This window comes from Rosa rugosa, chromosome 6, assembly GCF_958449725.1.
Source record: "Rosa rugosa chromosome 6, drRosRugo1.1, whole genome shotgun sequence".
Classification (NCBI taxonomy): domain Eukaryota; kingdom Viridiplantae; phylum Streptophyta; class Magnoliopsida; order Rosales; family Rosaceae; genus Rosa; species Rosa rugosa.
In genome coordinates this window covers 28,702,848-28,773,376 of record NC_084825.1, presented here as the reverse complement: position 1 = coordinate 28,773,376, position 70,529 = coordinate 28,702,848, and the positions used below count along the sequence as shown (strand labels likewise).

The 70,529-nt window shown below is 38.9% G+C and overlaps 7 protein-coding genes and 2 long non-coding RNA genes across 17 annotated transcripts; 2 read left to right on the top strand and 7 right to left on the bottom strand.

Moving 5' to 3' along the window:
* Window positions 1-2,071: 2,071 nt before the first annotated feature.
* LOC133713647 (uncharacterized) lies at window positions 2,072-3,265 on the bottom strand. Of its 2 annotated transcripts, XR_009848172.1 has the most exons (5): window positions 3,090-3,265; window positions 2,942-2,999; window positions 2,593-2,711; window positions 2,432-2,492; window positions 2,072-2,282 (listed from the first exon to the last, which is right to left on the bottom strand). It is a non-coding gene; the product is annotated as an uncharacterized LOC133713647 (long non-coding RNA). The 2 variants fall into 2 exon arrangements; XR_009848171.1 differs by having other exon boundaries at window positions 2,432-2,711.
* A 746-nt stretch (window positions 3,266-4,011) lies between these two features.
* LOC133713486 (serine/threonine-protein kinase PBS1-like) lies at window positions 4,012-10,765 on the bottom strand. 2 transcript variants are annotated; one of them, XM_062139525.1, is made up of 7 exons: window positions 10,291-10,765; window positions 10,154-10,178; window positions 9,933-10,043; window positions 9,601-9,739; window positions 5,300-5,558; window positions 4,781-4,913; window positions 4,012-4,556 (listed from the first exon to the last, which is right to left on the bottom strand). In XM_062139525.1, the coding sequence occupies exons 4-7, from the start codon at window positions 9,644-9,646 to the stop codon at window positions 4,389-4,391; spliced, it is 606 nt and encodes a 201-aa protein (XP_061995509.1). In that variant the 5' UTR covers window positions 9,647-9,739; window positions 9,933-10,043; window positions 10,154-10,178; window positions 10,291-10,765; the 3' UTR covers window positions 4,012-4,388. The 2 variants fall into 2 exon arrangements, with proteins under 2 accessions (XP_061995509.1, XP_061995508.1); XM_062139524.1 differs by lacking the exons at window positions 9,933-10,043; window positions 10,154-10,178; window positions 10,291-10,765 and having other exon boundaries at window positions 9,601-9,745.
* LOC133718836 (uncharacterized) lies at window positions 6,525-9,495 on the bottom strand. Its single transcript, XR_009850618.1, has 3 exons — window positions 8,660-9,495; window positions 7,908-7,983; window positions 6,525-6,734 (listed from the first exon to the last, which is right to left on the bottom strand). It is a non-coding gene; the product is annotated as an uncharacterized LOC133718836 (long non-coding RNA).
* A 7,158-nt stretch (window positions 10,766-17,923) lies between the features above and the next one.
* On the top strand, window positions 17,924-18,427 carry LOC133716531 (uncharacterized). Its single transcript, XM_062143233.1, has one exon. It carries the CDS (start codon window positions 17,924-17,926, stop codon window positions 18,425-18,427), a length of 504 nt encoding a protein of 167 aa, XP_061999217.1.
* A 2,585-nt stretch (window positions 18,428-21,012) lies between these two features.
* LOC133715171 (chaperone protein dnaJ A6-like) lies at window positions 21,013-25,761 on the top strand. 2 transcript variants are annotated; one of them, XM_062141560.1, is made up of 8 exons: window positions 21,013-21,173; window positions 22,315-22,514; window positions 23,424-23,577; window positions 23,689-23,827; window positions 24,304-24,437; window positions 24,519-24,661; window positions 24,855-25,053; window positions 25,143-25,761. In XM_062141560.1, exons 2-8 carry the CDS (start codon window positions 22,365-22,367, stop codon window positions 25,493-25,495), a joined length of 1,272 nt encoding a protein of 423 aa, XP_061997544.1. In that variant the 5' UTR covers window positions 21,013-21,173; window positions 22,315-22,364; the 3' UTR covers window positions 25,496-25,761. The 2 variants fall into 2 exon arrangements, with proteins under 2 accessions (XP_061997544.1, XP_061997545.1); XM_062141561.1 differs by having other exon boundaries at window positions 21,015-21,173; window positions 22,344-22,514.
* A 3,886-nt stretch (window positions 25,762-29,647) lies between these two features.
* LOC133713672 (putative disease resistance RPP13-like protein 1) lies at window positions 29,648-33,222 on the bottom strand. Of its 2 annotated transcripts, none has more exons than XM_062139704.1 (3): window positions 30,679-33,222; window positions 30,464-30,554; window positions 29,648-30,380 (listed from the first exon to the last, which is right to left on the bottom strand). In XM_062139704.1, exon 1 carries the CDS (start codon window positions 32,936-32,938, stop codon window positions 31,352-31,354), a length of 1,587 nt encoding a protein of 528 aa, XP_061995688.1. In that variant the 5' UTR covers window positions 32,939-33,222; the 3' UTR covers window positions 29,648-30,380; window positions 30,464-30,554; window positions 30,679-31,351. The 2 variants fall into 2 exon arrangements, with proteins under 2 accessions (XP_061995688.1, XP_061995690.1); XM_062139706.1 differs by having other exon boundaries at window positions 30,464-30,551.
* A 5,913-nt stretch (window positions 33,223-39,135) lies between these two features.
* On the bottom strand, window positions 39,136-40,248 carry LOC133713674 (putative disease resistance protein RGA3). Its single transcript, XM_062139708.1, has one exon. It carries the CDS (start codon window positions 40,045-40,047, stop codon window positions 39,580-39,582), a length of 468 nt encoding a protein of 155 aa, XP_061995692.1. The 5' UTR covers window positions 40,048-40,248; the 3' UTR covers window positions 39,136-39,579.
* Window positions 40,152-41,415, bottom strand: LOC133713673 (disease resistance protein RPV1-like). Its single transcript, XM_062139707.1, has 2 exons — window positions 40,804-41,415; window positions 40,152-40,614 (listed from the first exon to the last, which is right to left on the bottom strand). The coding sequence occupies exons 1-2, from the start codon at window positions 41,310-41,312 to the stop codon at window positions 40,152-40,154; spliced, it is 972 nt and encodes a 323-aa protein (XP_061995691.1). The 5' UTR covers window positions 41,313-41,415.
* A 16,014-nt stretch (window positions 41,416-57,429) lies between these two features.
* Window positions 57,430-63,739, bottom strand: LOC133714722 (putative disease resistance RPP13-like protein 1). 5 transcript variants are annotated; one of them, XM_062140946.1, is made up of 7 exons: window positions 63,026-63,739; window positions 59,612-62,862; window positions 59,385-59,469; window positions 59,166-59,286; window positions 58,547-58,646; window positions 58,210-58,416; window positions 57,430-58,101 (listed from the first exon to the last, which is right to left on the bottom strand). In XM_062140946.1, exons 1-2 carry the CDS (start codon window positions 63,568-63,570, stop codon window positions 59,778-59,780), a joined length of 3,630 nt encoding a protein of 1,209 aa, XP_061996930.1. In that variant the 5' UTR covers window positions 63,571-63,739; the 3' UTR covers window positions 57,430-58,101; window positions 58,210-58,416; window positions 58,547-58,646; window positions 59,166-59,286; window positions 59,385-59,469; window positions 59,612-59,777. The 5 variants fall into 5 exon arrangements, with proteins under 5 accessions (XP_061996930.1, XP_061996932.1, XP_061996928.1 ...); XM_062140948.1 differs by having other exon boundaries at window positions 58,210-58,320; XM_062140944.1 differs by having other exon boundaries at window positions 58,547-58,606.
* Window positions 63,740-70,529: the final 6,790 nt, after the last annotated feature.

The following is a 70,529-nucleotide window of genomic DNA, read 5'->3' as shown; positions in this document are numbered from 1 at the left end:
TTTTCGAGCCAGCGATGCCAACACCTCCTAACATAAAACCTATTGACTAATGGGTCTTTGTTAGAAAGCGTGATGAGAAAAAGATATGGTAATCTCACCTTCTGGCGCACGGCTTCTCACAAAACGCCCTGGAATCGACTACGATGAGGCATATTCTCTCCTAATGGGTGTCATTGCACTCCACTACCCTATCAATTTGGTAGTTTCCGAATAACTGAACATGCAGCTTTCAAATGTGGTCACTACGTATCTCTATGGGGATCTAGATACAAAATGTACATGAAGATTCATGGTGAACTTCATTTACCCAAGTCAAGTGGCTCTAGACCACGGAGCGCGTTTACAATAAGGTTGAAACGCTCACTAAAGTGACTACTTGATTGGGAAGGCATATGTCCGCGCGTTTCCATAATAAGTTTCGGATTCTATCGCGATTCATGTTGGACATGATCTTCATTGGAAGCCCTTAAAGAGTTAAAGAAAACCGCTGAACACTTGAAATCCGATTTTGAGATGAAGGATTTTGGGAGAACACGATTATGTCTCGGTTTGGAACTTGAGCATCGTGTTGATAGATGTTTAGGCATTTTGACAAGGTCAAGCCTTCAAGCACCCCCATGATCGTCCGTAGTCTTGATCCTAAAAAAGGATCCTCTTCGTCCGAAGGATGATGACGATAAGATGTGCCAGAGGCAAAAGTGCCCTACTTAAGTTCAATAGGCGCATTATTGTACTTTGCTCAATGCACAAGACCGGACATCTTATATGTTGTGAACTTGTTAGCTAGTTATAGCTCTGCGCCAACGCGACGCCATTGGGTTGGTGTAAAAGATATCTTTCGGTACTTGGGATGTACGATTGATATGGGCTTGTTCTATCCCTACAAAGAGATGATGGATTCGAACCATCACACACCCGGAACACCTCCAACACTGGCCTGCGTCCACTTTCTTCATCCCAAAACAACATGCATTTTGGAAGGTTTTGCTGATATTGGATATCTCTCTGACCCACATAAAGGTCATTCCCAAACTGGTTAAGTGTTCACCATGCCATGGGTAAAGACTGTGATATCTTGGAGGTCTACAGAACAGGCCCTAGTCGCTATATTTTCGAACAATGCGGAGATTATTGCTCTTCACGAAGCGGTTCGTGAATGTATATGGATTGGATCCATAATTACACATGTTCGAACAATTGTGATTTGAAGTCTACCACATATGAGCCTACAAGCATTTAGGATAATGCTGCTTGTTTTGAACAAATGAAGCAAGGCTACATCAAAAGCGACAACACCAAGCATAATCAGCAACAACAGATTCTCCTCAAGATCAAAGTGAACTAGGTTCAATCTGAGGACAATGTGGCAGGCTTGCTCACTAAGTCATTGCCTAAATTCCACTTTCGAGAAACATGTTGGTAGCATCGTTTGCGGAAGTTATCCGAACTCTCATGACCGTTGTCATCAGGGGGAGATGCAGACATCAGGGGGAGATGTCTACATGTATGGTCTCGAAGCGTGAAGGGTGTGTTGTGCTCTTTTTTCCCTTCGACCGAGGTTATTTTTGTCCCACTGGGTTTTTGTTACTCGGCAAGGTTTTTAATGAGGCAACGAGAGGAGCACTACGTTTGGGCGACACAAGGGGGAGTGTTCAAGCACTACAAAAAAGAATTCAAATGGCCACGGCGCAACGCCGTCGCGGAAAGTCAAATTGCCGTCGCAAAAGACCAATGGCGACGGCTAGGCGACGGCAATTTTGCCGTTGTCGTTGAGGGCGTCGCCATTGCTATTTGCGACGGCAATTACGCCGTAGCTTCAAGTTTGACGACGACAACTACGCCATCGCAAAGGTCAATAGCGACGCCACCTACCGCAACAGAATTTTTACGACGGAAACAATGCAGTCGCAAAATATGAATTATTAATAAATAAAAAAACTTTTCTTTTTTAACAAAACGCATACAATTGACATTTTGTTCAATTACTTAATTATGCAAACAAGATAATCTATAAGTACAGAGCCAACAAAGTCTCAAACGATAATTAAATTTGAAATACAAAGTTTGGATAGATAATATTTGAGGTATAATTATACAGATACAAAAATGCACTAATATTTAAACCTAAGCTAAAACTAGGTAGCTTGCCCATGCGATGCTGCCAGTTTCTGTTTGATTTTCCTAAATTTTATACAGAATCTAAATTTACTAAAATTTCATATCACTCTGGTCTTTATGCCGAAAGAACTTTCGGGATGGTTGATTTCCAGGATATCTTTTCCCTGAGAAAGTTGAAAAATGTAAATCAGATAACGAATTCAACCATATTAATTGTAAATTAGAACTCAGCTGAGCTACAATAACAACTTTCCAGATAAAGCAAGATCACACATTCACTCACAAACAGAAAGAAAAAGTAGAGAGTTCATACCAGAAGTGAAGCAAATGATCACAGCACCATCATCTGCCCAACAGTAATCAAATGATGTTTCCTAATCAAAAGCAAATATTCTGTAGTTTATTGAAATACCACAACAATTGACTTTGTCCCCAAACATTGTATACTTCTCAAATTAAATAAATGTTCCCAACCTGCTTCTCTGAGCTTTTTAACCTCTGTAAGCATCCAGCAATTCAACTATATCAGAGATTCCTGGCTGAATTTTTTTGCTTTTGTGCTCCTTCTTGGATACATGGATATTATTATTCAGCTGTCAAAGAAGCCAAGGAAAGTAGAATAAGATGAAGTGGAGATCAACAATAAGGCAATATATCAAAGCTGAGAAGCGATGGTTTCAGGTGCTATATGAAAAAAAGACACAAATATGAGCTCTGCACAGTCAACTCAAAAAAGACTCAAACATATGAAAAAATACTGTGAATGAGAAATTGAAAACGAAATATACTTGTTGCTGTTGCAAATAATTTTTCCATTGTGTACCTTCCAATCACTCTGAGGTCCAATTGGTTTCCTTCTGGCGGTGCAATAAGATATCCGACTTCAAGACATGGCAAAGGAAATTGTGCAAGAGGTTACCATCATAAATAAAATAAAATAAATTAAAAAAACCATTAGTATCCACAATTACCTGGAGTCACTTCATGCAGCACAAGAATAGATAGAAACGTAGGAGGACTAAACTGAGGTTGACCAATATGAGTATCCAAGTGTCGAACTTTTTCATATCTGTAAAGAAAAAGTTGGAAAATTGAGAGATAATGGAGATGTTGTAAGATTACTGCTTACAAATTATGTATTTATAGCAGATGCTATAAGTATATTCTTAGGGCAACTCCAACCATTGGCTCTATTTGGGGGTGTTATTCTCATTTTAGCACCCCCTTGTTGCACTATTCATATAGGACTCAATTCGCATCTCCAACCATGAGGTGCTATATGGGGGTGCTATTTTCACTATTCTTGACTAAAATATAATATGAGTATAAGTTTGATGAATATTATATTAAAAATATGTTAATTTAATTAAATAAAATAAAATTTACATTTATATTTTTATCATAATATTTAAAAATTATTCTTGAATGAAAAATTGTGAAAAATTAAGAACAAGAAGATGGGGTAATGAATGAAAAATTGTGAAGGAGATAGAGGATATTTGGTGTGAGGAAATAGAAAAGAATGGGTTGGTATTTATAGAATTTCCTACAATTTACTGTTCCAACGGGTATATTATTTTCCCTCATTTTTTTGGTTATTTTTATATTTTTTTTAAAACAAAATGGAATTAATAACCCATGATTTAATAAGAGCCATTGATTGGTTGGTTCTGGATGTCACCTTGTATTTAGTTTTGGTTCCTTTAGTTTCTTTGTTTACTTTTGTACTTCTGTTTTTGTTGACCCTACTATTTTGTTCTTTTCTTTTGGCAAGGTTTTGGTATAGCCCCCCATGCTTTGTACTTCTTTTTTCTTACATCAATAAATTCGGGTAAGAGCAAGGAGCTCGCTCTTATTCCGCTTCTCTAAAAAAAAAAAAAAAAGAGCCATTGATTGGTTTTTTACCTCAAATCTCAGCCCTTAGATTTAATATACATCAGTTTCAGTTAAAAAAAAAGAAAAGAAACCCCACATCAAAGCCGTCCATATTCAAACAAGAGAACCCCCAACGGTCGGCAAGGGAAAGATTTTCGCGCGGGCCCCGCTTTGGCAGAGTAACCAAAGGCCGAATTTTTCTCTCTCCAACGCCTCAGCGCGCGTCAGCTTCCTTCTTCCACTTGTAGCGCGCATCTTCTTCACTTCACTTGGAGCGCGCGTTGCATCTTCAGTTGGGCTGATGCAGCCACATGGATAGAGCTCATGAATAGTCTCCGGATCTGGTCCTGGAAAAGTCTCAAATATGAGACTACAAATGAGTCCAAGTCCTATATTTATAGGACCAGACCCCCCAAAAACACATGGTTGGAGATCCAAAGTCTCAAAATGGCCCAAAATCTGGTTTGGCACCCCAAGGTTGGAGTTGCCCTTAGTGAAACAACATATAAGTAAGGATCCATGATCTGTACAACCTGCTCCCTATCTGTCAGATGCGGCAAAGCCTACAGTAACAGTACAAATTAATTAAGAGAAATGGAGAAGTCTAAATAAGTAAAATGGAAATAGGATTTGCTAAAAAAAAAAAAAACGTTCATAAAATAGAAAAAGTTAAAGTAAGTAATGTGAAGAAAGAGGTTGCTGATAGTCCAAAAATGAAGAGGCTAAAATGTACTCATTATTCTGCGAAAGGAGCATTATATTGCAGCAACAGAACTAGAACACCCACCCAAGAAACGAGAACACCTTCTCCAGGGGGTCTCTTCATATCAACTGGAACTCTGCCTGTTAGCAATTCCAACAGCACAACCCCATAACTGTACACATCTGATTTAGTTGTCAGATGCCCTGTTAATGCATACCTGGATAACAAATCACATGTTAGCAACAGAAGTGTTGAATATGATTTTCCTTAACATTCTCATTACAAGTATACAATTATATAGCAGTCTAATTGCTGCTGTTACACAGAGAATAAATAGCAATTATAGCAAATCAGAAACTGATATGCATTTACAACAAATATACAACTAATCAAAACTGATGCTAGATTGTAGCCACTGCAGAAACTGATGCTAGATTGTAGTGACTGCATTATTCTCTCTAATTATTCTCTCTAACAAGAAGTAACAACACTTCTATTTAATAGTTACTATTTAAAATGAGAAAGTGAACTAGAAACTATCCTCAACGGGATAAAATATAACTATATGCATATAATTGAAGCTAAAAGTTTAGAAGTTCTTACTCAGGGGCAACATATCCCTGTGTGCCCAACACTCTGGTGGAAACATAACCTCCAGCTTTGTCAGATCCAAGTTTGGCCAATCCGAAATCAGAAACTTTGGCATGGAATGTTTTGTCCAAGAGAATGTTGCTGCTCTTAAAATCTCTGTGTATCACTGGAGGACTAACTTGTTCATGGAGATACTCCAAACCTTTCGCAGCTTCAAGAGCTATTCTCAACCGGGTTTCCCAGTCTAAGTTTGTGGAGAGGGCATTAGGACCTGCAGAAGTTAAATGCAAGTGGTTACCCCAACAGCAAATGTAGTAAAGAATTTGATCAAAGTAGATTCAATCCTTTTATGCTTATTACTATTCATGTTTTTCATATAAAGTATTTTATAAGGCTATTTAGGGATATGGTGAGTTAGTATTTTATGAAGTATTTTTCATATAAAGTATTTTATTACCAGTGAAGCTATAATTAACTTACGTTATTAGGAACTATCTAGACCTAGTTTTAGGATATGTCTAGAACTTAGTAGTGGTCTCTGTTAGATAAACAATTGTAGCTTGTTATTGGCAGACAAAGCCTCAGTGTAATTATATCTATCTCTTCCAAACCCTGATTCTTCTTTCTTCTGTTACTTCTTGCTGACTCCCTCTTTTCTACCTGTAATCCTCTTCTCATGTACCTCTTATTTTGTCTGCCTGTCTGATATCCCTGTTCTATATATCAATTTCTTCTTTCTCTTTCGATTTATATCTCTTAGTTCTTTCCATATTTTCTTCTAAATTTTTTTCTGAATCTTTGAAAATTTCAGGTGGTGCTAAATCAGAAATACAGAGACCAAGAAAAGAACAATTAAATACAGGATTGACGCTAGCTGTAATAGATTAACAAAAACAGTAAGGTCTTCAAGTTTTCATTATTACAGGAAAGAAGATGGGGATGAGGGTTAGAGAAGGTAAAACATGCAAGCAGAAAGATCAAAGACGGGCTTTAACTCACATATACAGATATAAGGGTACCATATGACATCAATTGCAAAGTAAAAGGGTTTTCATAACATTCTCTTTATGCATGATCCCTAGTAATCATGAAAAGAAAACTGTCCAATCAGCACATCATATAAGATAACAATCTATTAGAAAAATGTTAAACTTACCACCTGTCACGCCCCGAATTTTGAATAACAAATTCAAATCCGAAACATGAATTAATACCACTCACAAAAATACAACCTGAATTTTTTTCTCAAAACAACCACACCTCACATCGCTCGATATTACATAAACCAAATCTCAAATTTGTTTATTACAGCACACTCTCACCAAATTATATTGTAAGGCTCAAATGAGCATAACTCACCTCACAATTACAATTGCTGTAAAACTAAAACAAATTCTCTAACCCGCACGATCACCGTCCTGATTCTCCTGACCTGTAGGATTACCCGCTACACAATTTGAATAGTGTACCGGGATTGCAACAACACAAACCCGGTAAGCTTTTGACAGCCCGTATGAGTAAACAAGGAATTGCACGATTTTAAAGTAACAATTCAATTTCAGTATCTCTTAGCATAATAATTGAAGTGCACAACGTCACTTCAAGCATCAATCAACACACGTCTCATCATGACTACACAAAAACAAACAACTGTTTACTCAATATATACTCACAGGCTTATGATTTATTTATATAAATCATCCCATGCAGTATATTATACTTACAGGCTTATGATTAATTATATTAATCACCCCATTCAGTATATCATACTTACAGGCTTATGATTAAATATATTAATCACCCCATTCAGTACGTATATCATACTTACAGGCTTATGATTAAATATATTAATCATCTCATACCGTATATTATACTCACGTCTCAACATGACTACGCAAAAACAAACAACTATTTACTCAATATATACTCACAGGCTTATGATTTATTTATATAAATCATCCCATGCAGTATATTATACTTACAGGCTTATGATTAATTATATTAATCACCCCATTCAGTATATCATACTTACAGGCTTATGATTAAATATATTAATCACCCCATTCAGTACGTATATCATACTTACAGGCTTATGATTAAATATATTAATCACCCCATTCAGTATGATGGCAGACAGACTAGAGCTCTAACTGTATCGTAAAGTGTCACCTGGGCCAAGGTTCACCTTACGAATGACTGCTTTTCTCAATTCACTCGACTCCTCATTTAATTCATCTCAACGACTCAACTATCGCACTTTACTCAATTACCCATTATCATAGACAACACAACATCTAAGATAATTCACATATTCCAAAGGGTAATGCTCAAAATATAACTCAGTAAATTACACCATCCAATATATATTCCACGTAAATATATATATACGTAGTCACCCACACAAGAGTGACCACTAATACCAACTATAGTTCACATGCAATAAAATCTAGAAATTCATTTTTATAGTTTAAATACATTTTACTTACCTATGGACCGTAGTCGATCAAGTCCATATAATTTAAAACAAATATTTATTTTCATAAAACAATTTCCACAATTTCTCAATTAAATAAAATCACCGAATTTCGGTTCGTGAATGAACCATGTGCGATTTACTCACCTCGATATTCCCGCTGCGTCTTCAATTCAACACAATACACACCGAAATCGCTCACCCAAGGGAGACCGTCAATCACCTAATCACACATGACCTTAACTTAGCCAATAACTCAAAAACATATTCAAACAACAATCCAACGGTCGGATCGAAATTAAATGATGATCCAACGGTCGGATCCTCACGGATCGCCCTTAGGATCACCCTCCAAAAATCATCACGAAGATCCAACGGTCGGATCTTTCTGAATCGTCCTTACTAACATCTTCACAAATTTATACGAAAATCCGACGGACGGATTCTCACGAATCGCCTCCCTAATCACTGTTTTGCATTTATACGAAGATCCAACGGTCGGATCTTCGCCCATGACCACACAAAGCCACTGGGACAGTCATAAGATCATCATATCAAAACTACAAGTCCATCTGACGGTCCTAACTTCACAGATCACAAATCTAACGATCGAAATCGATCGAAACTTAAAAATTCATAACTTAATCATACGATCTCCAAAAATTATGAATTATATATGCACACGATCGTATCGACACGTAGAACACAAAAATGGACAGAAGCTGCCCTTGGAGTGGCCGGAGGTCGCCGGAAACCACCATCACAGTGGCGGCGCCGCCGCCCATCTAAAGTCAAAATTTGACAAAACTCCCAACATCAAAGTCCTTCATCTCAACTCCAATTTCACTTTTCATAACTACACCAAAGTCAGATTATAAGCCAAAAGAGTCGAATTTTACCTCACAACATTTTCAGATCGGATGAACCCTAGTTTCCAAATCGTGCGAATTCGATCACCACAGCTCGATTTGATGCAACCCACCTTAGGATAAATGATCTACATCCTCAGGAGTGCATAATCCCTTCAAGAAAAATGGCAAAAGGTGACCGGAGGAGGGAGAACAATAGTGGCGAAGTGAGGCGATTTCCAACTCGGCTGCACCATGTTCTTCGACTTGCAGAGACCACCACGATGGTTATTTCCCATCGATGTCTTCTTGAAAGTTTTAAAGGACTTCAGGGCGAACGAATTTGATTTTGGAAGCAAGTCGATTAGAGGTCTGTGGAGGGAGATATGGCCGGACAAAGGAGAGCCCAGAAAACGGTGGGGGAAGAGCGATTTTGTCGTTGGCAGTCCCACTTCTCGGTCTCGATTCTTCTTCTCCAGCTCGTTTCAAGTTCGATTGGTTGCCCAGACTTCATGTATAGACCAAGGCGAGCAAAAGCCCTCCAAGAACTCGGCCAAAGGTGGTCGGAGTTGGGAGAACGATGGAGGCGAAAGGAGGAGGCGCGGCTGGGCTCGGGAGAGAACTGGGGAGGGATTTCTGGAATTCTGGAAATTCTGTCCTTGTTTGCAATTTCCGGAAATAGAAATGTATTTATACCAAAATGGAAATATCTTCAAAAATCCATAACTAATTCACACGAACTCCGATTTTCGCGTTCTACATATGCACGAGTTCGTATCGACGAGCTCTACGACTTTCATGAAGGAAATTTTCCCAAATTCCGTAAGCATAAAAAGTCAACTTTTCACGAGCCCCTAACTTATGTTCATTTTCGAATAAAACTTGTTTGAACTAATTCCACAACTTCTCCAAGCTTCGTACTCGCTCCTACTATCGTGAAATCATTTCTAAAAATCCATGGAATTTAATTTGGATTTTTCGGGGTATTACACCACCACTGACAGGATACAAATGTTCCTGCAATCCACCATTTGCCATAAACTCATACACCAACAGCTTACGACTGTTATCTGAACAATACCCAAGCAACGAAAGAAAATATGGAGAACGCAACCGACTTAGCAACTCCACCTGCATTTAGTTAAACAGACCATCACAGACCAATTTAACATAACCCACAAACTTAATCTAATCCTCCAATAGTCATAAAAATGACAAAACAGGGAAACAGAAAGAAATAACACCATTCCGTGTTTGATATGAGAAAAATGAGCTAAGCCAACTAGCAAATATACAATTACCTTAGACCACCAATTAAGCTTACCTTACCATTGCCAGACAATTTGGTGTTCTAATCTTTTCCTTAATCGTATTATTCGTCTGCCTGAAACCAATCCGATGAGAAAGAGAATGACCTTTCTCTCTTACTCACTCACTTTCAGTCCAAAGTCCAACCCGAGCATCAAAGATAAAACAACAAAACAGATCAGTAATCAATCATTTGAACACCAGATTAAGAAGGAAGAGGAAGTCACCGAAGATTACCTTAGCCCACCCTGGAATCACGCACCTATCAACCATTGGCCAAATTTTCAATTGGAGATGTTAGTAACCCTCACTTTCTAGAATTAATTCAAAAGACCCAAGTAAGAGGAATAAGAAGACTAAGATAGATGAGTTACCTGAGAGGAAGACGGAATGACAATGGAATGAGTTTCTCTGCGTGTTTGCTCTGTGACGAGAGGAAGAGAACGAGAGAGGAAACCAGATCTGGATCTGGCTTTTACGTTTTTCTTTCTTTCTTTTCTTTTTTTTCCCCTCATACTCGAATCTTATTGCCTAAAACAAGCGACGACTTGTTAGCTCTGTCGCAATTGACACAAGTACATGCGACAGCATGTATATGCAGTCGCAATTGATAAGAACAGAAACAACGGGAATGCAAAGCCGTCGCATCTTATTTATGAGTTCGCGACGGCAGTAATTGCAGTCGTTAAAGGAGGACCATTAGCTACGGCAAATCTGCGCCGTGGCCCTTTGTTGTAGCCAATTGAATTCTTTTTTGTAGTGAAGTAAATCCAGAATATGTGTTTGGCCCAAACTCTAGGTTACTTGACCTAGTTGAACTCTAGGTTACTTGACCTAGTTGTAATAGGGTTTAAATTAGAGATATTCTCCGAGATATTCATAGATATCCGATTAATTGTACGATTATCTTTCCTTGTACAACTCTGATTCTATGTCTTGTAATCCTATATAAAGAGACCCCTATTATCAATGAAAGCATGACTCAATTCTCTCCCAATTTAGTTTTCCTTAAACATCTGCTTATCTGATTATATCTCTCTTTATCTACATATGTGATAACGCTAAAAGTAAGCGCGCAATTTAACCCTGCATGTAGTTGTTAGTATAGAATAAGTAGGGATCGTTCTAACCGGGGATTGAGGGTACACCTGTAATTGCAAAAACAAATAAAAAATTAAAATAAATACAAAGGATAAATTTACAAAAAGAACAAAGAATAAAAATATATACAAGTAAACATAAAGAGGGGGGGTTTAGGATTAATAAATTGAAAATTAAAATAAAGAAAATAAAGAAAATGTAAAAACACATATACAAGGGTGGAACGCAAGGAACAAAGATCAAAACCAATTCCATGTAATCAAATTAGATTCAAACCCTATAATTGATCATCTAAGTCATGAGAAAGGAGTTGATCATGTGAAATATTCGAAAGCAAATAATTTCCCATTTTTTACTTTTCAATGCTAATTAACCTAAGTGAAAGCACAAAGATTAATCCTATCAAACATGTAATCAAGCCCTAGAAAGCTAGTCAATCATGACATGTTTAACGCATGAAACACATAGAAAGACTATCAACTCAAGTGTGCAACTTAGTATGAAAAAGTCCACCTAATTGCAATCCTCTTTAATTAAATTCGGTTTTTGTCCAAAACCTTTACTACTTCGATTTCAAGTTACACAAAACAAAAAGTTGATTTCATGTTCTTAAATCTAGCACCGTTCATATCAAAACCCTAAGTGTTTCGAACCACATAAGATTAAAATACAAAAGATATCTATAAAGCAAATTTAATTAAACAAACTCACATAAGCAACTTCGAATCACAATTATAGAATTCAAAAACTTTATTTAAACATAGAAATTGAGCTTAAACTTTGCCCTAAACGTTATTGTTAACTAGAAACAAATTCCTACGAAATCAAACAAGGAAATCAAAAAGGTTACAAGGAAAAGGAACGAATTACACCGTGAGTGGAGATGGAGATGGAGAGCTAGATGGTTGGATCTTGAATCTTGGAAGCAAGCCTTCAAGGTGGATGATGGAGGATATGATCTTCACGGCTCCTTCTTCTTCTTCCTCTCCTTGCTTGAAAACGCAGAACTTTGCAACTAGAGAATGGAGAGAATTTTTCTGAATGAAGAGGTGTTGTTGTTGTTTGATGGTGTGTTAAAACATCTAGCATGGGGGGTTTATATAGGGGCAGGCAAGGCTTCATGAATTTAATTTCCAAGGAATTTTCTGGTTGCACCACACAGCTCCAACCAATGAATTAATGCCACGTCATCTCTGCCATGTCACTCAACCAATCAAAAAGCTCCAAAATCAATCCCTAATATATTGTTGCTGATTTTCCCAAGATTTAATCTGATTTTATTCTTAATTTTCGGCCAAATTGCTCTTAAGTGAAATTAGGAATGAATCTGGACTTGTTTTGGACATTTTCTCCCTTAAATCTCTCCATGGTTTTATCCTTAATGTCCTCCCCTTGATTTTCTCTTGATTTCCACATTAAAATTGCAGATTTTATTCTCTAATTTCAGCCAACAAATCTTGAGGGAATTAAGGAACGAATCTGGACTTGTTTTGAGCCTTTTCTTGTTGCACAATCCCTTGAAACTCTCCCTTGATTTTCTCAACGTAATCTCCTTGATTTCCACATTATCTCCATCATTTCCCATGCAAAAATCAGATTTAATCTCCCATAATATCTCCAGCGTCATCTTCAAGCCATGTGGTTTCCAAGTGCCTTCAGGTTTCCTAGCCTCATCAGGATTCCTGCGTTGACTAGGATTCCTAGTCAGACCAGGAAAACTCAATTTCTTCTTTTCAGCTCATTTTTGCATCCCTTCTGCCTTTAAACTCATTTCTTCTCCATTTATTCGATGTACCTAGAAAATAGAAACTAAATTAAAAATGATTAAGTAAAGGAAATAACTAATCAAAATATGGGGAAATAACTATTAAAACATCGCATTAAAATGCTCCTATCAATATGACGTCAAGTTTTAGTTATTTTTCAATAAAACTAGTCATTTGACGATCTTTTACCAGGTTGCTTATAATACATATACTATTAATCTAGTATTACTAATAATGTTAATACTATTATGAAAATAAATGGTGCACTAGTCCGTGCTAGTACACTAATATATGACTGCATTTTCTTGGCTGCATCACCATAAGGCGACCCCTTCTTGTTAAACATGACCTTTAGCTTTATTCCAAGAATTTTGCGTCTTACAATCCTATGCTTTTTACACATCCGCGCTTCAGCAACTTCAAGCCAGCTTGTGAGGGGTTAGCTGTGTCTTTGATGATTTATGCTTCTTCTTGGTCAATGACATTCTCACATTTAGCAACATTGCTTCCTTTGGGGATGGCTTACCTTCTGATGCATTCAACTTAGTAGGAGATGCTAGTTCTAGTGCAGACCTTACTCTTGTCACTATCAGTGCCTTCAAAATATTTTCCCTTGCTCTAGAGGCATCCCTTGTCTTTAAAGGAGTCATGATCTACAACCCATAACACATATGAGTAAAGCTATGGTATGTTAACATTTCTTATACATCAACTATTTTTACCACTTTAAGGACTTATGTTACCACGTTGATGACTAATATTACTATTTTGAGGACTCATATGGTAAACTAAGAAAATTTACCACTTTAAGGACTCATGTTACCACTTTGAGGACTAATATTACTATTTTGAGGACTCATGTGGTAACTAAAAAAATGGATTAAATACTCGTTACTCCTCATACTTTTGCATGAAAAACAGTTTAGTCCAAAATTTTAAAATTAAACAGTTTAGTCCTTATTCTTTCTAATTCTCACACAACAGATCCTAAAATGACTATTATACCTGTCACTTTTTTTTTTCTCTTTTTTTCTCTCTCTCTCTCTCTCTCTCTACATATATATATATATATATATATATATATATATATATATATATATATATATATATATATATTTGTGTGTGTGTGTGTGTGTGTGTGTATCTATGTGTATGTATATATATATAGAGAGAGAGAGGCAGAAAAAATAAAAAATAAAAAGAGAGAAAAATAAAAAATGAGGGGTATAATAGTCATTTTAGGACATGTTGTGTGAGAATTAGAAAGAATAATGACTAAACTGTTTAATTTTAAAATTTTGGACTAAACTGTTTTTAATGCAAAAGTATGAGGAGTAACGAGTATTTAGTCCTAAGAAAATTTACCACTTTAAGGACTCATGTTACCACTTTGAGGACTAATATTACTATTTTGAGGACTCATTTTACTACTTTTAAGGCAATTGTATGCATGTCATACGTTAATACATTGTATAATTTTCCTAACACATATAGGTTAGTTAACCATAATTAGGGCAGATTAAAGCATAGTAAAGCAAAACTGACCTTGAAATGAAAGCAGATTAAATTAATTAAAAACATAAGAGGAAAAATTAACACAAATTATAGCTGTATACTTTAACAAACATTCACATTATACTTAAACAAAGAATCACAAAGTCTCACATCCAAGTATAAATAATACAAGTCTTCCTAAATCAAATGGCTGCAACAGTACTAAAAATGACTTTACACAATAAATCAATCAACCCATATTCCTTCATCACCATCCCACATATAATTACTAGTTTAGTCACCAACTACATCTATATTATCAATTGTTAATTAGCGTTGTGGCATCGAATGGCTCCTGCACAAGTTCAATGACTCCAATCTCCTCGATCATCACCACCGCCATGGTAATCCCTATCCAGACATCTTAAAACCATTGACCAATATTTCAAAATTTGAATAGAAGATTTACCACTTAGAACGGGCATACGATTAATCAAATAACATCGCTGAAGGGAACTATATCCGGTCAAACTATCACACACAAGAATCGCATGGGCTCTCATATAGACCAACTAACTTCTCTCTCCTTAACATATGGTACCATTGCCTAGCATTAAGAGGGTCATCTATGTAGCAGACCTGCTTCACATATGTATCTTACACGAAAGGATCATTGAAATGACCTAAAATATTCAAATTGACTAAATGTATATCTTAGGTCATCTATCTTAATGCCCTTGTCAATATTAGCCCAATCAAAGTGGAAGATAGGTACCCTAAAGCTATGATAGTCTAACTCCCAGATTTCTTTTATGACTCCATTAAAAGACGTCATATCATCATTAACGGGGTTCTTATCCTTCGCACTAAAGACTAGCATTGCATTGGCGAAGAAGGAAACATCACTGCATTAAACTTGACGGACATCGTCACTATCCTTGGTGCTAAAGTTAACCCCATCTATCTTATAGTCACTGAATATAGGTACTTTAGGATTAGGACCATCATCAATCCACCTTAAATGTTCAGATACATTATTCTTGTCATCAATAAGTTCAGCTGCAACCTGCATGCAAAGCAATAACATTATTTATCATTTGAACATGAATTTATACTTAATATCTATCCAAACTACAGACAAAAGCTGGAATAAACAAATGATAGCCCTTACCTTGTCTTGTATCCATCTGGCAAATGTTTTATTCCGCTTCTCCTTTAGCCATTTTTTTTTTTTTTGAAATTTGGAAAAACACGCTTTAGCAATACGACATGTTCACTGCATATGAGAGGAAAAATTACTAAATATTTGTACATAAGCAAAACATATTAAAAAAAAAAAACATCGGCTCACTTACTCAAAATAGGGCCTTAGCAATGCAACCTTTTGGATGAATAATGTTTTTAACATAGCCCTTCAAAGTCTTACCTTTCAAAGGGATACATCCATCTAAAGAAAAAGGGACACAAAGCTCAACTTATCTTACAAGATGCACCAAAAGATGAATCATCATATTGAAGAAGGAAGGTGGGAAGAATTTGTCAAGCTCACAAACTGTTTCAATAAGGTCAGTTTGCATTTTTTTGAGCTTCTCAACATCTGTGACTTTACTGCAGATGACCTTGAAGAAGAGACAAAATATAATGATAACATATCTAACTAGTTTCTCTAATACTAAACAAATTGCATTGGGGAGTAAGTGATGAAGCAGCGAATCCATGGACACTAAACTTTTCACATTAGAACATAGATGATCAGCTAGCTTCACACCAAAAAAGAATTGCAAACTGTTTCTTTTCTGCTAGCATCAGATTCCAGCTCCTGCCCCCCTCTGTTTAGGCGTCAGATTGGTCTTTATACTCATTGCAGCCATATCTAAACGAGCAGCGATCCCATCTTTTGTTTCCTAGGAATGTTCAATAATGTACCAATTAATGCATCGCAAACATTCTTCTCGATGTGCATGACATCTAGATAATGTTGAATGGGAAGAAACTTCCTGTACTCAAGTTTGAAGAAAACAAATTGCTTCTTCCAACAAGGTCTGTTCTCATCTTCAGCGCTTTTATATGAAAGATGAGGGTGCTTTCTACCAAAAAGCCGCTTCAAACCTTCTACTCTTTTCAACATCTCATGTCTACTGAATGGAATAGGAGAGAAATCAAGTTCTTTAGTGTTATCAAAAGTTGTTACATGTCTTCAATAAGGATGATGAATTGGTAAGAATCTTCGATGCTGTTAATACGACATCTTTTGACCATGAGGCAGCCTATGAGGTTTCTATACAAACAAGACACTCATTGTAACCTCTCACAATGCTGTTTGACAACTTCCCATATGTAGGGAAGTTGTTAATTGTCTAGTAGAGTACTGCTTTTAGTTTGAAGTACTCTATTCTATAACCATCATATACCCCTTTAACCCCATCCCAGAAAGTTTTCAAATCATCTATCAATGGCTAGAGGTAGACATCAATGTCATTTTCAAGTTATAGAGGTTTAGAGATTAACAAATGAACATCATGTACTTCCTCTTCATGTAAAGCCATAGGGAAAGATTGTAGCTCACTAGTATGATAGTGTAACACGCCCGAGAACTTTGTAAAAGTACATATATAAATACATATGTTATCAAAATGCCTAAAAAAATTGTTTTGATGAATTAATTCAAATCAAATGTCAATCTTTATGGATTTGATGAAAACTCACATTATGGCGAGTTTGTGAGAATTTTGGAGAACTTTTTGAATACTCAAGTTTACTATGATTTAAAAAGATTAAAAAATAATAATAACAATAAATACATATATAAAATAAAATAATAATAAAGAAATTAATTAAAAATTTAAGATGGTGCAATTTGGGTCGTTCATTACACTAAATTTAGATTACTTTCGAGTAATTCGGTTCGGGGTGTTACAAATGGTATCTTTTTGTGTGGATTTATGCTAAACAAAATCTATCTTTTAAAAAAAGTTAGACTATTATCTTATTGATGAATTATGTTATAATATTTAGGGCTAAATACTATTTAGTACCCTGTGGTATGGGCCTAACATCGATTCAGTCCCTCGATTTTCAATTTCATCAAAAACACCCCTGCAATATCAACTTCTCGTCCAATAGGTTCCTCCGTCGGGATTCCGTCAATTTCAGACGTTAAGTTACTGACATGGCGTTCCAACTCACCAAAAGTGGGGCCCACATGGAAGTCAAATTCCCAAAATGTCCCTAGCTCTTTAATATCTTATTTTGACTCCCTCGCAATCTTCTCTCCCTTCTTTTCTTCTCTTCTTCTTCGTTTCTGCTCAGGCTCGGAGACGGCCATAAATTCTATGCTCGTGAAGGTCGCCTTCCAAATCTCGGCTCCGATCTCAGACAATTAGATCGCAAGAAACTCGGAGCTCTCCTTTTGTTTTTTGCAGGAAAAAAACCAGTTACAAGGTCTCTCCCTATCCCAAAATGGCCCAGATCATAATCTTTTTCCGGTGGTTCTTGGCGGCGAGTGGTGGAGACTGGAGAGAAATGAGCATTTGGAGTGATGACGACGACGTCAACCAACCCCAACACCAGACCCAGTTCCAATCCCAAAGAACAAACCAATTCTCGATCACCCAAAAGTCAGCGATGGCGGCAGAGCCAGGTGGTGATGGCCGTGATAGCCATTGCGGCGCTCTTGATCTCCACCGCCACGTGGCTCTCTCTGGCGTTCTCCGGCAGTTCTCTGTCGCTCATGGTGTCCAAGGACATCTCTAGGTTCTGGTACACAAACCCGACAGGTCACCCGTCGGGGCTCCGAATCTCCTTAATAATTTCCGAGTGCTTCCACTTCCGCCTCCGCCTGCCTAAAGTCCTGTGGTTCGTGCTCACGGACGACGACACCATCATCAACGCCGATAACCTCGTCGCAGTTCTGAGCAAATACGACGCGTCGGAGATGGTTTATGTGGGGAGTCCATCGGAGAGTCACTCTGCCAATACGTATTTCAGTCATTCCATGGCTTTTGGCGGTGGGGGTATTGCGATTAGCTATCCTCTGGAGAAAGCTCTCTCTGAAATTCAAGATGAGTGTCTGGAGAGGTACCCGAAACTCTATGGAAGCGATGATCGACTACATGCCTGCATTACTGAGCTTGGGGTTCCTTTTAACTAAAGAGCCTGGCTTTCACCAGGTAGTGCATTCATGCATCACTGAACTTGAATTGCTTAATAAGTTGATGGTAGCATTGGTTAAGTAGTTTTTGGGTTATTCTACACTTGCTTAATTAGTTGATGGATTGTTGTAGCACTGCTTAGTTAGTTGATGAGTTGTTCGAGTATTGCTTCAATAAAGTGGGAGGGTGATTTGGGTGGCTTTGCAGATGAGGTCGCGTTGTGGACTGTTGGTGGGGAGCGGCGAAGGTGGGCTGAGCGGCCGTCTCCTAGCCTGAGCAGAAACGAAGAAGAAGAGAAGAAAAGAAGGGAGAGAAGATCGCAAGGGAGTCAAAATAAGATATTAAAGAGCCAGGGACATTTTGGAAATTTGACTTTCATGTACGTGGGCCTGGTGAGTTGGAACGCCATGTCAGCAGCTTAACGTCTGAAATTGACGGAATCCCGACGGAGGGACCTATTGGACGAGAAGATGATATTGCAGGGGTGTTTTTGATGAAATTGAAAGTCGAGGGACTGAATCGATGTTAGATCCATACCACAGGGTACTAAACAGTATTTAGCCCTAATATTTAACTCCACAAATGTTACTTCATTAGGTTGCAACAGTTCAATCACTCCCCATGCATCCCACTCTACTTCAATACTAGGGCTGGGCATAGGCCGGGTCCGACTAAAATTTTACTGGGCCCGGGCCCAGTCCATTTCTTACGGTTCGGGCCCAAAGCCAGTTTTGGCACAAACAGGGACCTGCCCGTTTCATTTCGGGCCGGGCTTTCGGGCCCAAATACCTGTATTCTACCTTCGCTATATGCCTATATATATATATATATATATATATATATATATATATATATATATATATATATATAGACACACACACTATGCTATACATCCAGATTTCATTCATTTCAACCTGTTGAAGATTTGTATCAAAACACAATATCAAGATGCAAAGTTCAAGCTGCAAATTCAAATATCTAGAAATCAGAATACATAATATCCAAATTCAAATACAAGTCAAGAACAATTGAAGCTACAATTCAGGAGGTGGCCTCTTCCTGAGTCGGAAATGGCAGTCGTTTGCGTCGGAAGAGAGAGAGCAGTATTATGTATAATGGCTATAGTGAGTGAAATTGTAGACTTACACAAACTTGAACATGGTGATCGATTTCACTAGCTTGCTTAAGTTTAGCTGAGATATCTTTCACCAACTGCCCAATATGTGTCATTGTCTTATGCCTGCAGGTAAATTTATTTCAAAAGCCATCCCAAACAAATTATGACCTTTGTCTTTGTTTCAAAAAAAAAAAATCATTGAGAAAGAAAACCACAACACAATCATGTATAGGAAAATCCCAATGTATATGGAGTTGAAAAAGAAAAGAATGATAAAGAAAAATAGAAAGAGGAAAAGGGAAACACGAACAGGTTATCATCGAGTTGAAGGGTGTCTTTAGGGGTGCCGAGGGAATTGACGAGGCGGTAAAAAGAGGAGACGGCGGTTTGCAATTGGAAAATCCCAACGGCCAGTGTGGAGAGAGAGAGAGAGAGAGACAGAGCAGTGTTGGGCGTCTCGACGTTACGGCTATGGCGAAGGTGATGGAGAATGAAGGAGAAGGAGGCGGCCTCTTGGTGCTATTAGGTTCAGATCGGGATTTCATGTAGAAATTAGAAATGAAGGCTGAAGATTAGGTTTAGGTATTTGAGTGAAGAGTAGAATCCTGTGTGTATGATCCTATGATAAGATTTTGAGCCTTATATTAGGACCAATAATACATGAACATCTGTCCCCTTTTATCTATGACGGGCCTGACGAACCTTTTCAACTTTGAAAGACAAGGCCCGGCCCGAACCGTTTCGTAAAAAAAAAAAAAGGGTCTAGCCCGTACGGGTCGGGCTTTGACAGACCGGTCCAGGCTTGTGGGTTTTCGGACTTAAACGCCCAAACTCTATTCAATACGCCTCCATCCCATCTCCCAACAAAGACACAAATCCTACTTTTCTACAAGTCCTTACTTGAAAGTCCCATAAAAGAAACTCCCACACCTCCCAACACATGACTGAACTCTCCATCTTTTTTACAAATAACTGTCAAATTTGAGTTTTACATTACCTTTTGAACTAGGACTCCACCCTTTGTGGTCTTGCACTCGAGCTTGATATCTTAGGAGTACCAAATAACGATCCAAGCCCTTCGAACTCTACTTGCTTCTAGGCTTCTAGCAGCTAAGAGAGGCACTCTATCGAGTGCAAAAATATTTTCATTTCCGTTAAGCTGTTTATTAATTAAATAAAATTAAAATTAAAATACAAGTTATTTTCATTGGTTTAAAACCTGGATGCAAAGTCTTCGAAATAACCCAACATTCTTAATTTTGAGTAGCCATAATTGAATAAGAGCAATGGAGTGATTGGACCATGGGTCAGGTAGGGTGGCTCCTTTCTCCTTTCTTTATTGGCATGTTCCTAGTCAGTAGTTCACTTTCCCTTTCTCAATGGAAACGCTATTTCCACATCAATTTTGGCCACTACCAATCTCCTTTATAAAAACTTAAATTCCCACATCCAGCTCTGGATTTAGCAATCTCTCCTTTCCTTTATAAACCCCCCAACACTGAGATACCCCTTTGGTGAGGAGAGAGACTTGAGCCATTGAGGGAAACCCACTCCCTCTTCTCTCACTCAACCTCGGTCTTCTCTTCTCAAAGACTTAAACTTTCTCTCTGAGAAACCCAGTTCCAAAGGTATTACTCTGTCTCTCAAGCAAATCTTTGTTTCTTGCTCTTGTCTTTCTGATCTGTGCTACTCAGTTCTTGTCAGGTTTTGTAGGGACTTTAATTTTGTAGATTTGTTTATGAATCTTTGTTTTTGCCATAGTGGGTTTTTGTTCTTTGCTTTTAGTTTGCGCAAAGTAATAAACTTTATGTGAGTTATGTAAGTTTTGAGATTGATTGGATAGTCTTCAAAGCCCATTTCTGGTGTGTAACACTGTTTTTGTATAAGATTTATGTTTGATGCTTCTGCTTTGGCATTGATGGTTCTTGGGTTCTTTGTTATCGGGTTTTGTTTTCCTCTGTTAAATTCTGGGTTAAATTTTTGTGGGTGTTTTATTTTTGCAAGTTATGAAATGATGGTGTTTTATCTAATTGCTTAATTTAAGTCCATATGGTTGATTAATAGAATTCCAAGCTTTCAAAATTATACAATTAGTGATTTTATCAAGTGATTGAGAAAATAATCAATTTACTGGTTTAAGCCTTATGGGTTGGGCATTGACAAACAACGGGCAAATTCTTGCTGCGTAGTATAACTAAACCAAATTGTCCTTTCAATGCTTTAGTGGAGGACAGTGCTAGATAAACTCTATATCAGTAGAGCAATTCCCAAGCATATTTTTTTTAACAAATCTATAATATGAAGACTTGAAGAGAACCGGGGCATCAAAAGGGGAAGCATTTTTTTGTTTACATGTAAAGATGAAATTTTTTCCATCATGGAGGTGGATGCACATATTTATGTTTGGCAGATGATTTTTGTGGTTTAGTAGAGTAGAATTTGAAGTTGTCTACAGCTTATTTTGAGGTGCATTGAGAGCTAGAGATATATGTAAATTTGTTTCTGAATTGTTGGGTTAGGATTGCCTTCATTCAGTATTTATTTTTATTGGAATACATACTTCTCTTTGCAATTTGTTTATTTATTGGACATGCATCCTTTGACATCTTGTATACATACATGTGTGCATGTGCAAGCACATCTTTACTTGTGTGCTTTTGTAGTTACTAGTTATCAACCTATTGGTTTTTGCATCCATTACCATTTTCCTTGTTCTGAGTTCATGTACACAAAATAATACTGAACTTTATGTGGACATACTTATGGAAGCCCGCAATTGTCAACTTATGCACTAGCAGTAGTATCGAAGTGCTTCAATCATGTTTCGCCATGCTTCGAGGAACAGTGATAACACCAAGTATTATGAGGTCCTTGGTGTCCCCAAAACTGCGAGTCAAGATGAGCTCAAGAAGGCATATAAGAAAGCTGCTATCAAGAATCATCCTGACAAAGGTGGAGATCCTGAAAAGGTGGGTTTATAGTTTTATACACTCTTCTTTCATGCATTGCCGTGTGGTTTACTACTGGGTTGTGCACTGCTGATGATAAAACTGAAAATATCCTATTAAGTAACCCAGCTTCGCCACAAAGTTGTGGACCAATCAGATTTGCTTCGTTGTCAACTGCTGCAAGGCTTGACATCAAAGTCTTCATAACTGGATGTGACACACTTGCTCTTTTGTATCCTATATTTGTTCTTTCTGACATCTCAATATATAAGATATTGTCTCAAGCTTCAAATTGCTACTTTTTTGAAGTAAAGGAGATTGTTCATTACAAATTCTTTTTGCGGAACAGTCAACTATATACAATGTTTCCAAAATTACTATTATTTCTTGAGATGTAAAATTTTTGGTGATAATAATGAAATACCCTTGATCTTCATGTGAAAAACTTATCAATACTAAAGATTCGAGCCATAGAATTTCTCAATTCTGACACAAGGTACTTATTCGATCTAATAAGTACATTAGATCTAATAGAATTATTTTGCTGTATCCAGCCTAATACCAATCCGACCCATTTCATGTGTTTGTTGACATGGATCTTCGAGATAGTCACCGTTGTCTTTAATTTGGGAAACATCTTTATACAACTAGAACTAAAATATTTTCCTTTCTAAATTTATTATATATGTAGTTTCCAACTCAAGAACATTGTGCACCATATTCTGCCTTTATGAGAGATATGCTATACCATGGTATAGGTATCACCCCCATATATTTGTTGGTCAAACCTTATGTCACTCAAGTCCCCATAGTTTTGCAGTGTCTAGCTATTCAACATGCAACTCTTTAAGAAAAAGTGTGTCTTCAGTTATATATTTTACTTCAGTATTGTATTGTCAATTTACCATATTCGGTTGGGTTTGTGATCAGTTCAAGGAGTTAGGTCAAGCTTATGAAGTTCTTAATGATCCAGAAAAGAGAGAAGTCTATGACCAATATGGTGAAGATGGTCTTAAAGACGGACCAGGACGTGGTGGTCCCTCACATAATCCATTTGATATATTTGAAACGTTTTTGAATCCACGTGAGTGTTAGCTTTGCTGATTTATGCTGATTGGTCTTTTATCTATGAATCCTCCCCCCCAATCTGTTGTCAAAATGTTATGTTATGACAAATGTGGTTTTGATCTTGCAGGTTATCGTTCACATGTAAGAAGGCAGAAACAAGGTGAAGATGTGGTCCATACCTTAAAGGTTTCTTTGGAGGACTTGTATAATGGCACAACAAAGAAACTCTCTCTCTCCAGGAATATTTTGTGTCCCAAATGTAAAGGGTATGTGTCTGTATGCCACACGATTACCTATATATATCTTTGAAGGGAGTTGCATAAAATTCATGTGGTGCTCTTTACTGCTTTTTGTTTTGCACTGATTGCTGAAAGCCAGAACAATCATAATTTTTTGGTGTAACTTACGTTTCAAATTCATAATATCCATTTCCAGGTGTTCTTATATATAAGAATATGGTGATCTCACATTTGTTAGATCTTCTGCATTCTGTGTTCCCAGTTGCACACAGGATACTAGCATATCCAGAACAAGTGCAATCTGTGTTCCCAATATGGCATTGAATGAGACCGTAGTTGCCAACATCTATATATGATAAGTAAGGTAGTTTGGCTGTATATATCAGTCAATGCAAAGTCGCCTCTTATTGAAAAATGTGGATACCGCTTTTTGTGGGAATAGTTCTTTTTGGAAGGATTTTGGCCTAACCATTGGGTTTAACCTCCAGCCCTTGATTCTTCAGGAAAGGCTCAAAGAGCGGAGCAACAGGGAGATGTTACGGATGCCGTGGTACTGGAATGAAGGTTACAACACGGTCAATTGGATTGGGCATGTTTCAACAGATGCAACATCTCTGCCCTGACTGCCGCGGCTCTGGTACTTAAGGACAAGCTTCATCATTCTTATATAACCTTATATTGGTTTTCCCATTCTTAAAGACATGTGTCATCTTTGCAGGTGAGGTAATCAGTGATAGAGATAAATGCCCACCGTGCAAAGGAAACAAGATTAGTCACGAAAAGAAGGTGCTGGATGTGCACATAGAGAAGGGAATGGAGCACGGACAGAAAATTGTCTTTGAGGGACAGGCTGATGAAGCTGTAAGTTAGATTTCAAATTTAGAACTGTGCCTTTTGTACTGCTTGTAGTTACAAACATATTGTTCTTGTCATCACAAGTGGCAACGTTACCGTCTACTATCTCAAATTATTTTTGTAAATTTTTTATGTTCCTTTGAAAGCTCTGTCTCGAGTGGAATTTTTGTATATTTATTTGCTATGTATGGTTTGGCAGCCTGATACAATTACCGGGGATATTGTTATCATAGTGCAACTCAAGGAGCACACCAAGTTCAAGCGGAAGCTTGATGATCTTTACATAGAACACACTCTCAGTTTAACTGAGGCGCTGTGTGGGTTTCAGTTTGTGTTGACTCATCTTGATGGCAGGCCGCTTCTGGTCAAATCAAATCCTGGAGAAGTCATGAAGCCTGGTAATTTTCTTGCTATTTGATAATTACCGCTTGAATTGTTCATTTAGTGATCTTCTAGTTGTTTTCTCATTTAATTTTTCCCAATTCAGGTCAATCCAAAGCAATCAATGATGAGGGCATGCCGCATCACAAAAGGCCATTCATAAAGGGCATTCTTTTCATCCATTTCAACGTAGAATTTCCAGATTCTGGGATTCTTTCCCCTGATCAATGCCGAAATATAGCGACAATACTAACACCCAAGCCAAGCAAGAAGCATTTGACTGACATGGAGCTTGATGAGTGTGAGGAAACCACTATGCATGATGTCAATATTGAGGATGAGATGAGGCGCAAGTCAAAACAACAGTACCGGGAGGCATATGATGATGATGATGATGATGATGATGATGAAGAAGATGATGATGACCCCATGCCACGGGTGCAGTGTGCCCAGCAGTAAGGCAGTTTGTTTTTTATCCACTTTATAGGGCAGTATGGCAGTTGTGGTTAGCTGTTATATTCCTGGTTTCGAGATACTTTTAGGCCTCTAGTATTCATTTTACCCCAATTTTTTTGTGTTCTGGACACTTCTGGTTCTTATACAGAATTTAAAGTTTGTGATGAGCTAAGATGTTAGAATTGATTGGAGTCCAAATGCTTTTGTTTCTTTTCCCTGCTTGTATACCCAATATGATTCAGTCAATGGCAGATTGATTTTAAATTATATATATAGTTGTCCAAGAGTAAATCGTAGTCTTCTGTTTTCTGTGGTAACTGGACTGGTAAGGATTTGGTGTTACTTATTTTGTTATGTCAGAAGAAATAAAACAAGAGTAGGAGGATTTTAGCATCTCTTATATGGTACACAACAGATATTTGTGGTGATTTGAAGGTTTATTTCAGCTGTGGTTTTCGTTCTCATATTTTTGCATGCATACTTCTACTCCTCACTTCTTGGTGTGACACTAGTTTGAAACAAAACAGATACAGACTTGCTTAAACTCAAGGCTAGGATAATTGATGAACCTTTTGGACTCCCGGCTTCATGAATGAAACCAAGCCACTTTTTTCTGATGGTTGGCAAGGTCTGACATCTGGTTGCCTCCACCAAGGCTTCGCTCTTTTGGACCTGCTGTCCTCGTACATTGCCCATTGACGTTGGTATGGCGCATCATATGCAATATCCAAGTGTTTCAGGTCGCATCATATGCAACATCCAAGTGTTTGGCAGCAGTGCTTCTTCTCTATGATGCGACCTGAGACACTTGCATGGTGTGTGAGATGCAATGCCATACCAACGTCAATGGGCAATGTACTTGGACATGTAGGTGACTTCGGGTTGGTAAAATGCGTTCCCGGGCTAGTAATTTCTGATGACTTAAAAGTTCAATCCTTCATTAGTTTTACAAGGCAGCTTTGTCTAGTCAAAATAAGCAAATTGGGAGGGTAACCACTTATGACTTCACATTTGTTTTATTTGGACTCGATCTGAATAAATGGGCAATGCCTCCAACCCAAGGTACAAAAGATTAAACCATGATATACACATTGTCAATGAGTTGTGGCATGTTGATTATTTGGAATAACTAATGACTCTGGCTTGATGATTACAAGCTATGGAGGTTATAGGTTCAAACAAATATATCAGCACTCAAATTTTAGGATATAACAAACACCATGGAAATTTTAGGTTCTGTTTGGACCCAAAATGAGCATTTTGGTTTGACAAAGCGTGTCTTGGAGAAATTGAGCCAATATCAGTGGCTCACATATATATTTTCGATAAGTTCAAAAATATATTATTAAGAGGCTAAATAAGGCCTACCAAACATGGAAATGAAAAATCAACTTTAGCACATTTTCCTACTTTGGCTAGGAGAAAGCGAGCTAGACAAGAAATGAGGGATGGCGGACTAACCATCCGAACTCCAAATGAGTTGAAACTTTCCAGATTAATTCTAGACATCCCATTGATCATTTCTTATGAAGAGTGCCAAAGCTCGTTCGGAGTGGAAAACCTTCAAACAAACAGTCCAATTTTCTGCAGAAGCAAAACTTGGAAACTGGACCTGTAAGAGGTCCAGCAGCATTTCTGGCCCAACCACATGAAAATAAATTCTGAAATTTTACCACAATAATCTACATTCATGGTGGATCATTTCATATGAAGAAATCGAAGGTTGAATCTGAGTTCTTAGTGGAGATAAAAATTGAGGGATAAGGGAGCAGAAAATGACTTAAACCTAACATTCCATTAGTGTTTAAGTGCTTGAACCTAACAATTCCATAAACTCATAAGTGCTCCATAAACTCATAAGTGCTCCATTATGATTTGTTTAAATGCCAAATAGTGTTGCTTGGTAGCCTATAAATAGAGGCTACAACATAGAACAAAAGACTCATTCATACATCAAAACATCTCTAAGATGATCTAAGTTCTCTCTAGAGCAAACCTCTCTAAGAGCAACTCCTTTCCTTCTCTTTCTCTTATATCACACTCTAAGTCCTAGTCTCCTTTGGAGCCGACTATTAGTGCCACCAAACCCTCTGTCAACGTACTTCGGTCCTAGTCTCCTTGGGAGCCGATTGTAGTACCACGACCAAAAACACCACAAAAAACTCATTCATACATCAAAACATCTCTAAGATGATCTAAGTTCTCTCTAGAGCAAACCTCTCTAAGAGCAACTCCTTTCCTTCTCTTTCTCTTATAGGTGATCACACTCTAAGTCCTAGTCTCCTCAGGAGCCGACTATCAGTGCCACCAAACCCTCTGTCAAAATGCTTCGGTCCTAGTCTCCTCGGGAGCCGACTGTAGTACCGCGACCACAACGGTTACGGAACCAGCCAAGCAAGGGTAACGCCCTAGCAACCCAGCCAAGCTAAAGTCACGCTTTAGCAAGTACTTCTCTCTACTTCCCGGTGATTTCGCTCTGCTTAACCTACAACGTTAAGTATCGACTTGGTGACACAAGACAAAGTCCTCCAGCACGAGGCACAAAGAATCCTGCGACGAGGTTGGTGCTCTCCTCGTCTACAGTCGCTCAAAAGAAGTCAGGTCAAGGGACACCCCCAACGACCGCACCCAAACGGTGCTGGCACGCCCGCGCAGAAAAGAGACTGTTGACCAGCTGCAACAAAATTGGAGCCAAACAGGTTCGATCCATAACAAATAGATCAAAACTCAAATTTTAGGATATAACAGACATTGGTAATGTGGTATATTTGCGTTGGGTGGGGGGGGAAGAGATCTGGACCGATATATCGACCAAAAAATATTGTTGTAGTGAATTTTCAAAAAATTTTACATCGAAAAAAAAATTGGAGAAAACTCCTCTCCACATTTGTTTTTTTTTTTTTTGCTCCCTTTAGATATTTAATCATATTTACAAATTTAAACGGGCAGTACTTGTACTTGTAAAATCCAGAGAGCTGATATCGCACTGGCAACAAAAACACATAAACATCACTACTAGCTTGACTCTGAAGCAAGACTATCCAAAAGTTGAAGTAGACTGAAAATTAATATAGATATTAATGGTTGAGTATGCTTTATCTGTATACTCTTTTTTTTTTTTTTTAATGCTGTATACTCAATTTCTTAATTTACTATATGGTTCCACATTGTGTCTACTGCTTATAATCTTTCAATGGAAAAACTGAAGACATACTAGTGTGGACTTGAGCTCAAACTGTTTTAGAAAATCAATACATGCCCCAGATCTTTGTTTTTTTTTTTTTTTTTTTTTTGAAAATAGAGCCAGTACGGCCCTTAAGCCTTAACCATTAATTAAACTAAAGAATACATGGGAGGGACATATTGCCTAAACCCCAAATTACAATAAGCACTAAGAGAATCACTCGAGATAACAATAGGTGTCTCAACTAAGAATATGCATTCTAACATGCACCAATTAGCGAAGAGTGCTCTATAGGCTATTCTATTCGCTTTACAAATATGGTGACATAGTGGAAAGACAATGCTCACGCGGAGCCATAAGTTACTAATACTAGATTCTTTGTTATGATGAAGAAGATTATGATACATAGATTTCTTCGTGGTAGCTGTTGAAGTTATGCTAGATTAGTTAGCTTGAGTTACAAGTTTTTGTGGTACTTAATATACCTCGACTTATTATGATTAGTGTGGCAGGCATTAATCAAGTTGTGAGGATTGAATTGAAAGAGCAACTTTAAAAGCTTTCTAGAAAGTCTTTGATGAAGGACCGAGTCAGTTCAACTAGAACGAACTGAAGAGAGATCAGAAACAGCAGTAAACCAGAAATTGCGTACTAGAAATGTCTAGAGTGCAATTGTATCGTATCCGACCCAAAATTGGCTCTCATCTCTCTGTGATTTTCATTCTGCTTGGAAACTCTAAATATATCCTTGTGTTTGTGTGATTGAGTGGTGGAGATAAAGAACAGTCTGCAAGTTCAGATAAGAAGAGAATGTTGGGATTGATAACAGATTAAGCAGCGATATAGAAAGCCAGAACTGTAAAGCTAATCAAAACAGAGCAATGACAGAAATATAAGAGCAACAAAGAGACACCAAATTTAACGTGGAAATGTTAGAACCACAGATTCTTCCTCCAATCAAGCTTTGATACCATGAAGAAATTGATTTTGATTGATTTGTGCAATTGCAATCTTTACAATATATATAGCAGTATACATGATTACATTTACAGAAAGCATATTAAACTGTAATTACAACAATATGAAGCTGCTCAATCCTAGCCTTGTAACTGATACTAAAATCTAGTCATAACAGATCCTTGACAATAGCAATATCAAGCTGGAGATAAATCAATTAATGGTGGAGACTTGATTGTTGTAACTAAAGCTTCATTGGAGGAAGAATCTGTGGTTCTAACAGGAAACCCTCCAATGTGAAGGGAAAAACCATGGGACAATCTCTGAAGACTGAAGAGCTTCCACTATGAAAATGGATTTACAACCACCAATCTCTCTAGATCACTAGAGGAAAATCTCTCAAAAGAAACACTCTTGGGTACACACTCACAAGAAAGCTGTAAAAGAAGGATTGATTTCTTTCTTCTCTCCTTTTACAAGGAATACTCACGCTCTCTATGCAGCTAAGGCTTCTGGAGGAAAATACATATATCAAAATGACTTCTTCTTTTCACCAGACCCTTCTAGTCTTCTAGGGAGGAGACGAGATAACCAAAACCAATTAACTGCAGCAGCACGCCTTCTTATTAGAGGATTGAAACGTCCCTTTTTATTTCTATATTTTCTTTTCTCCAAGACAGAGTCCAGCTCGGTTTATAATACCAATAATTAGATGTCTAGCATGGGAAGGGAACTCCAACAGAGAAGCTGTGCACAAATAGAAGCAGCAAATCATAAATTGCCTACAAGAGTGAAGAGGTGAGTAAAGCTAATCCACTGAGAGTACTTACAAGTTACAACTCAGACATCAAGACATGGCAATATTGGTCCTGCGAGCAACCTTGGCCTATCAAGAAATTTTGCTCACTTTCCACGAAACTGCTGCATATCAAGAAAGAGGGCAGAAAGAAGACACACTACCCAGCTTTTCGAAGTATCAATTGACAACAACATCAATAGACTGAATTGGCAAGGGCAAAGACCAGAATTGGGATGTGCGACATACCGTAGAAAATGGAAATGGTCTGTTTCTCCTTCATATGGCATGTCGTTGCATGTCAAACCCATCGATCATGAGTTCAAGCGAGTTCAAACAATAGGATCTTACACGCAGAATAAGCAAGCCCTCTGAGACATGGCCAAATTGATCAGAACGCAAGCCCTCTGTCGTTGTCATATCATTACCATATTGATACGTATGTGCTTGATGTGAGCAATCTTGGGCCAATCTTCACCCGTCTCTCTTTGGCACCGTTTCTCAAGCAAAGGACATTCACTGATATATAGACGAGAAAGAGAAGAAGGTAGTCCACTATCTGGCAAGCACTGCAGAGCAGGGGAGCGCCAAATCTGCAAGTCTTGAAGAGAAGAGGGTAGTCCACTATCTGGCAAGCACCGGAGCGTAGGCCAATTAAATATAATCAATTCTCGAAGAGAGTTGAGATGGCCAAACCACTTGACGCCGTCGATGGTCTCACAATTCAGGCGGCAGATCTGGAGATATGTGAGAGTGCTGGGAAACAGCCCCTCCTCCTCCTCCTCCGCAAACCAACCTACTTTTTTGTCGCAGTCAAAATCAAGTGATAAATCTTCAAGAGAGGTGAGTGTTCGAAGACCCTTGTTCAGATTCTGCATACTCTTTGCATTCACTTTTTTACAATCGCGGATGTCAAGTGATTTTAACTTTGACGGGAATCCATCTTCCGGAAAACATTCGAATTCTGGGCAAATCCATACCGTGAAAGACACAAGAGATGGGAGACTGATATCCCGGTAAGATTGGGACAGCATGATATTTTAAGTTCCTCAAGATAAGGAAAAACCCCACCTTCATTATTGTCACCTCCAACATAAGACCAATCTTGCCACCCACTCATATGGAAGAATTTTAAAGCCCGTAGAGATCTAAATGGTTTGTTCACACAAGTAGTTGTCTTGCCGTCACCATAATAGAATTCAGAACCTATGGATACCACTTTCCTTAACCCTTCTATATAAAGCTCTGTGAGGGAAGGTAGCTGTCCCAATGGTGGCAAGGAGATACAATTCTCACAATTGACAAGTTTAAGATAAACAAGAGCAGAGGAAGAATAATATTCTGACCAACCTGGAAACATTTTGCCTCCATAACCTTCAATCGTAAGACTTTCCAGGTTCAGGTGAGGTTGGAGCTTCTCAAGCACTTCTCTTTGTTCTACGGTATTATTGCCTTCTTCACTCCAAGCCCTTCCTCTCCAATCCAATTCCAGTTCCTTAAGAAACTTCTTGTCGCTCAGTATGTAGGCCTCCAAACCCCTGCTATGCACAAGCCCTGATATTCTAAGACTTCCATTCAATTTTTCAAGCTTCTTTAACTCTGGCAAATTATCCAGAGCAGTGTGTTTGTCTAGCACAAACTCTGGTAGCATCTGGAGGTCTTTCAACTTACCCATTTGTGGTGGCATCTTTTGTAACTTTGTCCTTGTAATATCCAGATGGCTCAAGTTGATCAATCTTCCCAAGTTGGCTGGCAGTTGAGTAAGTCCTGGACAGCCTGACAACAACAAAACTTGCAAGTTATACAAAGTACAAATTGTATTAGGTAACTTCTTGATGGGATTCGCAGACAAGTCCAAGTACGTAAGATGTTTGAGATTGTTAATTGAATCAGGCAATTCCTTAATATTGTGCCCATATAACTTGAGCACTCTTAAACATTGTGATTTTGGCAATATATCACATCGTCCTTTGTGCAACTTCCTCCACAGACGTGGTAATGATAGAAAGGTGCGCAAACATTTAGCTTGCTGTAAAGCCTCAAACATCTCTACGCTATCAGCTTCATCATGATAATATACTGACATATCTGAAAAATGACGAATCTTGCTCAAACTGTTGGGTGAATCACTGCCCTCCCACCTAAAACAAAATTCTCTAGATACAAAGCTTGCTAAATCATTGATAAGGTCATGCATGATGAAATAGTGATCGGAACTTGATGAAAGTTGAAAAAATGATCTTGAGATTAGATCATTGAAGTAGTCTTGTCCGACTTCTTCTGCCATTTTGTTTTTTTTATGTTGCAATAGATCTTCAGCCTTCCATAAGTGAATCAACTCTGATTTTTGAAATACATGGTTCTTGGGATATAGTGAACAATAGGCAAAACAACGCTTGAGATGTAGAGGCAGATCTTGATAGCTTAACCATAGAGATGGCAGGATGTCACTCTCATCGGATGAGAACTCCCACATGTCACTGTTCAATATACTTTCCCATTCCTCCATTAACAGTTTAGAACATAAGAGACCCCCAAGGTGTTGAAGGATGTCGACATAATGTGTGCCTCCTCAAACTAGGGTTTAGAGTTGTAATAGGAAAGTGTTCTAGGTATTCAATTGTATTCGGATTACCTTTTGTGTATCTTGTAACTCCCTATATAAGGGCTCTTATTATCAATAATAAACAGACAATTCGCTATGCAATTCCATTCTCCTACAACACGTTATCAGCACGCTCAGAGCAAATAGCCAAGAAAAAACCCTAGCTTCAGAAAAAAAAAAAAAAAAAAAAAAAAAAAACTTTTTCTTCTTTTTCTGCCGCCCCCAACAATTGTCAGAAAAAAAAGAAAAAAAAAAAACTTTTCCTTGCAGCCTCCCACAGCCGGCCAGCCCCATAGCCTTGTAGGCCGGCCTCACCCCGCCCAGTCACAACAGATCTGCAGCCCAGGGCCTGCCCACACGGGCCTAGTCGCCCCCCACCTCTGCGCGCAACCCCCACCCCGCGCCTCTGCATCCCCGCCTGCACCCGCGCGCAGCACCCACCCAGCACCAGGCCTCCGTGCGGTCTTCCACACACGGCCCAGCCCGCGCCTGCCGCCCAGCCCACAGCGTTTTCTTCCGGCCACTAAACCCCGTCCAGATCGGCCTCAATCACCGATCTCGACTTCGACCCAGATTGCCTGCAGCACCGACCCGATCTCGACCCGTCTGCAGCAGCCCACTCCAGCGCCTCGCGCCTACACCTCCGCGCCTCCCCGTCTGCCAGCGCCCCGAGATTGCATCTGCAAACCACCCATCGCTGCAGACCAGAAGAAGAAGACGCAGAAGAGAAAAGAATGGAAAAAGATAGAAAAGAAGAAAAAAAAGGTGACCCGGCCCAAAGAAAAGGATCCCGGCCCAGAAAAAAAAAAGAAACAGGCCCTGCTGCCCAAAAAAAAAAAAAGGGAGAAGGGCAGCCCACCAACTGCCAATTTCCGACCAGATTCCGGCAATCCTAATTTAGCTACACGCCTGCATCAACACGCGCATGTATAAAGAATCGTGAAGCAAACCTTCAAATTGCCAAGTAAGTTTTTACGAATAAAGTTCCTGCATTTTTTGTCTTTTAAATTCCATTATTTGCTGCAGGTTTTGAAATATACGAACATGGATTCGATTAATTGATAAGCAGAATTGTGGGGATTCACGTTTAACGAACTAAGAGCGTTCGTAATTAATGAACTAAGAGTGTTCATGATAAACGAACTAAGAGCGTTCGTATGAACTAAGAGTGTTCATAATGCTTGGACTAAGAGCGTCCGTAAGCATCAAATTGCGACCATATTAAAACATCATTGTTTGGTCTAATCCAAAATATTCTTGGAAATCTATTTCTTGGTAGCATTAAGGCTCGGAAATATTATATTAGTTGTCGTGGAAGTTTTTACTCCGAAACTAATCTATTCTCCTTCGTTTTTAAATGTCGAATGCAAACCTGCAAAAACTCGACTTCACTAAACCAAATTCGAATGACATTGGTTATCACCGATGGGTGATTAACGTCAAGAATCACCTCACTACTAATGAGATTCTGTGGAGTAGAGCTCACAGAATATGAATTAATTGAGAAATCCTCTCGACCTTCCCCGTCTCAACACTATTGGTTGCAAAGCAATATAGGCTTGTGTGCAATGCTAGATGGATTACTAGGTTTCATCAACTTATGTCAGTTACTGAGTAAGTTGACAACATACTCGTGAAAAACCATAATTCAAAGGCCCGTTGGAACTAAGAGCGTTCACGAGGCGAATTATAATAGCGCACCGAAAGAAGGGCGCAAGGAGCGGCACCCTAAAAGTTAGGGGACAACAAAATGGACGTGTGGGTCCATACAACCGCCCTACAAAGGAAGGAAAACCGTGAGATACGCGGACACGTGGCAACTTTGGCCAACGTGGGAGAGGCAAAACTGGCGCCGCCGGTAGTGGTGGTACCACCACCAACATCCCTAGAAGATGTCCAAATGCACAAGGTACATCTCAATTAATGGGTAAGGTAATGCTATGGATGTGGATCTTCAGAGCATTGGTTTAAGCGCTAGAATGCGACTGGAAAAACAAAGCTGCACAATACAAGGTATATAAAAGATATGAGAGAGCATGAGGCTCATCTCGCAGCTGAAGGAGATGATGGAGATGACAATGACATCAATCTCATCATTACGGACTTCAAATCTGGCGAGGAAAACAACAATGTTGATGCCGCAGATTTTGATTAAATAGTCTTTCATTTTCCAAGAATTATGTAATGGCAATTGTGCCTTAATGAATAAATGACATTTGGTTTTAACTCTTTCTCACTAGGCGTACTCAATTAAACATGATGTCTAGGAATCTAAGTTGAGATTAGTGGTACTTAAGCGAGCCTCGCTCCACCGACCTCTCCTCTTACTTTCCTGGTCATATTTAATTGGAATTACCAAAAGGATTGAGTGACTACAATTTGTCTACATTTCATTTTATTTGGATTAGATTTGGTCAAGAAACTTTGATATAATCGTTGGCTATTATTAATAAAGTGTCGATTCTTTTAATTTCGAGCTTTATTCATTTAGGTATGTTTCCCAGAGAGCTAGAATGCCTCGCGGATAGTGCTGCTATGCACATCATACCTTGACATAGGCAATTATTCCTTGGGATGATGCCTACTCAATCTTCTGTGACTACGATGGTAGGGCCATCACAATTGATTCATGGTCAAGGACCAGCTCATTGCCAAAATGGCACATTGATTTATGTAACTGAAGCTCTCTATGCTCCTAGGGCCGGAGGTCCCCCTTTTGAGCTTTCAAGATATTAGAGCCAACGGTTTTCATGTGGAAACACATGGCGAGAATGTACATAAGTTCCTTTGCATTATCTCTAATGACTACGAGTATTAGAGAAGCTCATGTGTTGCTCCAATGAGTTATATGTAATCACTATTCGAGTAATTGAGTCCAATAACGTCATAAGAGATGATTTTTGGGACATCGACACATATAGGCTTTGGCATGACCAATTGGGACATCCAGGTCATGATATGATGATCCGTTTATTAAAGACTTCACACGGACATCCATTCTTTCGAGTGAAAAGAAGTATGAATCAAAAGTTGATTCAAGGAGAAGGGTAATGCCGTCACCCCCTACGGCAAGAGCTTGGCATTGACGCCAAAAGTGGCAATGTGCCACCCCTCTCCACTTCTCAAGTCAATTGTGATTTAGTGGCTTAACCAAAATCCTCATTGGTTGCTTCTAAGGCCCATCACTCGTTTCCCAAAGCCTGCTCTTTAAGGATCGAGACCATCCTATGCAAAGGACACATGTGTTCTCAGAGAATCCAAAGGGATTATGTGGATAGACTCAACCAACTTGCTGACTACTTAGATGTTTAATGTTGTTAGTTGATATGCGGACACACTGGTCATGTGTCGCACTATCGTCCACTCGTAATGCTGCTTAAGATGAACTCCTAGCCCAAATCATATGGCTACGGGTTCACTACCCGGATCATCCTGTTCAGTCAATTCGACTTGACAATGCTAGAGAGTTTACATTGAAAATTTTTCGATGACTATTGCATATCATTGGGTATTGATATCAAGTATCATATTCCCATGTACAGACCCAATTGGTCTCGCGGAAAAGCCACCGTTAAACGACCACGATGGTAGCCCGGACATTGGTAATGCGCATCAATATTTCCGCTTGGGTTATGCAATATCGCATGCAGCTATGCTAATTCGTCTACGACTCATAGCAGCCACTCAACTTTTATTTGCGTTACAGCTAGTGACTGGGTTCGAGTCTAATATCTCGTACTTATGCATATTTGAGTGTGCGGTTCATGTGCCAATTGCGCCGCCACAACGCATCAACATGAGTCATTGCAACGAATGCATATATATATTTGTGTTGGACATGAGTCTCCAAACTATAAGTCCGCTATGTAGAACCCTTGACAGGCGATCTCCTTTTTCACTGGATTTGCGGATTGTCACTTTGATGAGACAGTCTTCCCATCGTTAGGGGGAGATTAGAACGTCAACGTTCAACAGGAACGACAGGAATTGTCGTGGTCTGTCCCCACTATGTCTCATCTTGATCCCCTAAAAGTGACTAGATCACATATACCTGCTGCAAACATGTCTGCAATGATTGATGTCCCCACAGGAGGACATGGTGCCACCCAGAGGAGATGGGTACAGCACCACTACCATGGATGGTGGTATGGTGACGCCACAAGGTGGCATAATGGCGTCATAGGCCATGGGTTTCGCTAGAGAGTGTAGGAAACCCATAGCTTAGATGGATTCTCGCCCTAAGAAGAGAGCGAGTTTGGCACAACTTTATTCATTGATCATTGATACTCAAAATCCGTCTCATGAGAATATTCTGGATTGTGGTTATGTCCAAGAGACATCGTTGGGGGACGCCTCAATGTTAGAACCAATTCCTGAGAATATAGAGATCTCTGCAAACTACACTAGTGTACATGAGGACGTGGAATTATTGAGACCAATGACATCGAACCTTACTCCGTTGAAGGAATACCAACGTAGAGAAAATTGGCCTAAATGGAAAGATGCGATCCAGGTTGAATTGGATTCACTAACGAAGAGGAAGGATTTCGGGTCTGAGATGCCAACACCTCCTAACGTAAAACTTGTTGACATTAATAGGTCTTCGTTAGATAGCGTGACGAGAAAAAGAGATGGTAATCTCACCTTATGGCGCAAGGTTTCTCACAAAACGCCCTGGAATCGACTACGAGAAGACATATTCTCTCGTAATGGATGTCATTGCACTCCACTACCTTGTCAGTTTGGTAGTTTCCAAATAACTGAACATGCAGCTTACAAATGTGGTCACTACGTATCTTTATGGGGATCTAGATACGGAATATAATGAAGGTTCTTGTGGACTTCATTTACCCAAATCAAGTGGCTTTTGACCACGGAGCGCGTTTGCAATGAGGGTGAAACGCTCACTAAAGTGACTACTTGATTGGGAAAGGATATGATGAACTATGCCCCTGCGTTTTCATAACAAGTTCTGGATTTGCAATTGTCACGGTTTATGTTAATAAACATGATTGGAACCCTTGAGAGTTAAGGGAAACCGCTGAACACCTGAAATCCGAGTTTGAGAGGATGGACCTTGGGAGAACACGGTTTTGTATACCGTGTCAATAGATGCTTAGGCATTTTGATAAAGTCAAAGATGCACTTCCATGGTCGTCCGTAGTCTTGACCCTAAAAGGGATCCGTTTCGTCCCAGGGATGATGACAAAGACGTGTTAATAGCAGAAGTGCTTACTTATGTACAATAGGCGCATTATTGTACTTAGCACAATATAAGACCGGACACCTCAATTATTATGAACTTGTTGGTTAGATATAGCCCCGCGCTAACGCAATGCCATTGGATTGGCATAAAGACAATCCTTCGATACTTGAGAGGTACGATTGATATGGGCTTGTTCTATCCCTACAGAGAGAAAAGAAATAATGGAAGTGTGGGATCGGACTCCACAAGGCAAAACGCCACCTTCCGTGCTCCTCCTCCCCTCCATCAAAATGACAACGATGTCTTGATGGGTTTTGCTGATGCAGGGTATCTCTCTGACCCTCACAAAGGTCGCTCCCAAACGGGTTATGTCTTTACCATGGGAAGCACAGCGATATCTTAGAGGTCTACAAAGCAGACCCTTGTTGCTACTTCCTCAAATCATGTAGAGATTATCGCTCTACATGAAGCCGTGCGAGAATGCATATGGCTAAGGTCTGTAGTTAGACATATTCGAGGAACTTGTGGTTTGAAGTCTACCACAGATGAACCTACTTGCATTTATGAAGATAATGCAACTTGTATTGAGCAAATGAAATTAGGTTTCATCAAGGGCAACAACACCAAGCATATATCGCCTAAGTTCTTTTACAATCAGCAACAACATTGATCACTTCTAAATATTGAAGTGAATCAAATCCGATATGAGGATAATGTAGCGGACTTATTTACTAAGTCGTTACCAAAATCCACCTTCGAGAAACAAGTGAAGAGCATCGGATTGAGAAAGTTATCCGAACTCCCATGATTGTAGCAATCAGGGGGAGATGTCGACATCAGGGGGAACATGATGTCTACATGTTCGATCTCGAAGAGTGAAGGATGTGTTGTGCTCTTTTTGTCCTTCGACCAGGGTTATTTTTGTCCCACCGGGTTTTTGTTACCTGGCAAGGTTTTTAACGAGGCAACGATCAAAGCGTCATCACCAAGTTTGAGCGGCACAAGGGGGAGTGTTGAAGGATGTCGACATAATGTGTGCCTCCTCAAACTAGGGTTTAGAGTTGTAATAGGAAAGTGTTCTAGATATTCAATTGTATTCGGATTACCTTTTGTGTACCTTGTAACTCCCTATATAAGGGCTCCTATTATCAATAATAAACAGACAATTCGCTCTGCAATTCCATTCTCCTACAACACATCGGATGAGAACTCCCACATGTCACTGTTCAATATACTTTCCCATTCCTCCATTAACAGTTTAGAACATAAGAGACCCCCAAGGGACTTAATAGCCAAAGGAAGACCATTGCACTTCTGAACAATTTGTCTACCGATTTCTTCAAGATGTGTGTGTGCGTGCACCAACAACTGCATTTTTGAAGGCATGATTTTTAAATAATGACCAACTATCTTGCTCGGACATTGGCATGAGACGGTGAGCTTCAAGGTTACCCATCATACGTGCAACATTTTCATCACGTGTTGTTACAATAATCTTGCTTCCATGTGCTCCACACTCAAGGAGACGCTTTAAGAATTCCAACTGGTTATAATTCTTGTTCCAGATGTCATCAAGAACAGAGAAGAACCTTTTCCCCCTCAAAGTTGCCTGCAAGTTTGATAGAAGCAGATCAAGGTTTGTGCTTTGGCAAGCTTCTGAGGTGAGGGACTCATAAATGTGTTGCGAGATCCTAAAAACATCAAATTCTTTTGAAACGCAAACCCATGCTTGGAGTTGAAAATGTTGCTTGACTCTAACATCGTTGTATAGAAACTGGGCAAGGGTGGTCTTTCCGATCCCACCCATACCCACAATAGGAATCACACCTATTTTATTGCCAGTCTCATCATCTGATAGCAATAATTTAACCAATGTTTCTTTCTCTTCATCTCTTCCATACACAGACTTTTCTACCAAAGAAGTTGACGGTAGTGTTTGTGATAATCTGTGTCCATGGCGGTTACTTCCGAATCCAGGACATCTTTTGTCTGCTTCGAAATGTTTTCTAGTCTTTCAAGAACTTCCTCTACCCTGGAGTATATTAAAGTTGAGTCAAAAGCATGAGATGGAGTAGAGATGAGCTCTTGTACCTTTCTCGTGCTACTGCCATATTCGTGTTCTATCTTTTGCCTCAACGCTTCTGTTTTGATCTCCTGCAACAGGTCCTCAGCCTCATAGACAGCCTCTTTAAGCTTATGGAGCCATGGCTTCACAGTCGTTTGGAATTTCAGTTGCTTCCCCTCGGCGTCATCAAGAACAGGGTTAACAGATAACAACTTATCCTCTAATTCCTTCTGGACATCGCTTAGGGGCACACGACCTAGTTTGTCTTGAATCACTCTAACAATATTTTGGATAAACTTTGACTCGTGCCTACAAATTGCAATTAAAACAAAAATGTATCATACAAGCTAGCTCGCTATGAGTCTATCAAGCTAGCCAACTATGAGTCTATCAATTTCAAAGAATTAGATATGCAGATAAAATCAACTAAGTACATGACATGTATATACAGTTGTTAGTAATTACTCAATGCTTTAGTTATGATCTGAATTTACATACCCGTCAGCTTCATTTTGTAAATTCATTCCTGCTAGATCTGCAACTTCTCTAAGTGCTGTCCTCCATCTTCTCACTTTACTAAACGATTGAGTTTTCTGGTGTTCAGTAAATGCTTTTGCAACACTTCCAGTCTGCTTCCTCAGATGGGATGGATCAACGTCGTAGAAGACTGGTAAAACGAAATGATTGGAGGTCCTCTTGCGTTCAAGGATCATGTCAAGCTCGTCGAGGCACCATTTGGAAGAGGTGTAGTCTTTCGAAAACACAATCACAGAACTTTGTGACTGTCGAATGGCATTCTCAGGCTCTTCCTTGATATTTTTCCCTTTCTCGAGTCCGCCATCCCGGAAAGTTCGAAATCCGGCGTTGACAAGGGACGCGTGGAGGTGATCAGTGAAGTTCTTTCGGGTGTCTTCACCTCTGAAGCTCAAGAACACGTGATAGTTAAAGGGATAAGGAGAGGTTGTATATTTAGAAAGGGAGGCCTTGTGAACTGGGAACAGAGCCATGGATGAACCAACAAAACTCTGCTCGGGGAAATCTCAAAATTTCCGTGGTTTCTCAGTTGAGTGGGAATTTAGTTCCAAGTTCCTACTAGTGTTGAAAGATACACGCCCCTTTCTTTCTCTTTTACTTTCTCCTTTAGTACTTTTCCTTTTGGTGGGACGCCCATTTCTCTTCCTTTCACTTTCCAGTACGTCCAAGTAATAATGCATTTGCAGCTAGAAAGATATGATCACCAACTATTTACGTTCTAGGAATATAATCAACTCTTTATTTAACCCGAATTTCTGTTCAGGCTTTTCGAAATTTCGTTTTATTTCACAAGTTGTTGAATGGGTTGTCATTAGTGATGGAATAATTAGTTTGCCAAAAGAGAAAAAGTGACGGAAAGATTAACGTATAAGCAGTAGAAATTTACCAATAAAAAGCCAGCATTTGCAAATGTAGGCATGTATAATATAATTGACTAATTGTATTTGGATCACCTCATAATCATCAATGTATAATATATCAGTACATGTAAATGGAAGTAGAAATGCAATATTCGTATCCACGTACATTGTCTGTTGACTACATGTATGAAGAAACAAAGCACATTGTGATGAGAAATCTTAATGGCAATCAAACATCCAAATTAAATTATTGAGAAAAAATGACAGGGAATCACTAAAATTCTTGCAAGTGTGTTCAAGAACACATGATATTTAGATGAAGAAAGGGACATTTTGGAAGAGGAGGCTTTTTGAGCTATAAGAGCAAGTGCACCGGTTCATGAATGACCGGGCAAAACCATGGAATGATGATGTGGTGACCAGTCAAATGTCAAATCTCCCTTCCACCGGTGTAAATTCAACCAGGCAAACTCTGCCTTTCTTTGACCAAGGGCAAGAATAATTCCATGCCGTTGCCTTTTTTCTTGCCCAGGCTTGGGCGGCTGCAAGGTTGGAGAGAAGCACCTCGTGGCTGACGTCAGAGGTACTGCGCAGAGACAGACGCGGAAGAGAGAGGGCGTGTTCTCCACGGACGAATGGGGGAGCGCAGTTGATGGTTGCGTGTGAATCAGTTTTTTGTCGCGTAGCGACAATTAAGTCTGATAGTGGCACACGTGGCAACTAGCCGTTGGCTGCTTTGGGAATTTGAACCCAACAGTCAAGAAATCTGGGCCGACCAAATCAACAGCAAAAATGGATCTGACGGCTAGGAATTAATATGAATCTAATATAGGTAACGGTAAGAAAACGGGCAGAAAAAAATATGTAAAAAATTCTAAAAATCATACCAAAAATTTCTCTATAAATACCTACAATTTTTTCTAACATCTCACACCCAAAATACTAGAGTTCATAGTTACACCTTCCTCCTCTTCATATAGCTCTCATCATCCATATTTTTCATTATCCACTATGGCCGAACAAAGGGGAAACACTCGTCCAGTGGCCGGACAAGAGGGAGATCAAAGTGAAGATACCCAAGATAAAAGGAGATGGACGGATGAGGAAGATGTTCAATTGTGCAAGTCTTGGAAAGTTGTAAGCCAATTAATGTCCGGCTGTGGGCACAAATCAGAAAAAAAATGAATTATGGTTGCGCGTGAAGCGCCACTTTGACGCAAATTGGCCCAAGAGCCGATCAGCCCAATCTTTGCAGGGAAGGTGGAAAGTACACAAGATTGAACTTTTTGAGTGGCATTGTGCATTAAGGCAAGCGAAAAATTGGTACAAGAGCGGTTCGAATGCGGTTGATGAGGTATGTATTTGTTGATAAATCATTTAATTTGTTGATACATTATAGTAAAATATTACATGATAAATAATGTAGTAATTATAATATCGTTTTAATTGTAATAATTATTTTTTGTTATAATTAAATTAATTAGTTGATAAATAATGATGTAATTACCACGATATTTATATTTGTACTTATTGAGTTTTATTGTTAAACGGTGGGATACTTTCTTATTAAAATTATAAACTTTATATTTTTTGATAAATCATTTAATTTGTTGATACATTATAGTAAAATATGTCTTTATAAATAATGTAGTAATTATATTATCGTTTTAATTGTAATAATTGTTTTTCGTTATAATTAAATTAATTAGTTGATAAATAATGATGTAATTACAACGATATTTATATTTGTACTTATTGATTTTTATTGTAAAATGGTGATATACTTTCTTATTAAAATTATGACCTTTATATTTGTACTTACTGATTTTTAACGCAAAACGTGATCATAATTAAATCATTTAAAATTATGACCTTTATAATAGATGACCCTGCATAATAGCGTTTATATTTGTACTAATTGCATTTTTTATTGTTTTTTTTATTACGTAGCAAGATGAAGCACAAAAATTGTGGCATGCCAGGATGAAGAGAAAAACTGGGAAGGCCAAAAGACACAATTTTCAGAGCTTTGATAGTTACGCTGCTGTGGAGGGCTTTGCACAATTTAAAGACATCCCTAACCATACATCCGGAGGAACATCAAATGTAGGAAGTCAACATACGCACACACAACCAATTGCTGCAAATTCCCCCATCAACTTGGATATGGATGTAGATGAGGTAATTGCAGGTGAAACTGCAGATCCTAATGTGAGGCCTCAAGGAAGGAAGGTTGCGAAAGAAGCAATCCGGAAAGCCAAGAAGGCAGCGAAAGAAGGAAGTCCTTACTCAAGCAGTCTCGAGAGTATAGCGAACAACCAAATAAAGGCAATCAAGGGCAAGAAAAAACTCGATGACGAATTCGCTCGAAGTCTCCAAGAGGAAGAGAAAAGAGCATGTATCCTCTTGCAAATCGAAATGCGAAAAGAGCAACTCCTATTTCAAGAAAGGCAAGATCGAATTAAAGAGATGGAAGAGCGTATTAAAGAGAGGGAAGAGCGTATTATGGAGATTGATACAAGTACAATGACGCCAAATAAAAAACATTATTGGTCAAGAAAACAAAAGAAGATAGCGGAGAAAGAAGATCTTGACGAGCAGCCGCCACCTTCTATGGGTGGATACTATCCGCAACCCAATTTTGGTGGTGCATTCCCACAACCAAATGTTGGTGGTGCATACCCACAACCTCTTTACCCCGGTGCATACCCACAACCACCTTACCCCGATGCATTCCCACAACCTCCCTTAACCGGTGGATTCCCACCACCTCCCTTCACCGGTGGATTCCCACAACCCCCTTACCCCGGTGGATACTATCTGCAACCACCTTACCCCGGGGGATATCCTACACAACCACAATTTTCACCTTTCTCTACGGGTGAGTCCACCAACCCTAACCCTAATGATGAGCCTTCAAACACAAATTGAATTTCTAGAGAGGATGAGGATTATGATTTGAATAATTAGGTTATTATGCATGTTTTTAATTGTATTGTACTTTTTCCTAATTTTTCATTTATGTAAGTGACAATTTAATGAAATAAAAGTTGTATTTGGAAATTCCACATATTAAAGCACACACCTTATATTCAAAATCATAGCACATAATAAACATAATACAAGCTAAATTCAAAGCACACAATTATCCATTATTATCATTAAATATATTTTATTTATAAAAAAAAATGTTCACAATTCCGATGAACAGTAAATTCAAAAGCAGTAAAATGAACAGTTAACTTGAAGCAGTAAAATCCACTGGTGAACAGTCGAAATGAACAGTAAAAAGTGAACAGTGTTGACCGGGCAAGAAAAAAACGGGTGCAAACCTAAGCCCAGTGGCAGTGAATAGTAACTTGACTGGTCGAATTCTTGACTTCTCGACTTTGCCTTTTCTTGACTACGGGTGCACTTAACAAGAACGAACAAACTTCCTGCTAGAGCTCCCCTCTCAAACGGTGACCAATTTATTGGTGTCTCAGTGAGTGGTAACAAAGGTCCCTACTTGTGTGAATGATGAGATGTTGGGTGGATGACATAAAGATAAGAGAAGCAATAATTTGCTTTTTGGTAATAGGCAAAGATAGGAGAATTGGAGAATCAATAATGCAACTTCTGTTTAAGGATAATCAAAATTGACAGAGAGAGAGAGAGAGTTTCGATTCAGAGAGAATGAGAATTCATGTGTATTATTCTTCTCACAAAGGAATGTATTTATAGGAATACATAGCTAGTGTGAAAGCTCTAAGAGAAACTCAATTTGGTAACAATCTTCTCTTGTTGATTGAGGGCTGCAGCTCCACATACTTGCATTCAATGATGAAATCTGCCATGCTTGTTGCCTCTTGGTATAAAGCATGTCACACAAGTCTTCATACACTCAAGTACCTATGTTTATACACTCAAGTACCTATCTATACACTCAAGTACTTATTACATGATATAGACATTTATACTATGACTCATACATACTACAACATGAGTCATATATACTACAACACTCCCCCTTGGATATTTCATGTCAATAGAATTGTCTATGCCGTGCGCTTCGAAGTTGCCTCGTTAAAAACCTTGTCAAGTAATAAAACCCTGTGGGAAAAACAACCTTGGTCGAAGGAGAAAAAGAGCACAACGCGCGTTGAGTGTGGAGTATGCAATATCATAGCTTCAGAGATAAGTGGAGTCTTCTTATCAGCATCATAAGTAGGTAATATGTCTACGAGAGGGATGCAAATAGAGTTGCTGCAACAAAACCTTGCCCGGAAAACCCAGTGGGAAAAACCCGTGGTCGAAGGTAAAAGATGAGCAAAAGCATATATGTTGAATCAAAACATCTTCAGGATGTAGTATAAGTGGGGCGACCATGCTAAAGATGTGCCTCGTTAAAACCTTGCCAGGTAACAAAACCCAGTGGGACAAAATAACCCTGGACGAAGGACAAAAAGAGTACACGATGGTCAAGTGGGTATACTTCTGGATACTCCCCCTGATTTCAACATCTCCTTTGTGTCTCTCAAACGTGGTGCTTCTCTCGTTGCCTCATTAAAAACCTTGCCGAGTAATAAAAACCCTGTGGGACAAAAAATAATCTCGGTCGAAAGGGAAAAAGAGCACAACACACTCTTCACGTTTTGAGACCATATATGTAGACATCCCCCCCTATTATTGATCTTTGAGGAGAGTCTGTTATTGCTGATTTTATGCTTGATGTTGTCGCTTTTCATGCAGCCTTGCTTCATTTGTTTCAAAATAAGCAGCATTATCTTAAATGCTTGTAGGCTCATCTTGTGGTAGACTTCAAACCACAACTATTCGAACATGCGTAACTATGGATCCAATCCATATACATTCACGAACCACTTCGTGAAGAGCAATAATCTCTGCATCGTTCGAAGATATAGCGACTAAGGTCTATTCTATAGACCTTCAAGATATCACGGTCATACCCATGGTGAACACTTCACCAGTCTGGGAAGACCTTTGTATGGGTCAAGAGATACCCAATATCAGCAAAAACCTTCCAAAACACTTATGTCGTTTTGGGGTAGGGATAGAATACGCAGGCCAGCGTTTGGCGGCGTTTCTGGTGTGTGATGGATCTGAATCCATCATCTCTCTATAGGGATAGAATAAGCCCATATCGATCGTATATCTCAAGTACCGAAAGATATCTTTTTACACCAATCTAATGGCGTTGCGTTGGCGCAGAGCTATACCTTTAGCTAACAAGTTTATGGCAAAGTGAGATGTCCAGTCTTGTGCATTGAGCTAAGTACAATAATGTGCTTTATTGTACTTGAGTAAGGCACTTCAGCCTCTCTAGCACATCTTCGTCTGATCATCCATTCAGACGAAGAGGATCCTTTTCAGGATCAAGACTACGAATGATCATGGGGTGCTTGAAGGCTTGACCTTGTCAAAATGCCTAAGCATCTATCAACACGGTGCTCAAGTTCAAAAACCGAGGCTTAATTGTGTTTCCCCAAAAATCCTTCATCTCAAACTCGGATTTCAAGTGTTCAACGGTTTCCCTTAACTCATTAAGGGCTTCTAATGAAGATCATGTCCAACATGAAAACCGTGATAGAATCCGAAACTTGTTATGGAAACGCACGGGCATATCCCTTCCCAATCAAGTAGTCACTTTAGTGAGCGTTTCAATTCTATTGCAAACGCGCTCCGTGGTCTAGAGCCACTTGATTTGGGTAAATAAAGTTTCACTATGAACTTTCATGTATATTCCGTATCTAGATCCCCATAGAGATACGTAGTGACCACTTTTATAAGCTGCATGTTCAGTTATTTGGAAACTACCAAACTGACAGGGTAGTGGATGTAATGTCATCCATTACGTGAGAATATGTCTCATCGTAGTCAATTCCAGGGCGTTTTGTGAGAAGCCTTGCGCCATAAGGCGAGATTGCCATCTTGTTTTCTCAACACGCTTTCTAACGAAGACCCATTAATCAATAGGTTTTATGTAAGGAGGTGTTGGCATCACTGGCTCAAAGACCTTCCTCTTCGTTTAATCTGGATCGCATCTTTCCATTTAGGCTAAATTTCTCTACGTTGGTATTCATGCTTCAACGGAGCGTGGTTCGATATCATCGGTCTCAACAAACTCATGCGCAACAGAATGCGCAACTACATCATCAATTATGATGGAGTTTCTATTCCACGTCTCATGTACACTAGTGTAATTTTCATAGAGCTCTATATTCTCAGGAATAGGTTCTGACGTTGAGGCGTCCCCCAACGATAACCATAATCCAGAAGATACTCATGAGACGGATGTTGAGTGTCGATGATCTAAGGATGCCAAAATATCCTTCGAATCCACGGGCTTCCCACGCATCCTAGCTGGGGCCATGGCCTGTAACGTCAGAGTGCCACTTTCTATGACGTTGGCGCCTTGCCTACCTCTGTGTAGGGTGACGCTACGTCCTCTTATAGGGACGTCCTTCCTTGCAGGCATTTGTGCAGCAAATGTGTGTGATCTCTTCACTTTAATAGGGATCGAGATGAGACATAGTGGGGACAGACCACGACAATTCCTGTCGTTCCTGCTGAACATTCGTGTTCTTATCTCCCCCTAACGACGGGAAGACTGTCTCATCAAAGTGACATCCGTAAATCAGACGGTAAGGAGATCGCCTTGCAAGGGCATTAAGTGGCGAACGATTGTTGGAGTCTCAATTCCAACTAAGTTGCTCACTTGTTTTTAAGGACCTACCATAGGCGCTGTGGCGGCGCAATTGGCACATAAATGGCTCACATTGGCACATAAATGACTCACTCGAATGTGCGTAAGTACAAAATATTTGTACCCAGTCACTAGCTGTAACGCAGGGATACATTGAGTGGCGGTAGGTCATAGAGGAATTAGCATAGTTGTATGCGATATTTGCATCACCCCAAGCGGATATAAAGAGATTGGTGCGCATCGCCAATGTCTGAACTACCATCGTAGTTATTTCCACGAGACCATTTAGGTGTGTATATGGGAATGTGATGTCCAACATCACTCCCTTTGCAATAACCATCGAAAATCTTCGATGTATACTCACTAGCATAGTCAAAATCCAATTGACTAAATAGGATGATCCGGGGAGTGAGCCCGTTGTCATATTATATGTGCTATGAGTATAGCATAAGAAGCTTTTATAGATGGACAATGGCACAACACGTGATTAGTGTGTTTGCGTGTCAACCAACATCATGAGATATTTAAACGTCCGCAAGTTGGTTGAATAGGTCCACAAATATCACCTTGGATTAATTGTAAGAATGGTATATTTTCTTTAGTGTCCTTTGCATAGGATGGTCTCGATCCTATCTTTGCTAAAGAGCAAGCTTTGCAAAACGAAGTAACTCTTTGGACCAATCTTTGGTTCATACTTCTTTTCGTTTTGAGGAATGGATGTCCGTGAAGTCTTTAATATATGGAACATCATATCACGACCTGGATATCCCAAACGGTCTTGCCAAAGCCTATATGTGTCAGAATCCCATAAGTCATCTCTTATGACATGGTTTGATTCAATGACTCGAATAGTGGTTGCATGCAACCCACTAGAGCGACACATAAGTTTCTCTAATACTCGTTTATGTCCGTAGTCATTAGAGGCGATGCAAAGGAACTCTTGTCCATTCTTACAATGTGTTTTCACATGAAAATCATTGGCTCTTATATCTTTCAAGTAATAAAGTTCGGAAATTAACACATGTCCATGATATTGAATAATAATGCGACACTTTATTAATAGCCAATGATTACATCAAAGTTTCCAAAATCTATTCCAAAATAAAATCAAACTTATACAAATTGTAATTGCCAATCCGTTTGGTAATTCCAATGAAATATGACCAGGGAAGTAGAGAGATGTTGGTGGAGCGAGGCTCGCTTAAATACCCCGATCTCAATTACTTTCCTAGACATCATACTTCATTGGGTACGTCACATGAGAAAGAGTCAATACAATTGTCATTTGTTGACTAAGGCACATTTGCCGTTTTATTGGAAAATAGAAAAGGACTATTCTAATCAAAGTCTGCGGCATCCTCGTGCTCTTTACAACTTTGAAGTCCTCAGTGGTGAGAGTGATATCTTCACCATCTTCATCTTCAGCAAGATTGATATCTTCATCTTCAGCAAGATTGATTTCTTGCTCTCTCAATTGCCTATACTCCTTGTAGCTTGCAGCTAGTTGGGTACTTGCATGGCATTGCTTGAACCAATGCTTCAATTGATCCATATGGTATCACATCAAGATAATTACTTGAGCAGCATGCTTTGTGGGTGTTCGTTGGAACACAAGGCCCTGGTTAGGTGCCTGTATTATGGGCAATATCCCTCTCGTAGTGAGATGGTTCTCAACGTTGGTTACCCAGCCATGGTATTCCGAGCCTGTTGAGTCAAGCATTGGAAAATCGAGTCTAGGTTCATTCGACATCCTGAACAATAGGAAGATAAGATATATTAGTTTCGGAGTTTAAACTTCCACGAAAACTAAAATAATAAGATTTCTGAGCTATGCTACCAAGAAATCAATTTCCAAGAATATTTGGATTTAGATGAAAACAATGATGTTTGCGGATGCTCTTAGTCCGATTATTATGAACACTCTTAGTTCATTGATTTACGAACACTCTTAGTTCGTTTAGAGTGAATCCCCACGATTCCACTTTTAGTCCATAAATTGATGTTTTGCGGACGCTCTTAGTCCGATTATTATGAACACTCTTAGTTCATTGATTTACGAACACTCTTAGTTCGTTTAGAGTGAATCCCCACGATTCCACTTTTAGTCCATAAATTGATGTTTTCCGGACGCTCTTAGTCCGATTATTATGAACACTCTTAGTTCATTGATTTACGAACACTCTTAGTTCGTTTAGAGTGAATCCCACAATTCCTGCTTTTTGATTACAAGTCCCTGAAAAGAAGAGAAAAAGGAATACAAACTCAAAACAGGAACTTTAATCTTTAAAACTTACTTGTTGAAATTCGGAGCAAATTTGCTTCTGAACAGATCGTACTTCAAATGTTATACAGGTCTCAAAACTGCTCCAACAGGGCTGAAATTTGGAGATAAGATATAAGAGACAGAGATTAACAACTTTGATGAAGAAATGATTTTGATTAGATGTCCCGAAAAGGACGTTTATCGGCGTGCAAGCAGGTTGATCTGCACAGGAACGATCATACTGAATAGCTCCCACTTTGAATGGTGTACATGTCTTAAAACGACTTCAACAGGGCTGAAATTTTGAAGTCAGATAGAAAAGACATATATGAAGAACTTTGATGAAGAAAGTATTTTGATTAAAGGTGCTGAACAAGATATTTCAGGGTGTGCAAACAGGCTGATCTGCACAGGAACGAGCGTGCTGAACAGCTCCCACTTCGAATGGTGTACAGGTCTCAAAACTACTCCAACAGGGCTACAATTTGGAGGTCAGATAGAAGAGACATAGACGAACAACTTTGATGAAGGAAGGATTTTGATCTGAGGTCCCTATCAAGATGTTTCGGGGCGTGCAAACAGGCTGATCTGCACAGGAAAATCACTTAAAAGTGTTTGGCAGGTGACTCGGCAGCTGCTGCGCAGCTTCTCGGCAGCTGCTGCGCAGCTTCTCGGCAGCTGCTGAGCAGGGTCTCGGCAGCTGCTGCGCAGGTCGCTCGGCAGCTGCTGCGCAGCTTCTCGGCAGCTGCTGCGCAGGGTCTCGGCAGCTGCTGCGCAGCTGCTCGGCAGCACTTGGCAGCGGTCTGGTTCTGTTCAAAAATTCCGGCGGCCGGTTCAGGCCTTTTCCGGCCGGTTCCGGCGATTCTGAGGCCGGTTCTGGGCTTCTGGGATCAATGGCTTTGATATGAGCTAGGTTTTGGAGGTTTTTTTTGTAGGTTTGGAAAAATGACTTCGATTGATGATGAACTCTACTCTTGTCAATTTTCGATTCTAATTCTAGAGCAACTTCGTGCTGATAACGTGTTTAAGGATAATCAAAATTGACAGAGAGAGAGAGAGAGTTTCGATTCAGAGAGAATGAGAATTCATGTGTATTATTCTTCTCACAAAGGAATGTATTTATAGGAATACATAGCTAGTGTGAAAGCTCTAAGAGAAACTCAATTTGGTAACAATCTTCTCTTGTTGATTGAGGGCTGCAGCTCCACATACTTGCATTCAATGATGAAATCTGCCATGCTTGTTGCCTCTTGGTATAAAGCATGTCACACAAGTCTTCATACACTCAAGTACCTATGTTTATACACAAGTACCTATCTATACACTCAAGTACTTATTACATGATATAGACATTTATACTATGACTCATACATACTACAACATGAGTCATATATACTACAACAACTTCCACTTTTCCTCCGGATCAATGAGGGGTTCACTGGTTGTGGAGAAGAAAGCTATGGGTTGTGCAGTTGCAGTTCAGATTTATTTCATTTGGGGTAAGTGATCCTGAATTGTATACTAACATTACAGGCATACTGATATGCAATACCTAAGTAGTTTCCTTAATATAATTTGTTCCTCTATATTTGGGTATCATCAAATATGACTGATTTATTTTGTCCAAAAGCAAGTAGAGCATCGAGCACAATCAAATTGACAAGTTAGGTACCAATCAAATTGCAAATGGAAACTGTCCATATGAGAAATTTTATTCACACACCTCTAAATACACATCCCCTTTTTTTATACACCCAAAATCAGATTATGGGTACGTGAAATTACCAATTAATTAAGCGAAATATGAATACAAAAACAGAATGCTCACATATAGACATAAGCTCATAGACTGAGTAGCACCCCCAAGGTTCAGCACTTGCAGAGACTTCAATGTCAAAGCTTCAATATGCCCTTAACATGTTCCCACAAAGACAAACAGCAAGAAGAGTACTGCCAATATATTACGGGTTGAGAGGGATATGAATGTGAGACTCAAGTCTAATCCAACAAGAACAAAGAATAGTTATATATTTAGAACGTTCAAGTATTGTAACATCTTTTTGGCAACTGTAACATCATATATCTTTTAATTGCTCACATTCTAGAGAAATATGGTCAACCTACAATCTTAAACAAATCAATATGGTCTTACTGGTTTTGTAATCTAATCAAGCAGATTAGAAAACTTGCAATGGTAAACTCCGGTACTGATAAAGAAAGAATAGAAAGAAGATTAAAGCCAGGAAATGCAAGAGATAAGTGGTAGCGAGAACAGGCTGCATTCCTGATGCATTGTTAAAGGGATTCACTTCAGCAGTATGCATGGGATTGAGCCTTCTTATCCGGTTACAAAATTGTATAAACTGTCCACATGATATGGACAAATAAGAGCAAGTAAAAACTGCTGAAAATTTCCTCAAGGGCTTTGACTTACACTCAATTGCTCATCTTACATTCTAATTCCACATTGTGCGGTATAAAATTTATAATATTTCAATGAGAAATGAAAATACAACTGTAGACTCCAGTTCAAACATTTGTCAGACATTCCACTATGTGTTACAATGAAAAATATTTAACCACGCATAGATTGTTGTAACTATGCCAAAGTCAGAGACCCTTCTTTACAGTCAGCAAATCATTTGCAACAAAGTTTTTTTTTTTTTTTCAAGTGCCAATTTCAAGTATAATAAGATGTTATCAATTTTGACAGGTCACATAACTGGTTACTGAGATCAGGGTCCAACAGCAACAAGTATTATGCGATGCTGCATGAAAAGAACAGAAAATAAACAAGATACATTGGCCATCTTTTCCCAAATACAGGGCGTAAGCCACGACTTTTAAAGATCATTAATTCTTCAAATCCATATTCCATACAAAAGTTAACACACCTTTAGTGGCAGGACTGCTAATAAAGTTGTAAACTTGTAACGTCTAGGGAGCTGATATCACACTGGCAACAGAAACATAAAAACATCACTACTAGCTTGACCCTGAAGAAAGAGAATCTGAAAGTTGAAGTAGACTTGAGATTAATAAAGATGTTATGAGATTAAACTACAGGTTTGGGCTATTTCTAAGTATATCTCTCCCTCACTGACTATACTAGACTCTTATTTGCTGAGTTAGGTAAGAGGAAATGAGATAGTGATCCCTTTCCGGCATCCTAAAGTTGTCCTAGAATAGAAATTGTCCTTGCTGAGATGCTGCATATAATTAACAGAGAACAAAGGCTCTGGGCCTGCTTTTATTTACTTTAGCTTATTCACTGAGCATGTCTACTATTCTAGGACTAAGTGAATCCACAGGTGCTCTCTATAAATTACATCCATAATTAGAAGTAAATATATGCAATGATGACCTGGAAACTGGAAATTAAGAATCTCACGGGTCCATATGAAGGTGCAATACTGTTAGCCATATGCCATCTGTTTTCCCCACATAACTCTGAAGTTATTGCCAATGACTTTACTGCTCCTGAGACAGTAGACAAGTGCCAACCCTTAATGTCATTCTTCAATTTCAGATTATATACAAAATGACTTCAAAAATGGAAATACCTTCAGTTGTAGGCTGGCAGTATTGCATAACAACCAGAGATGCTTTGAGCCTTTGATCAGAAGAGGATCCAGAAGTTGGCACATAAAAGTGGAAAGTAGAAATTCAATGCTAGTACCTCCATTGTTTATGTTCAGCCAAACATTAGCAAAGCACTAGCATAGAACTTCACTACATTTGGAAAAGAAACAGAGCATGCTGGCCAAGTTACAAGACACTAATTCAAAACGTCATAAGCAATGGAACTCTAAAATAAAAAATGTTCCTCTGTTGGTCAACCATGGGACCATGCTTACCTCCAGTACAAGCATATACAGAATCAATATTTGATTAGCAATGACAACAGAGCACTAGATTTTGCAGAAAATCATCTGAGAGGGAATTGAATGATTTTGATCTGGCATATCATATCTTGGGCCAATCTTCGCCCTTCTCACTCTGGCACAATTGTAATTGCCATAGCCATCCCAATTATTAGACGAAAAAAGGAAAGTGACATGGGTATGCAGCGCTTCAACTGTCCCAAGTATCATATTATATACAAAACTCTCGATCAGTAGTCACTACAAACTGAGAACTTCGTTTCTTGCTATTTCCAAATCTGGCCCTGCAACGTAGCATAAAAATTCCAGGCCCAAGGGTAAAGACCAATTGGAACTAGAATGCTATTATTTATTCATTTTTAAGACCATGTTTAATTTTCTTTGACATGAATTAATCAGGACCAAGTACATGTTTTTAACAAAACTTAGCAATTGATAGATATGGAAGGGAAAGGATCTTACATGTCAGCAAGGGCAGTTCTTATCATTCAAGGTGCAACACTGTTTGGTCATTTGCTATCTTTTGCCACAGAAACCAAGTGTTTTTGATGATTAATGTAATGCTCTTGATATAATAGAGAAAGCCATAAGCTTTAAGGTAGTTAATTCTCCATTTTCAGATTCAATACAGAAGTATGGAAGCAAAGCATAACAAGGAAGTAGAAATACCTTCAGTTTCAACACTGCCTCCAGGACTATCAGGACATCACACATCTAAATTAACCTTTCTCTTTCCACCTTTTCCAAATTGCAGGGCTGAAGGCTAAAGATCAATGGAACATAGAGGTAAGCCACACCCTTTAATTACGATTAATTCTTCTATCATTTGCGACAGTTTTTTTTTTTTTTTGTCTTTTGCAAAACCAATTTCAAGTATGATGTTATCAATTTTGACGGGTCTCATAATTGGTTACTGAGATCAGGGTCCAACAGCAACAAGTATTATGGATGCTGCATGAAAAGAACAGACAATAACCAAGATACATTGGCCATGTTTTCCCAAATGCAGGGCCTAAGCCACGACCGTTAAAGATCATTAATTCTTCAAATCCATATACTATACAAAAGTAAACACACCTTAAATGGCAGCACTGCTTATAGTTGTAAACTTGTAACGTCTAGGAAGCTGATATCACACTGGCAACAGAAACATAGAAACATCACTACTAGCTTGACCCTGAAGAAAGAGAATCTGAAAGTTGAAGTAGACTCGAGATCAATAAAGATATCAATGCTTCATGTATATATCTGCTTAAAAATTCTGAACACAATATTTTAGTGTGTTGCCACTAGTAATGGAAAAGTTACTAGCAGTAGAAATTCACCAGTAAAAGTCAACATTGTATAGCTATAACTGTATTTGCATCATCTAATGGATGATCCCCAAAATCTTTACAAGTGGTCTTCATCCTAATCCTGTGAAGTATGAACAACTTACTCTACAATATCAATAGAAAATATCAACAAAATAATTCACTACATATATGGAAGAAACGGAGCACATAGACCAATTTTAATTCATACTGATCCGGAAGCTTAACACCTGAAGATCAATTGACATCACAATTGGTGAAGACAATATATCCATTGGAACCACATTGTAATGTGGGTGACACATAATACATTAGCCAGCTTTTGGAACTATATTTAAGGGCCTAAGGATCAACTGCATTACAATGTGGTTAACGAAACACAGATTCTTCCTCTATATGACAATCTATGCAACAATTCACTGACATGAAAAAGTCGGTCAAAAGCAGCCTCATTGTGTTTTAATAGTTGCTCATAATTGTAAGAGTACTACGGGATCAAGGAAGCTACTACATCTTAACATTACGTGAAAGTGTAAACTGCATAGGTGATTTAGATAGGTTATGAGGATTCCAATATCATTATTGAATGTTTATCACTCCAGATCTTGGACCCAAGCTCATAATTTGTAGGGTTCCAATTTTCAACATATAGTTTTATAAAGGACTACAATGATTATTGGATGATTATGATCAAAGGAAACGAGACCCCTCACGACAATGCGACTACAACATATCTTTTCCACATTGATAGTTTGTTAATTGCATTCACTTCTTATGTGAAAGGTATCATCTTTCTGATTGCAATCATCAAAGGCAAGAAAATATAGAAAACTTAACCCACTCCTTACCCTCTAATCCATCGAATCAGCAGTTGAAAACTTAATTAAATTGGTAGTTAAGGACGGCGTACCAGGTTATTATCTGAGACTGAAACGAGTCTTTCTCTCTGCCTTCAGTTTCTGCATCTCACACCAACCCACACCGAGTCGTCTAATTAGCATTTGCAATAATCAAAAATCAAACTTGATGCTCTGTAAAAGAAAACTTAAAATCAAATTAATTGGTAGTCAGGAGTTTACCCGCTTAACTTTCACTCCTCTTCAACCTCCGACTAGCACTCTGTAATCTCAAACGGATGGTTTGGTTTTCTCCTGCTTTACAAAATCAAGCTTCAGTTGCACATCTCTGCAGCCTCACCAAACATAGAGACTCCGAATTAAACAACCAGTTCTGAACAACGTTGACAGGTAAGGAATGCTGAAACGGAGTGGTTTTTACTTCTGGCAATCAAAATAAATAGACCGAAGGTTAATTAAAACTGGGCTTTGAAGTGGGCTTCACTTTATCTTCCTCATAATCATCTTTAAATAACACATATGGGAATGTTCTATAACTGTGCAAGTACAAAAGTGTTTACATAAGGGGCAGCAAAATCTGTTGGTATTTAAGCTTTCAAGCTAACACCAACTACAATGGGTGATAGGTTTACAAAAAAATCACACCACACTCTCACTCACACTTAAAGAAAAGAAGCAAGAATAACAAAGCAAAGGAACAGAGAAAATGGAAGACAAGCTACTGCTATCTTGTTGATGAACTCTTGAATGAGTTAATTGGGATGATTACAACACGTACTAGCTCATCCCTTGTATAGGGATTCTTACAAAACATAGCAGACAAAGCATTGAATGCATTGTCTATGGTACAACTTGACTTACTACACCATGCAAATGAGAAAACAATAAATATGCAGTGAAACTTATTCAAACTAAATTGCCTAGCTATATGTATAGCCTGCAATAGGTAGAAAGTAAAAGAAGAAAAAACGTGATTGCCATCTAGATGACCTCCAATCCAACAGTTGCATCATTGATTTGATTTGCAATTTCAACAAAATCATATATCTGAAGAACTGCTCAATTCATTTATACAGAAACAAAAAAGTTTGGTACTGTCTACTAGTATAGACAGAACTAGTTGCTGCTGAATGCACATATCTTCTGGTGTAGATAGAGCTAATACATACTGCCGACTGCAAAATGCCTCTTTGTACTATTTCTATGTCTGCTCCTTGACATTTGAAGCCGCTGATAGTAATCTTGACATCACTGCAAAAGTTTTCCCAGCTATGTGAGGGTGAAGTAACAATAGTAAAGACACTTCTCGTGGCCCTCCAGAATGTCCTAAAGGGTCAGTGAGTTGATAGTCTGCCAAAGAATTTCCTTGCTGTGACATGCTGCATATAAAGAACAGAGAAAGCTCAAAACAGTTGGCATTGAAATTTCTTTTTTCCATAGTAAGATGTGTAACACTCGATTAACTTAGAAACTGGAAAGAATCTCACAGAAAAAGGATGGAGACCGAGTTCTGTTCAGTGAGGATGCAAAACTGGTGGTCCTCATGTATCTTTTGCCCATATACAGAACCAAGATTCGGCTAACAAAATTTATTGCTCCTGAGATAATAAATTGCCACAACCTTTAAGGTCATTTTTCAATTCCGGATGACCTCAAATTTATGAGAGTCCAACAGCTACAAGTATTATGAGATGCTGCATGCAAAGAACGGAAAATAACATGATACATGCATTAGCCATTTCTTCAAAATGCAGGGCCTTAGCCACGGCCTTTAATAAGATCATTAATTCTTCAATTCCATATCATATACAAAAGTAGACATACCTTTAGCGGCAGCACTGCATATAGTTGTAAACTTGTAAAATCCAGGGAGCTGATATCGCACTGGCAACAAAAACACATAAACATCACTACTAGCTTGATCCTGTAGCAAGACAATCCAAAAGTTGAAGTAGACTGAAGATTAATATAGATATTAATGATCGAGTATACTTTATCTGTACACTCAATTTCTCAATTCACTATATAGTTCCACATTGTGTCTACAGCTTATAATCTTTCAATGGAAAATTGAAGACACACTAGCGTGGACTTGAGCTCAAACAGTTTTTAGAAAATCAATACATGCCCCAGTTCTTTGTTATGATGAAAAAGATTATTATGCATAGATTTTTTGTAGTAGCTGTTTAAGTTATGCTAGATTAGTTAGCTTGAGTTATAAGTTTTTGTGGTACTTAATAATTTAATACCTCGACTTATTATGATTAGTGTGGCAGGTATTAATCAAGTTGTGAGGAATGAATTGAAAGAGCAACTTTAAAAGCTTTCTAGAAAGTCATTGATGAAAACCAAGTCAATTCAACTAGAACGAACCGAAGAGAGATCAGAAACAGTAAACCAGAAATTGCGCACTAGAAATGTCTCGAGTGCAATTGTATCGTACCTGACCCAAAATTGGCTCTCATCTCTCTGTGATTTTCATTCTGCTTGGAAACTCTAGAAGTGTCTGTGTGAATGAGTGGAGTAGATAAAGAACAGTCTGCAAGTTCAGATAAGAAGAGAAGCTGTGCAAAAATAGAAGCAGTAAATCAGAAATTGCCTACAAGAATGAAGAGGTGAGTAAACCTAATCAACTGAGAGAGAATTTGAGAATTATGCTTACAAATCAGACATCAAGACATGGCAATATTGGTCCTGCGAGCAATCTTAACCTTGGCCCATCTCTGTCTTAACATATCAAGAAACTGCTGCATATCAAGAAACAGGGCAGAAAGAAGACACATTACCCAGCTTTTCAAAGTATCAATTGACAACAACATATATATTCTCTCTAGTATCAATGGACTGAATTGGGAAGGGCAAAGACCAGAATTGGGATGTGCGACATACCGTAGCAAATGGAAATGGTCTGTTTCTCCTTCATATTGCATGTCCTTGTCAAACCCATCGATCATGAGTTCAAGCATGACCCTAGAACTGTGAAATCAACAATGAGTTCAAACAATAGGATCTTACACGCAGAATATGCAAGCCCTCTGAGACATGGCCAAATTGATCAGAATGCAAGCCCTCCGAGACATGGCCAACCGATAGTTATGCACTTGATGTGAGCAATCTTGGGCCAGTCTTCACCCGTCTCTCTTTGGCACCGTTTCTCAAGCAAAGGACATTCAATGATTTTTAGACGAGAAAGAGAAGAGGGTAGCCCACTATCTGGCAAGCACCGCAGAGCAGGGCAATTCCTAATGAACAATTCTCGAAGAGAGTTGAGATGGCAAAACCACTTGGCGCCGTCGATGGTCTCACAATTCAGACGGCAGATCTTGAGATGTGTGAGAGTGCTGGGAAACAGCCCCTCCTGCTCCTCCGCAAACCAATCTACTTTTTCGTCGCAGTCAAAATCAAGTGACAATTCTTCAAGAGAGGTGAGTGTTCGGAGACCCTTGTTCAGATTCTGCACTCTCTTTGCATTCACTTTTGTACAGCCGATGATGTCAAGTGATTTTAACTTTGACGGGAATCCATCTTCCGGAAAACATTCGAATTCTGGGCAACTCCATACCGTCAAAGACACAAGAGATGGGAGATTGTCTGACGCTAATCTCCCGGTAAGATTGGGACACTCATATACTTCAAGTTGAACAAGATTAGGAAAAACCCCGCATTCATTATTGCCACCTCCAACATCAGACCATTCTTGCCACCCACTCAACCCAGAAATAAAAAGTTCTCTGAGGGAAGGTAGCTGTCCCAATGGTGGCAAGGAGATACAATTCTGACAATTAACAAGTTTAAGAGAAACAAGAGCAGAGGAAGAATAATATTCCGACCAACCTGGAAACATTTTGCCTCCATAACTTTTAATTGTAAGCCTTTCCAGGTTCAGGTGAGGTTGGAGCTTCTCAAGCACTTCTCTTTGTTCTACAGTAGTATTGCTTTTTTCACTTGAATCCCATTTTGCCTCCACCAAATCGTAAGACTCTGCTTCTTCTTCACTTACATCCCATCCTCTCCAATAATCCAAAACCAGTTCCTTAAGAAACTTCTTGTCCCTCAGTATGTAGGCCTCCAAACCGCTGCTATGCACAAGCCTTGAGATACAAAGTCCTCCACGCAAATTTTGAAGCTTCTTTAACTCTGGCAAATTATCCCCTGCGGTACTTTTGTCTAGAACAAACTCGGGTAGCATCTGGAGGTCTTTCAAGTTACCCATATCCGGTGGCATCTTTTTTAACATTATACCTGTAGTATCCAGATGGCTCAAGTTGATCAATCTTCCCAAGTTGGCTGGCAGTTCAGTAAGGGCCCAACAGTTTGACAACAACAATACTTGCAAGTTATACAAAGTACAAATTGTATCAGGCAACTTTTTGATGAAACTGTAAGACAAGTCCAAGTGCCTAAGAAGCTTCAAGTTGTTAATAGAATCAGGCAATTCCCCTATACGCCCTGATAAATTGAGCATTCTTAGACACTGTAATCTTGGTAGCAGCTCATCTAATCCTTTGCTTGAAGTTACGTTCATCAGAAAGGTACGCAAATATTTAGCTTGCTGTAAATCCTCAAATATCCTAATGTTATCAGTATGATCATAATATCTCTTATATGAAAAATGACGAGTCCTGCTCAAAATGTCGGGTGAATCACTTCCCTCCCACCTAAGACAAAATTCTCCGGATACAAAGCTTGCTAAATCATTGATAAGGTCATGCATGATGAAAGTAGTTCCATAGGGACTTGATGAAAGCTGAAAAAATGACCTGGAGATTAGATCATTGAAGTAGTCTTGTCCGATTTCTTCTGCTGTTTTGTTTTTTTTAGGTTGCAAGAGATCTTCAGCCTTCCACAAGTAAACCAATTCTGATGTTCTGAACTTATAGTTCTTGGAAAATATCGAACAATGTGCAAAACAACGCTTGAGATGTGAAGGCAGATTCATATAGCTCAACCAAAGAGAAGGCAGAATGTCACTCTCATCCGGCGAGAACTCCCACATGTCACTGTTCAATATACTTTCCCATTCGTCCACTAACAATTTAGAACATAAGAGACCCCCAAGGGATTTAATAGCCAAAGGAAGACCATTGCACTTTCGAACAATTTGTCTACCGATTTCTTCAAGATGTGAGTGTGCACCAACAGCTGCATTTTTGAAGGCATGATTTTTAAATAATGACCAGCTATCTTGCTCAGACATTGGCATGAGACAGTGAGCTTCAAGGCTACCCATCATACGTGAAACATCTTCATCGCGTGTTGTGATAAGAATCTTGCTTCCGTGTGCTCCAAACTCAAGGGGACGTCTTAAGAATTCCAACTGGTTATAATTTTTGTTCCAGATGTCATCAAGAACAAAGAAGAACCTTTTCCCCATCAAATTGTCATGCAGGTTTGATTGAAGCAGATCTAGGTTCGTGATTTGGCAAGCTTTTGAGGTGAGGGACTCATAAATGTGTTGTGAGATCCTAAGGGCATCAAATTCTTTTGAAACGCAAACCCATGCTTGGAGGTGAAAATGTTGCTTCACTCTAACATCATTGTATACAAACTGGGCAAGGGTGGTCTTTCCAATCCCACCCATACCCACAATAGGAATCACACCTATTTTATCATCTGATAGCAATAATTTAACCAATGTTTCTTTCTCTTCATCTCTTCCACACACAGACTTTTCTACCAAAGAAGTTGATGGTAGTGTTTGTGATACTCTCTGTCCAGCGGTTACTTCCGAATCCAGGACATCTTTTGTCTGCTTCGAAATTTCGTCTAGTCTTTCAAGAACTTCCTCTACCCTGGAGTATATTAAAGCTGAGTCAAAAGCATGAGATGGAGTAGAGATGGGCTCTTGTACCTCACACGTGCTACTCCCATATTCGTCTTCGTGTTCTATCTTTGGCCTCGAGGCTTCTGTTTTGATCTCCTGCAACAGGTCCTCAGCCTCATAGACAGCCTCTTTAAGATTATGTAGCCATGGCTTCACAGTCGTTTGGAATTTCAATTGCTTCCCCTCGGCGTCATCAAGAACAGGGTTAACAGATAACAACTTATCCTCTAATTCCTTCTGGACATCACTTAGGGGCACACGTCCTAGCTTGTCTTGAATCTCTCTAACAATCTCTCGGATGAACTTTGACTCGTGCCTATAAATTGCAATCAAAACAAAAATATATCATACAAGCTAGCCAGCTGAGTCTATCAATTTCAAACAATTAGATATGCGGATAAAACCAACAAAGTATATGACATGTATATACAGTTGCTAGTAATTACTCAAGGCTTTAGTTATGATCTGAATTTACATACCCATCATCTTGATTTTCTAACACCAGGCCTGCTAGATCTGCAGCTTCAACAAGTGCTTCCGTCCACCTACTCAGTTTCTCCGGCGATTGCTTTTTTTTCTTTTTTTCAAGTCTGGCAAATGCTTTTGCAAGAACTCCACTGTGCCTCCTCACAAGGCTTTCTGCCTTCTTCCTCAGTTGAGATGGATTAAGGTCGTAGAAAACCGGTAACACGACATGATCGGAGGTCCTCTTGCGTTCAAGGATCATGACAAGCTCGTCCAGACACCATCTGGAAGAGGTGTAGTCTTTTGAAAACACAATCACAGAACTTCGTGACTGTTGAATGGCATTCTCAAGCTTTTCCTTGATATTTTCCCCTCTCTCGAGTTCAGGGTCATCCCGGAAAGTATGAAATCCAGCATTGACCAGAGCCGTGTAGAGGTGATCAGTGAAGTTCTTTCGGGTGTCTTCACCTCTGAAGCTCAAGAACACGTGATAGCTACATGGATAAGGAGAGGTAGTATATTTGGAAAGGGAGGCCTTGTGTCCTCGGAACAGAGCCATGGATGAACCAACAAAACTCTGCTCAAAATTTTGGTAGTTTCTCAACAGTGGGAATTGAGTTCCAAATTTCAACCTCTGTCCTTTCTCCTTTTGCTTTTGTGTGGGAAGCCCATTTCGGCCTTTCCTTCTTTTCCAGTTTTCCTCTCACTTTCCAGTCCAAGTAATAATGCATTTGCAGCTAGAAAGCACTAACTACTTATTTTCTACGAATGTTATTGACTCTTTCTTTAACCCACAGTTCGGTTCAGTCTTTTCCAAATTTCGTTTTATCTCACAAATTATTGAATGGGTTGCCACTAGACACTAGTGATGGAAATAATTAGTTTGCCAAAAGAAAGAAAGTGATGGAAAGATTAACTTATAAAGCAGTAGAAATTTACCAATAAAAAGCCAACATTGCAAATTTGCAATGGAAATTTCCCTGCAATTGTGCATACATTTTCTGCTATCTGACCAAACCCATCTAAGATAAAATATCAAGATAAAGAAGACGTAAAGTTTAAGACTCATTTCTTGAAATTTGGAATTTGTTGCCACTAATTCAACCAGTGGAAAGTAGACTCAACTTCAACAGTAAACATTGCATATAAGAAAACATGCCATTTACATCACCTCATAAACCAATTCCTTCACAATTGCATTAATGAAACATTCTGAAACTCTTATATGATCACTACATCAATATAATAGCTAATGAAATCAAGTGATTCGTGTTGATACATAATTAGTAAAGCCATATAAATAGAAGACAAATAGCAAGTTAGCAGAAGAAAACTGACGCAGTCAGAAGTAATCTGGGTTTACAAGCAATAAACCCTAAAAAGATAAATTTGGAGTCCACCAGAGAATTTGAGAAAAAGTCCACCAGAGAATTTGAGAAAAATCTCTCATTTTATTAAATTTGATATGATAAACTGATTCTAGTACAAAGCATAATGGTGCTTATATAGGCATCCAAAACCCTAAATCATATTCTAACAAGAAATCCTAAATAATCCAAATTAAAAAGGAAACTAAAAACCTAAAATAAAAAGAATCCTAAAACAAATGTAAGTCAAGCCTAAAAATATTAAATCCTGAATCGGATGATTAAAACGATACATTTTGGCCTAAATCTGTTAGAGCTCACTAAAGTGAGTCTTGAAGATCTCGTTGTTCCTATTCTGGAAATGAATTATGTGTCTCAAACGGACATTCTGGCTAAAATTTACTCCAATCTGATTCACAATCCAAAACCTGACTTTTCGCACGAGAAACTTGAAAAGTCCAAAACCAAACTTTCTTGGATATTGCAGCGGCTAGTAACCTCATTATGCGTGAATTACCTATTTTCCAATCACTCTTCTTGATTCCACGCCGCTTCTTTATTTTTCTAGTTTTCCGGTTAAACCAAACTCATTCTCGTCCTACATCATTCTCCTCCACTATGAAAGAACTCGCCCTCGAGTTCCTCTTGAATAAAGGACAAGAATAGGTAGACAAAAGACCCGAAAAAAAATTTGATAATTGAACCTGTGGATTATTGACCGGATCTTCTGTATATTATGATGGCATAATCATGAACCCAACACCATAGATGAGTCTGTCATATGCATTTTGGCTTTCATAGGCAACCGTAGTAGATTCTTCTTGGCTCTTAAAGTTGCATTCTTGAATGACATCTAGTTCTGAATGGTTTATTTCAGGATCCAAGACTTCATCATTACAAATAACCATGTCTTCATGAGCAATTTCATCTTTAACATCTTCTTGATCATCATGGATGATTTCTTGTGGAGCTTCTTCCATTAGAAATTTTTTTGGCTTTTCTTTAGATAAACTATTAATCTCAACAGGCAAAGAAAACTCTTTGGACTTCAACTTCTTCTCAAAAACCTTAAGAGGGTAATTCTTGATCGAAAAATCTCTAGGTAGAAATTTTTCACTAAGAAGACCTTTCATCTTGCGCCATGTCCGAACACGCTTTTTTCCTTGCCTCTGACGAGAGCTCTGCAACTGATCCCACCAATAAGCAATATCTTTCTTCAGCTTCCGAGAAACCATCTTAGCTTGCTTGTGTTTTGGAACCTCCATGATTTCAAAGAATCTATCCACTTTAACCTGCCAATCTAGAAAATCCTCCACGCTCATGTGACCAGAAAAGTAAGGAATATCAGCCTTGGTTATGAGATCCTCGGAATCATAATTAATATCACCTCCACCACCACGTGGAGCTCTAGCATGTTGTCCTTCTCCACCTCTGTTACAGTTGTTGTTGTTGTTTCTTCCTTCCAGCAACCCACAAAATTCTGCCATTTGAGTATTCATGGCTGCCATTTGAGCATTCACGGCAGTGGTCATCTGAGCAATTATTTGAGTGGTAAGGGCATCCAAATCCGCTCTTGTAACTGGGGTAGTACGTTCGTCACCCATGGATAATCGAGGTAAATAAGAGAGACAGGAAAGACCTGCTCTGATACCACCTGACGCAGTCAGAAGTAACCTGAGTTTACAAGCAATAAACCCTAAAAAGATAAATCTGGAGTCCACCAGAGAATTTGAGAAAAATATCTCATTTTATTAAATTTGATATGATAAACTGATTCTAGTACAAAGCATAATGGTGCTTATATAGGCATCCAAAACCCTAAATCATATTCAAACAAGAAATCCTAAATAATCCAAATTAAAAAGGAAACTAAAAACCTAAAATAAAAAGAATCCTAAAACAAATGTAAGACAAGCCTTAAAATATTAAATCCCGAATCGGATGATTAAAACGATATATTTTGGCCTAAATCTGTTAGGGCTCACTAAAGTGAGTCTTGAATATCTCGTCGTTCCCATTCTGGAAAGGTATCATGCGTCTCAAACGGACATTCTGGCCAAAATTTACTCCAATCTGATTCACAATCCAAAACCTGACTTTTCGCACGAGAAACCTGAAAAGTCCAAAACCAAACTTTCTTGGATATTGCAGCGGATAGTAATCTCATTATGCGTGAATTACCTATTTTCCAATCACTCTTCTTGATTCAACGCCGCTTCTTTATTTTTCTAGTTTTCCGGCTAAACCAGACCCATTCTCGTCCTACATCAAAAACAAATAAGACATAACTGCCGGTTGGTGTATTTATAAGTATGCTCCTTGGAAGTTGAAGCCTTTGACAATAAACACTGTTATGGTATTTCAAAATACTTGCCGTTAGTATTCCAATCCTATTGAATTCAATTTTTACATATCCGTTTCTTTCATGCCGGAATTCAAATGATTATTGATTGCCATAAATTTTCAGTTACATGAGTTAATGGCAATAGTGGTATGTTACATGATCATTTGAATTCGATCATGCATTCATTTTCAATTGGACCATTCAAGTGGAATTCAAATCCATAATCAAAACTCAACTGGTCTATTATTCTTAATTGCATGACTTGGTCCTATATTGTGTCTGCATGCGTTGGGGTGTTTGAATAGTGTCAGTTACAAGGCTAATTGCTTCATGGTTAATTTCATCTGAAACAATACCAAGTCAAAAAATAATGAAATTGAGAGAATGAATTGTCTGATATATTATTCATCTCACAGTGAAGGTATATAAAAGGAATTATAGGAGTGCAATTGACTTACATAACTATTCTCTACCACATATATATAGAATAGGTAAGTACTAACCATGAAATAATTACAATATATTACATTCCTAACATTATGTCATGACTTACGCTAACACTCCCCCTCAAGTTGGCGCATACACATCAACTATGCCCAACTTGCTTAGTGAGTCATAAAACGCCTTCCTGGAAACTCCAATTTGGTAAGTATATCTGCAAGTTGCTCTTCAGTATGAACAAAAGGAAAGCTAATAAGTTTGGCATCTAGCTTTTCCTTTATAAAGTGACGATCAACCTCCACATGCTAAGTACAATCATGCTGTACTAGATTCTGTGATATATCAATAGCTGCCTTGTTGTCACAATACAACTGCATAGTACTTTTGAGTTTGAAACCCAGATCACGAAACAAATTTCTCAACCACAGCAATTCACACACTCCATGAGCCATACCTCTATACTCGGCCTCAGCACTAGATCATGCCACAACTTTTTGTTTTTTTATTTTTTACTCTTCCATGTAACCAAATTACCTCCCACAAAGGTAAAGTAACCTGATGTCGACCTCCTGTCTGTAATATTTCCAGCCCAATCTGCATCTGTGAAGCCACAAACCTCAAGAATGTTGTTGTGTTTAGAAAGCAGCGCTCCCCTTCCTGGAGCTGACTTCAAGTACTTCAAAATTCGTACAACCGCATCCATGTGACTCTCACTCGAGTTATGCATGAATTGACTCACCACACTTACTGCATATGCAACATCTGGTCTAGTATGAGCCAAATAAATCAAGCGCCCAACCAACCTCTGATAGCGAGCTCGATCAGTAGGTACCTGATCTGGATACTCAGCTAAACAATGGTTCTGCTCAATAGGAGTATCAATAGGTTTGCAATTCAACAAACCTGTCTCTGTTAGCAAGTCAAGAACATACTTCCTCTGGCACAGGTAGATCCCTTCTCTCCCCCTGGCTACCTTAATTCCTAAGAAGTACTTAAGTTCACCCAAGTCCTTCATCTCAAACTTAGAGGCTAACTGTCTCTGCAATCTATTCATCTTAACTATATTGTTGCCAGTGATTACCATATCATCTACATAAATAATTAGAGCTGTTACCTTCCCTTGTTGATGCTTGAGAAACAAGGTATGATCCGAGTTGCTCTGTCTGTAACCAACCTTCCCCATGAACTGTGAAAACCTTCCAAACCAAGCACGAGGTGACTGTTTGAGACCATGTAAAGATTTTTCTCAATTTGCATACAAAATCACCAGGAGAAGCAATTACATACCCAGGTGGAAGTCTCATGTACACCTCCTCGGCTAACTCTCCATGAAGAAATGCATTATTGACATCAAACTGTCGGAGTGGCCGGTTTAAACTAGCAGCAAACGAAAGCAGAACCCGAGTAGTGTTCATCTTGGCAACATGAACAAATGTTTCATCGTAGTTTATACCATACGTCTGAGTAAATCCCTTTGCTACAAGGCGTGCTTTGTACTGACTCACTGATCCATCTGTATTATGCTTCACGGTAAACACCCAAGGACGACCTACAACCTTCTTGCCTCGTGGTGCCAAGTATTGTTCTTCTGCAATGCATCCATCTCTTCCTCCATTGCCTTCCTCCACTTTGGATCCCCCAATTGATCTTGCACTTTGTTAGGTACTGATACAGCAGATATTTGATTCACAAATGATTCATATGACTTAGACAAACTCCTAGTGGAAATATAATTGGCTACTAGGTATTTTGATTTGGCAGTAAGAGTAGGTTCAAATCTTTTTTCTGGTTGACCTCGAGTAGTCCTATTTGGTAACACATATTGCCCGACATTAGACTCACTACTACTAGTACCAATGGGTGGACATACATCAGATGAGTGATCTTCAATACCAGGAGCTGTGGGTCAGGGGTAGGAGCCATGACAGGAGGGGCACTTGTGTCTTCAACTTCATTTTCAGTGATTGAAACTGGTGCCTGGATGTCTGGAGCTTTTGCTTCTGGAGGTGACGGGTTGATGGTCTCAACTGGATCAGTCAAAATACCTCCTGCCTGTGTGACTTCTTCTCCTCATTTTGATTCCTCCCCCTCTCCATGACACAACTCTTCAAAATATGAATTTTCCCCCTGAATAGCTATATCTGAAGAGGAAAAATAGCTCATGTCCTCAAAGAAAGTAACATTCATAGTGACATAGTACTTTTGGTAGGTGGATGATAGCACTTGTACCCTTTCTGATAGCCTCCATAGCCAACAAACACACACTTAAGCGCCCGGGCATCCAACTTAGACCTCTGATTTTTAGGAATATGGACAAAAGCAACACAACCAAAGACACGAGTTGGAAGATTATGAAATGAAGGTAAGGAGACATGAGATGTAAGAACCTCAAATGGAATTTTTCCCTGAAGAACACCAGATGGAAGACGATTGATAAGATGAGAGGAAGCGTGTATAGTATCACCCCAAAGATACTTAGGCATATGAGCACTAAAGAGAAGGGCACGAGCCATATCAAGTAAATGACTGTTTTCCTTTCGGACACTCCATTTTGTTCTGGTGTTTGTGGACGTACATGTGGTTTGGTGAACAGTTCCATGGGTTTTAAAAAACTCTTGGAAAACATGATTAACATATTCTCCCCTATTGTCAGAACAGAGGACTTTAATGGTGCTATGTATTTGTGTTTGAACAAGAGTACGAAAAATTTGAAAAGCTGGAAAGACTTCATCTTTGGTTTTAAGAAGAGCAACCCATGACAATCTCGTACAATCATCAATAAACAACACAAAGTATCTCATACCTGATACAGTGGGCTCTCTAGAAGGTCCACAAACATCAGAATGAATCAACTCAAATGGAATAACACTTTTATTATAAACACTAGGAGGATAAGTAGCACGATGACTCTTGGCCAAAACACATGTTTCACAATGTAAAACAGACTCATCCACACCAATAACTAGAGTAGGCACAATTTTTCTCATAAGACTAAAAGATGGATGCCCTAAACGGCGATGCCACAACCAAATTTCACTTAGCTTATCAGAATTCAAAGTCAAAGTGGCGCGGGACTGTGCTCTTGGTTTCTCCCCTGCGTATGTCTGATCCAGATGGAACAACCTGCCCCTCAGATACCCTCGACTGATTATCTCCCTGGTGAGAAGATCTTGAAAAATCACATATATATGATAAAAGGTTACAGAGCATTTAGACTCAGTATTCAACTGTTGAACAAATATCAAATGATGAGACAAGTCATGTACATATAACACATTATGAAGTTCTAAGGTGGGAGTAATACGAACTGACCGTGACCCTAAAACAGGAAAGGCCTCACCATTGGCATTGGTGACATAGGATACT

Coding starts and splice junctions, on each gene's coding strand:
- LOC133713486 (XM_062139524.1), bottom strand. CDS start 9,745: ATGCAGGTGGAGTTGCTAAGTCGGTTGCGTTCTCCATATTTTCTTTCG. Junction 5,559..9,600: donor TTTGTATCCTGTCAGTGGTG/GTGTAATACCCC, acceptor TAACTTCTGCAG/GTCCTAATGCCCTCTCCACA. Junction 4,914..5,299: donor CAGGGATATGTTGCCCCTGA/GTAAGAACTTCT, acceptor TTTGTTATCCAG/GTATGCATTAACAGGGCATC.
- LOC133716531 (XM_062143233.1), top strand. CDS start 17,924: ATGGCCGTGATAGCCATTGCGGCGCTCTTGATCTCCACCGCCACGTGG.
- LOC133715171 (XM_062141560.1), top strand. CDS start 22,365: ATGTTTCGCCATGCTTCGAGGAACAGTGATAACACCAAGTATTATGAG. Junction 23,578..23,688: donor TGAAACGTTTTTGAATCCAC/GTGAGTGTTAGC, acceptor TTGATCTTGCAG/GTTATCGTTCACATGTAAGA. Junction 24,438..24,518: donor CCCTGACTGCCGCGGCTCTG/GTACTTAAGGAC, acceptor TCATCTTTGCAG/GTGAGGTAATCAGTGATAGA.
- LOC133713672 (XM_062139704.1), bottom strand. CDS start 32,938: ATGGAGGAATGGGAAAGTATATTGAACAGTGACATGTGGGAGTTCTCA.
- LOC133713674 (XM_062139708.1), bottom strand. CDS start 40,047: ATGGGTGGGATCGGAAAGACCACCCTTGCCCAGTTTCTATACAACGAT.
- LOC133713673 (XM_062139707.1), bottom strand. CDS start 41,312: ATGGCTCTGTTCCCAGTTCACAAGGCCTCCCTTTCTAAATATACAACC. Junction 40,615..40,803: donor TTACAAAATGAAGCTGACGG/GTATGTAAATTC, acceptor TGCAATTTGTAG/GCACGAGTCAAAGTTTATCC.
- LOC133714722 (XM_062140946.1), bottom strand. CDS start 63,570: ATGGCTCTGTTCCGAGGACACAAGGCCTCCCTTTCCAAATATACTACC. Junction 62,863..63,025: donor TTAGAAAATCAAGATGATGG/GTATGTAAATTC, acceptor TGCAATTTATAG/GCACGAGTCAAAGTTCATCC.